The 61,451-nt window shown below is 43.7% G+C and overlaps 3 protein-coding genes and 1 long non-coding RNA gene across 8 annotated transcripts in view; 1 reads left to right on the top strand and 3 right to left on the bottom strand.

The window, feature by feature from the left end:
- Positions 1 to 772: 772 nt before the first annotated feature.
- Positions 773 to 14,351, bottom strand: LOC148058972 (uncharacterized). The gene is made up of 4 exons (XR_015709511.1): positions 13,830 to 14,351; positions 12,073 to 12,141; positions 9,274 to 9,350; positions 773 to 884 (listed from the first exon to the last, which is right to left on the bottom strand). It is a non-coding gene; the product is annotated as an uncharacterized LOC148058972 (long non-coding RNA).
- Positions 14,352 to 19,814: 5,463 nt separating this feature from the next.
- On the top strand, positions 19,815 to 28,193 carry LOC148058971 (hyaluronidase-1). The gene is made up of 6 exons (XM_087782492.1): positions 19,815 to 20,465; positions 21,156 to 21,404; positions 22,898 to 23,044; positions 23,284 to 23,370; positions 23,510 to 23,728; positions 27,807 to 28,193. The coding sequence occupies exons 1-6, from the start codon at positions 19,869 to 19,871 to the stop codon at positions 28,188 to 28,190; spliced, it is 1,683 nt and encodes a 560-aa protein (XP_087638618.1). The 5' UTR covers positions 19,815 to 19,868; the 3' UTR covers positions 28,191 to 28,193.
- Positions 28,194 to 28,664: 471 nt separating this feature from the next.
- On the bottom strand, positions 28,665 to 33,372 carry borcs6 (BLOC-1 related complex subunit 6). 4 transcript variants are annotated; one of them, XM_087782266.1, is made up of 7 exons: positions 33,308 to 33,372; positions 31,678 to 32,195; positions 31,421 to 31,604; positions 31,160 to 31,342; positions 30,172 to 30,335; positions 30,021 to 30,104; positions 28,665 to 29,966 (listed from the first exon to the last, which is right to left on the bottom strand). In XM_087782266.1, the coding sequence occupies exons 2-7, from the start codon at positions 32,182 to 32,184 to the stop codon at positions 29,841 to 29,843; spliced, it is 1,248 nt and encodes a 415-aa protein (XP_087638392.1). In that variant the 5' UTR covers positions 32,185 to 32,195; positions 33,308 to 33,372; the 3' UTR covers positions 28,665 to 29,840. The 4 variants fall into 4 exon arrangements, with proteins under 4 accessions (XP_087638392.1, XP_087638395.1, XP_087638393.1 ...); XM_087782269.1 differs by having other exon boundaries at positions 31,241 to 31,342; XM_087782267.1 differs by having other exon boundaries at positions 31,678 to 32,192; positions 33,308 to 33,352.
- Positions 33,373 to 42,643: 9,271 nt separating this feature from the next.
- sema3h (sema domain, immunoglobulin domain (Ig), short basic domain, secreted, (semaphorin) 3H) overlaps positions 42,644 to 61,451 on the bottom strand; it is a 71,518-nt gene continuing 52,710 nt past the window's right edge. The window contains exons 10-19 of one of the 2 annotated variants that reach the window (XM_087781356.1): positions 58,152 to 58,221; positions 54,577 to 54,721; positions 53,228 to 53,317; positions 51,312 to 51,441; positions 51,164 to 51,252; positions 51,004 to 51,045; positions 49,868 to 50,025; positions 48,906 to 48,967; positions 48,257 to 48,399; positions 42,644 to 43,218 (exon numbers count right to left, since the gene is read on the bottom strand). In XM_087781356.1, the coding sequence (XP_087637482.1) occupies positions 42,778 to 43,218; positions 48,257 to 48,399; positions 48,906 to 48,967; positions 49,868 to 50,025; positions 51,004 to 51,045; positions 51,164 to 51,252; positions 51,312 to 51,441; positions 53,228 to 53,317; positions 54,577 to 54,721; positions 58,152 to 58,221 (1,370 nt within the window). In that variant the 3' untranslated portion in view covers positions 42,644 to 42,777. The remainder of the gene's footprint in view (positions 43,219 to 48,256; positions 48,400 to 48,905; positions 48,968 to 49,867; positions 50,026 to 51,003; positions 51,046 to 51,163; positions 51,253 to 51,311; positions 51,442 to 53,227; positions 53,318 to 54,576; positions 54,722 to 58,151; positions 58,222 to 61,451) is intronic. The other variant, XM_087781355.1, reaches the window with a different exon arrangement.

The raw sequence follows: 61,451 nt of genomic DNA, 5'->3' as shown, positions 1-61,451 counted from the left end.
GTAATGCCATCTAGAGGCCGAAAGCTAATTTGCGACACCAAAATAAACAAACACTGTGAATATTTGCATGTTAATTGTAAATAAAGAAGTCTGTGACTGTGAAGCAGACGAAGCTGTAAGTCGACGCGTCTACTTCCTGTTTGAACATCACGACTCATGATCCAAATATCAACCTGTTCACCACGGACTAGTTTAGCAAAAATATTGAGGACAAAACTGTAAAACATCATGTCAAAAATATTTTTCTGGATGAATTGATGTTTTTAGAATACAGAGTAGGAAATACACGACAATATTAGGATACAATTCAAAACAATATATTTTAATACGTTTTCAAAACACTGAATATTAGTGTCATCTTGTGATTGTTTAACTCTCTGTTGGTGGAATAAATACAACTGAAGGACCAAAATATTATCATTAAAAAGCTGCCACTGTATCCTCTCGTCCTCAGTCTTCCTTTAGCTGCGGAGGACGTAATGCCATCTAGAGGCCGAAAGTTAATTTGCGACACCAAAATAAACAAACACCATGAATATCTGCATGTTAATTGTGAATAAAGAAGTCCGTGACTGTGAAGCAGACGAAGCTGTAAGTCGACGCGTCCACTTCCTGTTCGAACTTTGAACTTTGAACATGATCCAAATAACAACCTGTTCAGTCTCACTAAAATATTGAGGACCAAACTGTCAAACGTCCTCGTCCCACTCGTCCAAACACCTTTGTTTGTGTTCCATCTATTTGAAGGGCAAACAGCGGTGACAGTGGAACCAGCGTGAGTGAGAAATAGTCGAGGCTGGAGGTTGCGGCGCCAGCTGGCAGCGGCCGAAACGGAGCCAACCTGGTCATCCTCAAAACACGGCTCCCAGGCGGACCTTGGGGTCCTTTAAAACAAATAAAAAGCAATGTTCACATTAATGCAGCCGCCATCTGACAACAGAGGCGGCGAGCGCAGCCAGAGCTGCAAACAGCAAGAGGGAAACCTGCCAAACCGGCACTTTGGAGCTCGACGGCTTTATGTTGGTCGCGGATAGAAAGGTCGTTTATTCCTCTGCGGAGAATTGTGGCGACAATACGCTCGACGCGTCTTCATTGTTCCTCGAAGAAAAACCTCAATTCACAGCCTGTGTTCGTCCGACTGTAATTAATCCTCCGAGATGTAGTTACGACTGATAACCACCGGGTCGACGTTAATCCTTTATTTCGACGGCATCCAAGAGGTTTTTTATTAAAATGATCGAGTCAAAAACATGTCGCTTTTACAGCCATGTGATCGTCTGGATTACTTTCATCAAATACCAGGGAAAATATAAACGTGGGGAAGAAAAGATCATGGATTTGGTGTCGTTCTGGAGTACCATCTGGATCCAGGAGGGTTTTGAAGAATTTGTCATCCACTTCAGAATGAAAAAAACTGTCTTCCTCATAATAGATAAAAGAGGTTCAGAGAAAATAAATCAGTGGTTTGATCCACAAAATATCTCGATTAGTTTCTTTATTTTCATCCCAACAAACTCAGAGGAAGTTTCTTTTTGTCAAATTATTCAAATCCATGTGTTTCTCACACAATTCTCTGAGCGACTCAACATATTCTGAGGCTGAAAGAAGTAGAAAAACGAAACCAAAGCTTCCAAACTCAGAAGTGAAGAAAACACAATGTTCCCAAACAACAACTTCAACTTCAGAGCTCGTTCGGAGAAAAACAACCTGAACTTCCGGGTGAAACTTTCAAACAAAAAACAAATGCATCGTAAATTCTTTATACGTCGTGTGCGGAGAAAACACAACTATATCCTAATCTAGTTACTGTTGTTAACTAGTTATGTTAACATGTTAAAATACATGTTAAAACTGAGAACATGTGTTGAATTCTGGGCCAACGATCCAATATTCCAGCACAAAAAAGCTTCTCCTCTCGCCGTCGAGCTTCAAATGTCAGCCTCTTTTATTAGTTTCACCAAAACTTCCTCTCCTTCCTCCTCAGTCTCTCCATCTCAGTTTGACTTTTAACTTCACGAAAACACGTCCGACGGGCCGAAGTGATTTAGAAAATCTAACCGGCGCCTGCCAACCTTTCACGAGCTCACCCTTCCTCTCCCTCAAGTTTACCTCCCGCCACTCGTCCCACCCCCGTCCTCACCCCCGTCCTCACCCCCGTCCTCACCCCCGTCCCACCCCCGTCCTCACCCCCACGAGAAGCCACCCCCGTCCTCACCCCCGTCCTCACCCCCGTCCTCACCCCCACGAGAAGCCACCCCGTCCTCACCCCCGTCCTCACCCCCACGAGAAGCCACCCCGTCCTCACCCCCGTCCTCACCCCCACGAGAAGCCACCCCCGTCCTCACCCCCACGAGAAGCCACCCCCGTCCTCACCCCCATCCTCACCCCCACGAGAAGCCACCCCCGTCCTCACCCCCGTCCCACCCCCGTCCTCACCCCCACGAGAAGCCACCCCCGTCCTCACCCCCGTCCTCACCCCCACGAGAAGCCACCCCCGTCCTCACCCCCGTCCTCACCCCCGTCCCACCCCCGTCCTCACCCCCACGAGAAGCCACCCCCGTCCTCACCCCCGTCCTCACCCCCACGAGAAGCCACCCCCGTCCTCACCCCCGTCCTCACCCCCGTCCTCACCCCCGTCCCACCCCCGTCCTCACCCCCGCGAGAAGCCACCCCCGTCCTCACCCCCGTCCTCACCCCCGCAAGAAGACACCCCCGTCCTCACCCCCGTCCCACCCCCGTCCTCACCCCCACGAGAAGCCACCCCCGTCCTCACCCCCGCAAGAAGACACCCCCGTCCTCACCCCCGTCCCACCCCCGTCCTCACCCCCACGAGAAGCCACCCCCGTCCTCACCCCCGTCCTCACCCCCACGAGAAGCCACCCCCGTCCTCACCCCCGTCCTCACCCCCGCGAGAAGCCACCCCCGTCCTCACCCCCACGAGAAGCCACCCCCGTCCTCACCCCCGTCCTCACCCCCGCGAGAAGCCACCCCCGTCCTCACCCCCACGAGAAGCCACCCCCGTCCTCACCCCCGTCCTCACCCCCGCGAGAAGCCACCCCCGTCCTCACCCCCGTCCTCACCCCCGCGAGAAGCCACCCCCGTCCTCACCCCCGTCCTCACCCCCGCGAGAAGCCACCCCCGTCCTCACCCCCACGAGAAGCCACCCCCGTCCTCACCCCCGTCCTCACCCCCGTCCTCACCCCCGCGAGAAGCCACCCCCGTCCTCACCCCCGTCCTCACCCCCGTCCTCACCCCCGTCCTCACCCCCGCGAGAAGCCACCCCCGTCCTCACCCCCGTCCTCACCCCCGTCCTCACCCCCGCGAGAAGCCACCCCCGTCCTCACCCCCACGAGAAGCCACCCCCGTCCTCACCCCCGTCCTCACCCCCGTCCTCACCCCCGCGAGAAGCCACCCCCGTCCTCACCCCCGTCCTCACCCCCGTCCTCACCCCCGCGAGAAGCCACCCCCGTCCTCACCCCCATCCTCACCCCCACGAGAAGCCACCCCCGTCCTCACCCCCGTCCCACCCCCGTCCTCACCCCCACGAGAAGCCACCCCCGTCCTCACCCCCGTCCTCACCCCCACGAGAAGCCACCCCCGTCCTCACCCCCGTCCTCACCCCCGTCCTCACCCCCGTCCTCACCCCCGTCCTCACCCCCGTCCTCACCCCCGTCCTCACCCCCACGAGAAGCCACCCCCGTCCAGAAGACAGTGCAGCGTCGCGGCTCCGTGCGTCTGAAGAACAGAATCCTGTCGGCCAGGAGAGCGAGCGCTGAGATGGAAAAATTTAATCGCATTAAGAGGAAAAAAAAAAAACGTCCCTTTTCATTTGTAAATTCCACAGACACATTTTTTTTCCGACGTTTTCTTCCACCCTTCTTTTCTCCCCTTCTTCTCTGGGCTCACCCCGACACGGCTGCTGAACTCACAAAACATCCGCTGAGCACCCAACACACACACACACACACACACACACACACACACACACACACACACACACACACACACACACACACACACACACACACACACACACACACACACACACACACACACACACACACACACACACACACACACACAAGCCCTCAACTTACTTCAGCTGCAGATTGACAGACCAGGATGGAGGCCTGTTGAATAGACACACACACACACACACACACACACACACACACACACACACACACACACACACACACACACACACACACACACACACACACACACACACACACACACACACACACACACACACACACACACACACACACACACACACACCCACACACACACACTGTAATTCCTTTCTTTTCCTCTTAAACGAGAGATCAAAGTCAGTTTCACAGACTCCTCCTCGCTTCCCTCCCTCCATCCGCATATTGATTTCTCTTACTAAACCATCCCTCCTCTTCTTCCCACTATTTGTTCTAGACTCTTAAACTTTCTCTTCAGCACCTCCACTTCCTTCACCCATTTTTCCTGTCCTCACTTCTCCCTCTTTTTTCTTTTTTTTTCTCCTTTCCTTTGAAGGAGAGCTTTGTTCCGGTTTCCTGTTGTGTCCAAATCAATTGTTATTCTGGACTACCTCCACACACACACACACTCATTCCACGACTACACATCCCTTCGTTCCTCAGTTATTGACCCCTTTCTAGCGAGGACACACACACACACACACACACACACACACACACACACACACACACACACACACACACACACACACACACACACACACACACACACACACACACACACACACACACACACACACACACACACACACACTCGTTGCTTCCATGGGGACGAGCACTAAAGAGTGCTGAGGATTAACAGACTTGTTCAAATATTGTCAAGAGCTTTCTCCACTAAATAAACTCCTGGTCAATCACTCACTATTCTCAGTGTGTAGCACGATGTGTGTCGAGATAAATATGAGATTAAAGAAACTAGTGTGTTGTCAAGAATCTGCCGCCATGACACGCATCGCGATACAGAGGCGACCATACGATATCTTTTGATATATAGTGATAGTGTAGTAACAAGTATATATGTGTAGTATTGTCCAGTACTTGACTCTGGTGTTGTGATAGTGTAGTAACAAGTATATATGTGTAGTATTGTCCAGTACTTCACTGGTGTTTTGATAGTGTAGTAACACGTATATATGTGTAGTATTGTCCAGTACTTGACTCTGGTGTTGTGATAGTGTAGTAACAAGTATATATGTGTAGTATTGTCCAGTACTTGACTCTGGTGTTGTGATAGTGTAGTAACAAGTATATATGTGTAGTATTGTCCAGTACTTGACTCTGGTGTTATGATAGTGTAGTAACAAGTATATATGTGTAGTATTGTCCAGTACTTGACTCTGGTGTTGTGATAGTGTAGTAACAAGTATATATGTGTTGTATTGTCCAGTACTTGACTCTGGTGTTGTGATAGTGTAGTAACAAGTATATATGTGTAGTATTGTCCAGTACTTGACTCTGGTGTTATGATAGTGTAGTAACAAGTATATATGTGTAGTATTGTCCAGTACTTGACTCTGGTGTTGTGATAGTGTAGTAACAAGTATATATGTGTAGTATTGTCCAGTACTTGACTCTGGTGTTATGATAGTGTAGTAACAAGGATATATGTGTAGTATTGTCCAGTACTTGACTCTGGTGTTATGATAGTGTAGTAACAAGTATATATGTGTAGTATTGTCCAGTACTTGACTCTGGTGTTGTGATAGTGTAGGAACAAGTATATATGTGTAGTATTGTCCAGTACTTGACTCTGGTGTTGTGATAGTGTAGTAACAAGTATATATGTGTAGTATTGTCCAGTACTTGACTCTGGTGTTGTGATAGTGTAGTAACAAGTATATATGTGTAGTATTGTCGAGTACTTGACTCTGGTGTTGTGATAGTGTAGTAACAAGTATATATGTGTAGTATTGTCCAGTACTTGACTCTGGTGTTGTGATAGTGTAGTAACAAGTATATATGTGTAGTATTGTCCAGTACTTGACTCTGGTGTTGTAGTATTTATAGACCACATGACTCTTGACGAAGTCGTAACTTCCTTCATTTGTTTTCAAACCAAAATATGTCCAAACATCAGTTTTAAAAGCTGCTGTACTCACTGTATCCTCTCGTCCTCAGTCATCGCAAAGATCTCACAACAGAGGACGAAAGGATAGCTGCCATCTAGTGGCTGGAAGTTTCATTCCATAGTCGCAGTAAATATATGCATGTTTTTGTCAATAAAGACATCATTAAAGATCGATTAATGAGAAAACTCCAACCTTCCTGACTCACATGTTTTCACAAGTCTTCTCCTCCAAGATACAAGAGTCCAACAACACAACAACACACACACACACACACACTAGTTTAAAATAATGTTAGTGCTCTTGAATATCACATTATCTCAGCCTAAAAAGAAACAGTAGCAGATAATAACAACCATATTTGAAACTAAAACACAAACCTAACCTTCCTAAACCAACTGTAACTAAAGAACTGAACGGGTCCTCGTTCACAACAAGTCTAATGAAAGAATCACTTGATCGCGGCTCATTAGACCGTCTTGGTGAAACCATGCATGCTGCTAACAAGCCACCCACTCTGCCACGCCGCACACCTCCGTCTCGCCGAGGTGGTCACCCGGCTGAACCGGACCCTCTCCATTGTGTGTCAGTAAAACACTCGCTTTCACATTCCTGCTGGATACTGTCACCGCAGACGCACACAATGGCGCGGCTTTAGCTCGGCAAATCTTTTTTAGTTCGGGGCTGCAGCGTCAGCCCTAGTGTGTGTGTGTGTGTGTGTGTGTGTGTGTGTGTGTGTGTGTCACGACTATCTCCCTCCATCAGAGGGCACTCTCATGCAACCTGATTATGCCTCCTGGTCTCCTCTGTCCTCGGCATGTGACCTGGAACTCACCACGTGAGGCAGAGAAAAAGCCTGACAGGCATCTGCAGAGAAAGAAAAACTTTCTCCAAAACGACCTCGAGATACACGTCGAAAAACAAAAGTCTCACAAGAGTGCGTCGCCAACAGTCGAGGAGAATCCATCAGAAGGAGATTCTCCAACACTATTATTAACAAGATCCAAAAAAGCATCACTAAACATCTGCCGCTGACGGTTGTAACGCCGAGAGCAGGTTTTATTTTCTCCTGCCTCGCGTGAAAGCCTCAATAAAACAAGCGCCGGAGTCGGCGAGGCGAGGCGGCGTCCTAATGACAAACCTGCCCGGCAAAGGTCTTTTCATTTCCTGCTGCTCAATAACTCGTTAGCTTCATCAGACGATGAGTGAATGAGGAGAAATTAAAAAATAAACACGGCTTTTCCAATACCGAGCAGCCGGAGCCGCCGCCGAGCACTTGTCGACAGGGAGTGAGATTAAAAGTTACGGCGCTAATAACACATAATAGGATCTACTGTGATCGGCAAATTGGAGCATGATTTGTTGATAAGAGTGTAAGTAAATACTTGAATTAAAGGAGTGTGGATGGAGGTGCTAGAGATCTATAAGTAAGTAAGTAAGTAAGTAATATTTATTTATATAGCGCTTTTCGAGACCAGGGTCACAAAGCGCTTAAACAATCAAAACAATACTCAAAAAAGTACATACTTTAAAGATCAAGATAAAACTGAGAACAACACAGGAGTTCCAGAAATTCAAGGAAAAGCCTGAACAAATAAAAACGTCTTAAGATGTTTCTTAAAGGAGTCAGTAGATCATAAAGCGCAAAGAGAGAGGAAGATCGTCTATATATATATATATATATATATATATATGATGGAGGGCATTTACCATCATGAATATCATCTAGCTAAATTACATTTATTTCTTGTAATTATTCATCATATAATTGCCCTTTTATGGTAATGAAGCCTATTTATCATATTTTATTTTTCTATTATTACTTTATTGATTACTCTGTAGAATTCCTGTGCTGTGTTGACAACAAGATCTTTACAAGATCTTTGTGTTTTCTTCCTTTGATCTTTGCTTTTTATATTTGCTCTTTGTTATTTCTTTGCATTTTTTTTATTTTTATCTGCGCTTTGTTCTTTTTCTTACTCTTATGAAACTAGCGGAGATTTCCAGAGGGATTAATAAAGTCCATCTAATCTAACACTGACATTACAATCCGGCCCACCAAAGGGCAGCTTGATGGTTTTACTACAAATCATCATTCATTTCGATCCCAGTTTCTTCAGGCGAGAGGCGGGGGACACCCTGGACAGGATGCCAGACTGTCTCAGGAAACACAAAGACACACAACCATTCGTCGCAAACGCACTCATACCTACGTATGGTATGTTCTCAATCAACCTCTGTATGTTCTTGGTCTGTGGGAGGAAACCGGAGTGCCCGGAGTAAACCCACGCGACACGAGAACATACAAACTCTGCCTCCCAGTCTGGAAGTGAACCAACAACCTTCTTGCTGATCGTGCTACCAATCTGTGTCCCAGATTAGTGTTCATGTGGTCGACTTGTAAAAATCTTTTAAGAGCAGATAAGAAACACTTTCACGAAGTGTTGAAAATTGACTAAAGATATTTAGAAAAAAAACAACTTCTATTTTTATTTTGACAGACGTTACTTTTAAATGTTTTTCTTCCAACTTTTATTTCCTGCAGAGACAACAGTAGAAAATTCAGACGCAGAGAAAATGAGGACGGATTGATCCTCCAGGAATGAAAATCAGCCTCAAACTTCCCGATAGTATAAAATAATATCTTATAACTTTATTTAAATGATCATCATCAGTTCGACTCCCCTGACCTTAAAGATGGAATTGTGCTTAAAACATAGAAGTAGATATGATATAAAATGTTTCAACTCTTAGTCACGTGTACTTCTGTGTTTATTACAACAGTGTCATCAATAACAACGATACCAATAATACTAGTAAAGATTTGAAAATATCGAAGTCAAACTTTCTCCTTTTATATTCACACGAAGGTTTGAAAAGTAAATTCCGATGCAGTCGAGGAAGATAACATTGATTTGTTGGGGAAAAACAAATCCTCTCCCGCAGCGATTTTCCTGCTTCCTTATCTGAGTCCTGTTCTTATCTCCTGTCCTCTTACCACTGCTCCTAATTCTGCTTCGAAAATTTCAGCTTTCAAGATTCCCATCATCAACAGCCCCTCAGCTGATCTGTTTCCAGGGAAACGTGGCCGCGGAGTAAAGAGGACGACCCGAGGGTATTGGATACATATAATCTGACTGCAGTGTGTGTGTGTGTGTAGGTGTGTAGCTCACCTGAGGGTATTGTTGGTGACCTTTGGTAAATCCATCCAGTCCACGAGATCCGTCTGCTGCACTCGGAGGAGGAAGACCTGTCGGAGCAGGAGGAAGAAGATCAGCAACGACGTGGAAATACATCACTGTCTTAGTCCTTCATTGAAAAATGATCTGACTTTTAAAAAGTTCGTGGTCGTGATTGTTGAAGTTGGGCAGCGTGTAAATGAGCAACGCATTAAAAGGGTGAGGAACCTTCTCAGTGATCTCCTCCTATCAGATCTTTCCTTAAGGTTAAAAACAACGTAATTTAAGCAAGATTTTACTCTCAACAAGCTTCGATCTTACAAAGTAGAAACATCGAAGTCGTCAAAGTCGTGTGAAAGAACATCAGTGTCATCACAGTGTTGAACGGTTGAATCTTTCAAATGTTACAAATTAGACAAACATGTAAATTAATTGAAATGTAGCCATTTTTTTTAAAAGCAAATTAAGTATCTATCTATCTATCTATCTAATAAACATTTTCTACAATTGTTTTATTAATTAGTTAAATTCATTCTTTTCTACAGTGAAGGTTTGAATTTGTTTGTTGTTTGATTAAATAACTAAATCCAATCATTTCTATATAAAAAGTTTGAAAATTAATGTTTATTACAATATTCTTTTTCCTTACTTTTTACCCTTTTATTATTACAGTAAACTTGTTTTACAAAGTATTAAAATTATAAAGACAAACTATATGTAACGAAACCAAGTTTATTTAGAAAATAATCGCTTTTATTGATTAATTATTTAATAAAAACAATATAAAATTATTGGATTTGACTGTTAAAAAAATTCAAGGCTTAAATAAATGAAATTTAAATAAAAGATAATTCAAATTTCCAACATATTAAACATAAAATCTTTCTTTTTATTCTGTCGCCACTGAAACCCTTCCATGGAGTGGCTTCAGTCGATGATCATCATCAAAGATGACACGTTTATAATTAGTTTCCTCGACAGGAAGTCGGTTCATCGGAGAAGCTTCGGTTCGAGGAGCGACTTCTTTGTTTTGGCTTCGAGGCAACGGTCGAAGGTTCGAAGTATTTCAACGTTTTCCGTCTCGACACGAAGGAGACGCGAACACGCGTGTGTCTCGCTCTCGTGATCGATGGCGTCCGTCAACACAGACCCAGAAATCCTCCCAGAAAGTCACTTTCTTTTCCACGTTTGCAGCAGCTCGCGCTGAAATCTTTCATCTCCAGCTCCCTGCAGGTCTGTGATGCATGTAATTGAAGAGCGAGACTGGGTGGGAATCAAAATAGGAGGCGAGAGCCGCCGCCAGAGTCGCGCGACCACGTCCGTGTTCTTTTACCGATCCACGGAAAACGTACTTAAACCCTTCGCTGGTTAATTGAGGCGAGAACACGCGACGGCGACGAACGAGGTTTTGTTCTCGAAGCCACAGATACGCGTCGGAATGTGGAGCCGAGGAAGCGACGCGAGAGCTCAGGTGTGGATCTGTGACCAGTTGATTAGCCATCGTGAGCCCGGACGGCTCTAAGAAATGACAGTCGACCCAGAAGTTGATGGAACGTGAACGTGAACAGGGGCGGAAAGAAAACGAGGGACGGGATGAGAAGAAAGAAATGTGGGGAGTGAGATAATCTCGACGATGAGATAACCGACTGATATAACCGGAAGAATAACCTGGAAATGTTTCCGTTTCGAGGCCAGGGTTGTGAAAGCACACGAGAAAATCCTCGGTCTGTCGGCCCATGTGAGATTTGGACTCTCAACCGTCTTACTGGGTGACGAGAGGACAGAGCTAAAGCCAAACTATTTACGTTGCTCACCAGAAACATTGGACGACAGCGGCGGAGAGAAGGAACTCTGACTGTAAGTAAGTAGGTAAAGGTTATTCGTAAAGATGTTTCTAGACCAGGGTCACAAAGCACTTGAACAATCAAGAACAATATACAGTTAAAATATATAAAATACAAACACAGGAGCCTCAGAGAATCAAGGAAAAGCACAAATAAAAGTGTCTTGAGATGTTTCTTGAAGGAGTCAGTAGATCATCAAACACAGATGTTTCTTGAAGGAGTCAGTAGATCATCAAACACAGATGTTTCTTGAAGGAGTCAGTAGATCATCAAACACAGATGTTTCTTGATGGAGTCAGTAGATCATCAAACACAGATGTTTCTTGAAGGAGTCAGTAGATCATCAAACACAGATGTTTCTTGAAGGAGTCAGTAGATCATCAAACACAGATGTTTCTTGAAGGAGTCAGTAGATCATCAAACACAGATGTTTCTTGAAGGAGTCAGTAGATCATCAAACACAGAGATGTTTCTTGAAGGAGTCAGTAGATTCTGATCCACAGACCTCAGAGCCCGAGCTGGGGTGTAAGTCTGGATCAGATCACTGATGGAAGGTCTGACCATGAAAGTAAGAACCAGAATTTTAAAGTTGATCCTGAAAGAAACTGGCAGCCAGTGAAGAGTTTTAAGGATCAGAGAAATGTGAGTTCTTCTACTAGAGCTGCTCAGAATTCTGGCTGCAGAGTTTAGTATGAACTGTAGACGAGACACATCCTTCTTGATTAGACACTTAATAAACTGTTACAATAGTCTGAACGACACAAACTCATGAATTATAAGATCCAGATCGTGTTGTGACAACATTTTCCTAAGTTTAGAGATTTTTCTCAGTTGAAACATTTTGTTTTCTTCAGTGTTGAACTAGAGACAAGTCTTTGTCAAACACAACAACCAGATTTCTGTAACAGTGTGATGAGCAGATGTAGACGGTGAAATAAAAAGGACGTACTTTATAAAAACAAGGCGGACGACAAGTGTCGAGATGTCGAATTCCTCCTCAGCTGCCACGAGATGACGCCTGAACAACACAGTTTGTTTATTCATTGAAAAACTGAAGTCAAAACTAATGATGAGTCGGCAAATTGTTATGTAGAAGATTATGATCATGAAGACGGTGGAGTTGATGGTGAGAAAAGTAAAAAAAAATCTATGTAATTAATAAAGTATTAAAAAAAGTATTTGAATTATATAAGTGGTTCATTTTGTACTTTCTTTTGTATGGCAGTATATCAGGGTTATTTAACTTTTGTTTTTTTTTAGCATTTTAAATGTTGAAACATTGAATTTAGTCATTGAAACTATGTTTTTGTTTTAAGCATTTACTTAATTTTGAATTGTTGAATTCAATTAATTTTAATATTAAAAATTAATGTTTAATAATCCAAAATTGTAGTTTTTAATCAGTGATTAAACTTCATCCTTATCCTTATAAAATATTCAAGTTTTTTACACTCACAAAAAAACAAAAACAAATGCAACCTTTTGATAAACTAAATATTAATTTAATTTATTAATTAATAGCAAGTTCCCGAGTCACTGTATCCTTCTGCGACACAAAAATATGAATATTTGCAGGTACATTTTAAATTAAAAAATAAAAAACGAAATGTGAAAATAAATATTGAGATATAATCGATATTTTCTCAAACCCCTGATATAAACAGTAGCAAATATTTGAACAAAAGCATGTAAAAATGACACGAATATGACTTGAACGTGAGAAACTAAACTATTCTTTTACAACAACAGCTCTAATGAAAGACTGAGTCATCAAACAACCTGGTGGTTAAAATAAAACAAGAGTTAAAATAAGGTTGAACCGCAACTCAATTTAATTGTTTGATAAAAACAAATTCAACCTTTAAATAAACTAAATATTTAATAAAACAAGTTTAACTTTTTAAAATACTGATTATTCAATTCAATTATTCAATAAAAACGAGTTTAATCTTTAAATAAACTAATTATTGAATAAAAGAAGTTTATCTCTAAATAAACCAATTGTTTAATTTTATTATTTAATACAACAAGTTTAACTCTTTTTTTTAATATTGATTATTCTATTCAATTATTCAATAAAAAAAATCATCTTTCAATAAACTAATTATTTAATTCAATTATCAAATAAAAACAAGTTCAACCTTTTAAAATGACTGATAATTAATTTCAGTTATTCAATAAAAAACAGTTTAACCTTTTAAAATACTGATTATTAAATTTAATGATTCATTAAAAAACTATTCAAACTTTAAATAAAGTAATTATTTAATAAAAACAAGTTTAACTTTTTTTAAATACTCATTATTCAATTAAATTATTCAATAAAAAAACAATTCAAACTTTCAATAAACTGATTATGAAATTCAATTATTTAATAAAAACAAGTTTAACCTTTTAAAATATACCAATTATTCAATTAAATCATTTAATAAATAATTCAATGTTCATGAATTTTTCAAGGTTCTTTCTTTCCTCCTCCTGGATCGTGAGACAAACACAGATTGTTCTGGAGTGTCACAGGTAAGGAGAAGTTTGGAGGTTCACGTGGAGGTGAGCGTTCCCAGCGAGGAGGAGGAGATAGTGGAAGCAGGTGTGATCCTCACAGATCCCAGTGTTTGATTAGCGGAGGAAGTGCCGAGGATTATGAGATTATGATCAGTGTCGCTGGTCATGTGAGGCGCCGCGGCCAACACTGACCCTTCTTACCTTCTCGCAGCTTAGCAGGAAGATGAGGTCACACATCCACACACCTTCGCTCGTCCGCACATTGCACAGCAAACCTTAGAAAGATCCACCGGTTAGTCAACTTCATTTCCTTCAACCTTCCTGTTCCTTCTCTACGTCTATTTCCGTCGCTGCCTATCCTTCTCTCCGCCGCATGCTTCACATGCACGGCTTATCCATGTCCTCAGACAGCCGGCACTTCGTTTTTCCATCTGGAGGTTCAGAGAGCACAAACACAAACAATCATCTGAGCCGGAGTCCAAACTCATTCCAGAATCTAAGGCGTAAAAATCGAAGCCAACATCGGTGAGTCCTCGTTTTTTTTTGTGTTTTTGATTCGTCATCGTCGCTGCCGTAGAAGCTCCGGGTCTGTGGATGGAAGAGTTTTCTTTACTCAACGATGACTCAGAGAAAAACTTGTTATTTCAAGATTTTTTTGTTTCTAATTGTAATTTCCTGTCATTATAGTCTTTTTATACATGGGTTTGTTTTTTATCTTGAAGTAAAAAGTAGACACTGAGACATCGGGTCAATAAATACCTTTAGTTTTATGTGAAACATGTATTAAAAAAACATTGTGTTGAGAAGTATTTGCTTTTAAAAAGTGTAAACTGCATAATTCAACTACAAAACTGATATTATTTTCAAAGTAAAGTCGTTTTTTATAGCGTGTTTCAATACAATGTCTAAAGAAAAAGTAACTTTTACCACAAATTAAAAAAACAATCAAAGTTTACCTTGAATCCTGAAGTCAGGGTCACAGGCCCTCGCACAGAACCTATAAAACTATAAAAAATATAGTTATTATATACTTTATGGACGATATTACTGTCAAAGATTGAATGTTATTTGAATAATTTGAATCAGAAAATTAAAAATCAAGTATTAGAGTTTATTGGTTTGTGTTTAATGGAAGATTCATTGTGCAAACAATTTGAATGTGTTTCTTATTCAGTCTGATTGTTGTTTAATTCAAATTAATAATGTAAACATATTGATGTTCATGTAAACAAAACCATGTACTTTACTTAAAAGAAATGACTACAAAGTAACCGAGAGAAGTCATTATTAAAAGTGTTACTGAAGCATGTTTACGATTATTTAAAAAACGACTTTAAAAGTAACTACTAATGCTGGACATTTTGAGCATTTATTAACGATGGGTTTCCTTAAATTAAATACAAATAAAATGTGAAATGTATAAATAATGAAATTTTAAAAACCACATTTAAAAGTTTCTGTGCTCGTTAATACAACAAATTAAAGTACAACGTTTGAGTGGCTTCGTTGAGCATGTTTTAACCTGGACAAACATAGTGTGTTGCTAATTTACAATAGACATGTGACATACTAACAGCTTGTATAACACAAGTAAGAAGTTAATGATACTCTTTAAGAAACTTTAAGAAACATCTTAAGACGTTTCTATTTGTTCAGGCTTTTCCTTGAATTTCTGGAACTCCTGTGTTGTTCTCAGTATTATCTTGACCTTTAAAGTATGTACTTTTTTGAGTATTGTTTTGATTGTTTAAGCGCTTTGTGACCCTGGTCTTGAAAAGCGCTATATAAATAAATATTACTTACTTACTTACTTACTTACTTACTCGAACAGTGAAAACTAAGTACAAAAATAAACAAAAGTGCTAATTTTAATTTGAGGTTTTCTCGTTTTAAATCGTTGTTAGTGGAAAAACTTCAATGGAAAACTATAAAACACAAAAATAACTTGAAGTATTGTTTAAGGGGAAACTAGGTAATACATAATTATACTTTGTGTTTGTTATTTGTAACAATTACAAATACAGTTATGAAGTCAAACGACATTGAAAGTCATTACAAAGTCATTTCTCAAGACAAGAAGAAATATTGACTCATGTTCATAGATATTCATACGTGAGCTGTCCAGGGTCCTGAAGTTCCCTCTCGCCCTAAATATGGGAAATGAATAAACATCATATTCCATACAAAATAAAAGCTTCCAATGCTGCTTTTTTTCAACTAAATTCTACTCGAATTGATCAACATTATTCTTGTTGTTGAACACAAGTCGGTATATTTTATCCACAATTTCTCCGAAGTGCTAATGAGCAGCAGGAAGCGGCAGCTTGTGAACCTCCAGCAAAACTCATCCGCATTTATGGGAGCGGCTATTAAAGTCCTCGGCGTGCGAGCCACAGGCTGGACGCGCAACAAATCACCTGCACGCGGTGACGGCGCTCGATTTCTTGGCATCGCGACATGACGTCTGCTTATCTTTGATCTCGGCTTGTGATCAACTTCCAGATCCGCAGCAGCAGCAGCAGCAGCCGCCTGCGTGTCGGGCTCAAGAAAACAATGAAGGTCTTTCTCTCTTCGTGCTGAAGAAACTGTGTCGACACATGAAGCGCTCGAGCCTATGGCGGCACATCCGGGATTTTTTATTTGCAAATAGTTAAGGCGAGAAAAACAACACCGGTCGAATAAATATAGATCGAAGTTCAGAACAAATGGTTATTTTTACAGAATAGAAAAGTATTTGTGCTTTTGTGTTGAGCTTTATTATCGATTCACAGGTCATTGAGTGACCAGTGGAGAAGTGAGGAAAAATGGATAAACCTATATATCGATATCGATTCTTTATGTTTTTTGGAAATGTTTGTGGCTTTCAAATCGCATTTTGAAAACCTTAAACATCCATGATATTTTCACCATGGATCTTTTTTGTTTGTTTTTAATTTACAATTAACGTAACGGAGTTAATTTTTGTGTTGAAATTAAACTTCCGGCTGCTAGATGAAATTAACTCACAATGAAATCACACAAGATCACGGCGACGACTGGGGTCGAGGGGATACAGTCGACTCCAGCAGCTTCTATAGCTGATTTGGACATATTTTGGTTTTCAGTTCTATTAATTGAGCCAAAAGAAAGAACAGAAATCAAATAATGTCATTTCGGCGTCGCCTAAAATCTTAAAGTAAAAGATGCAAGTATGTGTCGTATAAAATGGTATCATCAGTGTTTCACTACAATCCTACAGTGCTATAGAAGAGCTCTATATCACTCATTTAGTCAAGTAATATTTCCAACTCCTTGAGCAAATGGATCATCGAGGAAGTGCAGAATGTATCGCTTGAGATCAAGGACACGGAGGAGACACTGTTAAGATGATATTTACTTCCTCAAAAAGGCTTTTCTTTCCTCCCGTGTTAAGCCGCGGAGGCGTGGGCTTAGGATCAGCTTGTGCCCAGACACAAGAGTAAACACAAACCAGCAGCTTAGTCTGAACACATTAGTGTACACACATCCAAACACACTGACCAGTGAACAATACCGTGAGAAACACCACAAACATTTTCTTATCATTCTCTATTAGCGGGGAGTAAATATGGAGGACGTTCCAGGTACTGGTCGTTCACAGACCCGCTACACTTGAACCAGAGACACACACTGGGCATTCGTCACCTTTAACCTCCATGGAATTAGTAGTCTGTAATCTCCATGTGGTCAGTGAGACTCTTGAGATGATCTCTTAAATCAAAGGGGGCAAAAAGCAGATGTCACAGTAAGTATAGTTTATTGTGATTCGCATTTTTTTCTTGACAAGAAAACTGGAGGTACGGCGCGGCTGTTTTTAATGGCTTGTTAGTGGCAAAAATAGCCCTCAGTGCACTTACACGAGCTGCCACCTCGCACAGCAAGGCTCCACTTTTGTTGCTGAGACGGAAATACCCGCAGATGCTAAATTAGCCGCCGCGAACTTGACAGTAATTGACCAAATATTTCCTAAAGTATCCATAAATATGAGCAGGCAATGAGATGCGACTAAACAGGGGCTGCGAGTGAATGAAGGGTGCGCGGATGAATGGGTTATTCATCACACGCGGTGGCCTTTGCGGTGACTCAATATCAATTTTTTTTCAACACCTGAGGACATTTAAGACTCAACGTTCGACAGCACCCTTCATCACCATCATTAAAAACGGCAAAAAAATATCCCCCTTGAAGGCTTTCAAAGAGCCAGGAATCCACGCGCTGGAGAATTGATGCCGTCCTGGAGGCTCCACGCTCATAATTCTCAAAGATGTCACTCATCTGTTGATGTCAGCAGATCTCAGAGAGTGTGTGTGAGTGAGTGTGTGAGAGTGTGTGTGCAGGGTTTCTGTTTCTGTAGATTGCCCACGAAGTTGAACATCTTGCATCATAATAAGGACTGTGAGTTTGCAGATAACATTAGATCAGAACTCTCAGCAGACTTTTTTTAGGGACCTGATGACACTTGTTTTAATATAAGATTCACTTACAATTTCCAAGTACTTATGTTATTGCAGGATACATACGGAGAGTTAATGTACTGGGTCTGCCCTGGGTCTTCCTCTCAGACGGCTCATTGCGGAAAGTAAATTAATTTAATTTTAAGATAAATATACAGCTAAAGTACATCATGTAAAGGGTTCTTACTTGTATAGATCTTTCTCTGAGTGTTCAGAAGTCAAGTCACCCATTTACGCGCAGTATACACACTGATGGGAGTAGGCTGCGATGCAGCGAGCCACTCTCCTGACTCACTCATACGTAGTAAATGTTGAATCTTCCTCTCCAAGATGCAGTAAGTTACTCATCATGACCATGTTTTACACTTATTACTTTATAAAGTTGCTCTGAAATCTGGACAAACGAGAGGTTACGAGAGTCCATTATGACCTAAAAATGGCTTCACTTCTCCTCCAGCCAGCTGTGATCACGCCCCGCTTTGTTTATACAACAAGTCCCTTGGAAGCGGAGACTTCCACGATTTTATGACGCGGTGACAAACCTCCATGTTCGACCAATCACAGCAGGGTGGGTGTGGTTATGGTCAACAAGATTTAATCTCCAGAAAAACAAAGTGTTTTCAGTGGGAGGAGCTTAATATAAATTTCTAATGTCAATATTTCAATGAAAAGAGAGTTTTGTACAAACACGATACAATAGAGTCACACATCACAACAACAACACACACACTGATGATACAATAGAGTCACACATCACAACAACACACACACTGATGATACAATAGAGTCACACATCACAACAACAACACACACACTGATGATACAATAGAGTCACACATCACAACAACACACACACACTGATGATACAATAGAGTCACACATCACAACAACACACACACTGATGATACAATAGAGTCACACATCACAACAACACACACACTGATGATACAATAGAGTCACACATCACAACAACACACACACACTGATGATACAATAGAGTCACACATCACAACAACACACACACTGATGATACAATAGAGTCACACATCACAACAACACACACACACTGATGATACAATAGAGTCACACATCACAACAACACACACACACTGATGATACAATAGAGTCACACATCACAACAACACACACTCTTGCTCAGCAACACAATCATATATGGAGCTGATATTGAACATACAACCATAAAGATTCAACCTAAAAATAAAGTTTAATGGACGTATTCGTCAGGCCAGACAGGAGCCTTGAACTATTGAATCTTTGTCTAAGGAGCCTCCTAACCAAGTGTTTACGTGCTGCAGTTTGCTCTGTAATTGATCAATCAATAGACAATCCATTAGCGCTCGGTCCAGGACTCCGTGTTCCTCATAGTTGGTGCTCAGCTTCGACGGCTGCCGTCAGGAATGGGAAACGTGTCCAAAAGCTCTTCCATGTTGTTGCAGCAACATTCAGGTCTGAATATCCGTAACGGCTTCATCGTGAGCCAACAGATGGTTGATGGCGCTCGTGATCACCTCAGGCTGCTTCAAACAATGATCTCACGCGTCCGTGATGACGACGAGTCTCTCGACCGAAGATAAAACGAAGCACACACTTTGAAAAGTAGACATTAGCAACAGACAAAAGCTCCTGCCTGATTGATGTTTAATGTCTGGAATCTCGTTCTAATGTTCTTTATTATTGTTTTTCTCTTCAGGAACATGATTGGCTGTTTGGGAGCGAAGGAGTGAGCCCGGTACATCTGGCTGCTCCAATGGCGTTACCCGACCCACGGTTTCATCCAGAGCCAAAACCAGCATGTTATAAAATCAGGAATCTCGCGCCAAGATCTTCATCCTTCAATTACAAATTCTACCCTCCAGTCTTTCTGCCCGTCTTTCTTCTCCTCGCCGCCTTCACTGAGCCGAGCAGAGCCGGACCACCGCAGCCGGCGATGCCCCCTCTTCTATCCGGACAGCCTTTCATCATCTTCTGGGGCATCCCGGACTCCATCTGCACCTCCAGGCCCGATCCGGGATCTTTCGGAATGGAGCGCGAGGGCAGAGTGGCCGTTTTTTACGAAGACACTTTGGGCAACTATCCCTACTACGTAGATAATGAGACGACGGTCCAAGGGGGGATCCCGCAACACACCAAGCTGGAGAGTCACATTCAGAAAACCCTGCTGGACATTGGCGAGGCCTTACCTGCTCCCAGGTACCTGGGTCTGGGTGTGTTGCGGTGGGAGGCCTGGGCGCCGCAGTGGGCCAGAAACAGGGACAAGCAAGAGGTTTATCTGCAGGCGTCGAGAAAACTGCTCAGGTCCTTCTTTCCCAACTGGACCACGGAGGAGGTGGAGAAGTGGTCGAAGGTAAAACAGATCCTAAAATAACTGCTACTAAAATGAACCGTTATCCTTCTGACTTCTCCACTTGAGTGAATCAAAATCCATTTTATTGTTGTTTAATTCATGTGGAAATATGGGGTGAATCTGGTCCAGAAAAAACAAATCCATCACCAAACAGGGAAATATGCAGAGACTGCAAATCTCTGGCCTCACAACAGAGAGAGTCGTTGGCTCATTTAGATCCGTCACTATGATGCAACACAACCATGAAACGAAAAGATATGAGCGGAATGTTGAGACGCGTGAGATGATGGAGGGAGAACCATCAAAGGTGGTAGCAGATGGTGGAGTGCACACGATGATGATGTGGAAAAACATTTTCAAGTTTCTTCTCTTGAGTCAAGAGAAGGTCTTTGATGAGAAATGCAAATATCTACTTTGTAGCGGAACATGAAAGCGGACAGAGAAAACACCATTCGGGCCCTATAGTATCGCCCCGGAACATCGCACATGCACTCACCAGCGCCTTTGAAGCCAAAACTCGAGAAGCAACCGAGCCAAAACAAAGCTGAACGTGCGAGCTGCAAGGATCGAGTCAAGAATTAAACAGAGCTTGATATTTGACACCCAAAGCGTTGCCTTGAAGGCAGATGCACGAGTTTTGACAAATTAAATTTGAGTAAAAAACGCTAACAATCATTTCTCATTTCACAGGTGGACTTTGAGGCAGCAGCTCAATCCGTGCTGACTGAGACTCTGCAGGAGATCAGACGGTTGAGACCTAAAGCATTATGGGGCATCTCTCCGTACCCCAGCTGCTACAACGGTGCCCCCAACCAAACCGTACTGGCCGACTACACCGGCCAGTGCCCCCCCGCAGAAATGACATTGAACGATGAGCTTGTGTGGTTATGGAAGCGAAGTTCTGCCATTTACCCGCTGCTCACGCTGGAGAAGCTGCAGGTGAGTCTCAACGTTAACAACATACAAGTGAAAATGAAGGAGGACCAGTTCAGTAATGATAGTCTATGCTTGGCTATATGGTGTATTACCACCTATTTTAAGTATTGTGGATGGATGGATGGATGTAGTATTTGTTAAGTCAGGAGTTTATTCCATGGCCATGGTTTTAAAGCCAAACAGCGGTGGCGGCCATCTTGAAAAGAGCACTTTTGGTTTACGGTTTTATTTAATTCAATTTAATTTAAAGTGTCAAATAATATCGATGTTATCTCAGGACACTTTACATCTTAAGTATGACTTTATTGGAGAAAAGATCTCAGTGAATCAAAAACGAGTGAATCATAGTGTGACAAGTTTGAGAAAAAAAGGCAGAAACCTTGAGCAGAACCAGACTCATTTTTTAACAGCCTCCTGCCGTGACCATCTGGGAGGGTGATTGACAGAGGGATGGAGAAAAGAGAGAGGGAGGAAAAACAGAGTAATTTAACCACAAATCCTTGTTATACTTCATTAATATATTATCAGAAGGAAGATTATTCACTTGTACAGTGTTTGCTGAGAGTTAGATCAGCGTTGAACACAGAAGTGGGTTTTGAACCAGGCTGTAAATATGTTTTAATTCTGTAAAAGTCTGTTATTTCATAAACCTTTATGCACTTTTTAAAACTGGATGTTGCCCCACAAACTGGAACATGCTTCCACAAACAACTGCCTTCTGTCCTGTGCTGAAACCCTACTTGGCTGCCTCCCAGCTCTCACTACTTTTCTAAGCGCAATGACGTGGAGGAAACATGGAGATGCCAAGTACACAAACCAATTGATTATCATGAACCATCACCTTTCCATGAAAATGGTTTAACTTAACTTTAAGTCAATTGGCGAAGGCTAAACAGACGCCTTTTTTACTACAACTTATCCTTATCGATTTAAAGAGGTCAATGCTATCTTTGTGAAATAAGTGCTGATACAGGACCATGTGTATTGGAGGCTCCAAAGGCAGGACGACCAGTCAACCAGGTTGAGCAACTATTTTCAGTGCAGTGTTAGAGGTGAAGAGGAGAGTGCAGGCTGGATGGAATGGGGGGAAGACAAGTGTCACACATGGATCAGAAACAGAAGAGTAGTGAGACCTGTCATGATGTATGGATCATGAAGACAAGAAGCAGAACTAGAAGCCTCATAAAGAAGATGACGAGGTTGTTATTGGGTCTTAAGGGTCAAAGAGAAGATAACAGTCGTAGATTTTCAAGACAGGAAATGCTGAACGTTAAAGGAAATGTGAAGAATTACAGCAAAGTTATAAAAGGACTAAAAGTCTGCAGAGAGTTTTCCCAGCTGTCAAGTGATTGCTAAGCATTAATCTGGATCGGCTGCGATGCTTAATAGGTTTCTCCACCGCCTGCGACCCAAAATCTCCAGCCCTGGTTCAGTGAATTTGTGCAATCTGTCTCCGGGACTACAATAAATCCATCACATCTGACTTGGTTTCTCAGAGCGGAACACCAGGAGCCAAGCTTTATTTGTCCAGTCAAATCAGGGAGGCGCTGAGGGTGTCGTCTCTGACCGGATCTGCATTCGACCTTCCCGTGTTCCCGCTGGTCAAGACGTTCTACGCCTCCACCAACACCTTCCTGTCTCAGGTGAGATCGCAACATCTGGTGAGCCTGATGGCTCGGAAGACAGGAAAGTCAGGAGAAGAATGTTTGAAAGTTGTGGTGCATCGCTAGGATTTATTATTTCATAAAAAATCAATTTACACTCGACATGTGACAAACACGGAGACGCTATAAGAGCCGTCGTTCCCACTTGACGGTGCCGAGGAAATAACACACATGAGAGCCTCTGGTGAAGTTCTTCCCCATATATTATCTCCCTGCAGGCAGACCTGGTCAACACCATAGGAGAGAGCGCTGCCATGGGAACAGCCGGTGTCGTTATCTGGGAGAAGAGCGAGACGAAGACGGAGGTGAGCAACCAGAAATTTAAGAAAAGTGGGATCACCCGTGAAACACCATTTTCCAGCCACTCCTCCGGTCGCCCCGTTAAAAAAGTCCGTCATCCGGAGCCGCGACTGCGGTCTTGAATAAACCTTGTCTGCTCCTCAGAGAGAGTGTCAGGATCTGTCCGAGTTCGTCCGTAACATCTTGGGACCGTACGCCGTCAACGTGACCGCGGCGGCGCGCCTGTGCTCGTCCTCCCTCTGTCAGGGCCGAGGCCGGTGTGTCCGTCAGAACCCGGGGGGCTCGGCCTTCCTTCACCTCCCGCCGCCGACTGAGGCGCCCGAGAAGGTGACGGAGAAGGTGACGGAGAAGGTGACGGAGAAGGTCACGGAGAAGGTGAGCGCAGTGAGATGAATGAGTCGACGAAGACAATATGTTCCTCTCTGTGTGTTTTTTTTAATGTAGCCATTAGCAGGTGAATACAATCTTTGGGAAAGTATATGATCCCCTTTTGTTCAAGGTTGCTGCTCATCTCAAAGATGTCTGCCCTCGAGCAACACAATCAACAACATAAACCAACGGTGTCATTTTATCTTTACCAAAACTGTCATTGTGGGTCAAATTCCCATCAACCAAAGTTGACTTCCCTGGAAGTCTCTGTAGACTAATTGTAGACGTCAATAATCTCCGTTCTTTATCTCATCTTAAGCACCTTGTAAGTCACCATATCCATATAAACATTCATCTTCTTCCACAAAACATTTCTCGATGGCCTGGATTTTGACAAACAACAAAAAACAAATGACGCCCCTTGTGGTTTAGAAAGAAGGTTTCTGTTCGAATACAAAGCTAGTTATGACTTTGTTTTAACTATATATACTTAACACAAAAACTTTTTTGCTCGACGTCCACGTATTATTTTACAGACAAACGCCTCCTTGAATAGATTCTGAAGGTGCAACTTGAAAAAAAAAGAATTTCTTAAGAAACTAAAGACTCATTAAATGAGCTGAAATTCACCCCAAAAGGGAAACGCTTTCCTTCAACTAAGAGGCACCGCGGGGAGAACGCTCTTCTGAATGAACGAGGTTGTTCAGATAATAAAGATTCATTCTCCGTCGACTTCTTCTCTGAAAGTGACTTTCAGTACCTCTCGGTTTCAATGGCGGTGAAAGTGGTTCTCGGCACGTACGTCTGACTGCATGAAAGACGCTCATAATCTTGTATTCTAAGCAAGAACAAAACAACTCCTCTCCAGTCAGAGATGATAAAGACAACCAGGCGTGACTTTATTAAAGCGGGAGAGAGAACTCCGGGGAGTCTAATTGCCCGGGGGAGCGGCGTTGCTCAGAAAGGCGAAAAGAAAACAAAAGCTGAAACAAAAACCAGGAGGGAGGAGCGCTATAAATGTTGCGTACACAGAAGACAACATCATTAGCAGCCGAGAAGGAAGAGTGTTCAGCAGCGCCGTGTGCACACGTTTGTTTTAAAATACACTTCACACGAGGGTGGATGTTAATGACGACAATCGTACATCAATGAACACACAAGAGTTCAGTCTAGCTTTAAAGACAACAGGACCACGGATGACTTTAACCGTCCAAATTATTCAACAAAATAATCAAGTGAGAAACTTCTGAAGGTTACACACTTGGAGGAAAACATTCATACAACAATAACAACTATTCTCTCTTTATTAACGACTGGTTTAATCATTAACGATAATGACTAGTTCAACTCTTCAGCGGTTGTTTTACGTTATGCTCTTCATGACGTGATTTAACCTCCTGTGAGTCATGTGACCACCAGACTGTTATACAACGGAGACAGTGTTTTTTTATATGAAGTACTGAGAGACATTTTTAAGTCACAAGAAGATAAAAGCAGAAACTGACAGAACTAGAAGATTTATCTTGTTTTGTAAACAAATACAGTTATGCTGTTGAGGCACTAGAGGGAGCTAAAACGCATTTAAACAACTACAGATTGGGGCTTTAAAATAAATGCTTGGGTAACACAGTTTTTTTAAACCATGTATATATGATATATTAGGAAAAGAGAGACTATTGGAAATATTTAAAACCTTCTTCATCGCTTCCTTTTGATTTTCCTAAAATACAACTGATAACACAGATCTTGATAGTTAAAGACAGTGGGAAGTACATGTGAATGGATGAGGAATGTAGTCGTAGTTATTCTAGTCTAATCTGCTCATTGGTTACCAATTCAGAATTAACTGTAGTAACCAGACCAAAAAAAAAAAAAACACAAAGATTTCACTGCTTAATTTTCAAGTCGTTTTAGTAAAGCCACGAGAGTGATCGACACACAATGTCAGATTTCGTCTAACAAACAAACTTAAGCTCAATGTCTCAAACAATGTAGCCTCAAAATAACTCAACTAAAATTACTGTAATTCTAGTAAAACATCATTTGAAAATTGATTTTCGCAATTTCCAAACACTACCCATTCCTACTGGTGCAGGTCTAGAAGTGAGAAGTTTCCTGAGACATGAATACTCTTGGGTACATTACTTATATCTGTATTAAAGATGAGAAAGATAAAAAACCATGTCAGCTCCTCTCTGCGCTTCATTCAGTGAGATTCTCTCCATGTGGTCCGGAGATCCGACCCTCCCCCTAAAACACAAATTGCATCAGATATCCGAGCGATTGGATCATCGTCTGGTGAACACTTTACTTCCCACTTTGGTAAAGTTGACGTTCACGAGTCTCGAGAACATTCAGACGACGAGGAACTTCTGGCTGCCATCTCTCCACACTTCCCTCTTCCTCTTGTATAATTGAGTCGCTCTCCTTCAAAAATGCATGAAGCGCCGGTTCTTCCGACTCGGCCGCGGCTCTCTGATGGATCATATACAGTCTGAAGTGTCAATTAAAGGTATCGCCGTCGACAGCGAGCGTGGATAATTTAGCAGCAGGACGGAGAAGGTGAATTTGTGTTTGGAATCAGGAGGAGCAGCGCAGGGTTCCAGGAGACAGGGTGAGGATTTTTGGAAAACCATTATAGTGGTTCAGATTGTTCAATTACACCTGAAAGATCTTCACGGGTTGAAGGTGCAGCGTTTGTGTCATGAGCACTTTCATCAGAATCATCCCTGTGATCTACACAACTGAGTTACACAACTCATCGATTTCTTTCAGGATTGATAGCAGGCGATCGACACATCTGAGGTTCGACTCCGACAACAACTTATTCTAAACAACATCTATTTGTCTCATGAACTGCTCGTTACAAGGTCATTACAAGGTCATTACAAGGTCATTAAAGGCTCTAAAACACGAGTGTGACAGTTAATCACACAAGGGGCCAAATATTTTCAACAAGGGACAAACTTTCTATCTATTCCAGATCACCCATAACACCCGCATCACTCTGTCTGCACTCAACTCTACACCTATCCGAGTAGAAGTGAAAGATACGCTTAAATATTGCAATATTTCTAACAAAATACTACATCAATATTCAACAGCACTGTCTTTTTTTTGGCTTTTAAATCCTATTTTGTCTTGGTCATAGTTTTTATGGTTTATATTTGGCAGAATTCATTACGTCCGCCACAGCGGCAATGACTGAGGACGAGAGGATACAGTGAGTCCAGTAGCTTTTAAAGCCGGTGTTTGGACATTTTTTTGGGTTTGAAAACAAATGAAAGCAGTCACAACTTCGTCAAGAGTCATGTGGTCTGTAAATACTACAACACCAGAGTCAAGTACTGGACAATACTACACATATATACTTGCTACTACAGTATCACAACACCAGAGTCAAGTACTGGACAATACTACACATATATACTTGTTACTACACTATCACAACACCAGAGTCAAGTACTGGACAATACTACACATATATACTTGTTACTACACTATCACAACACCAGAGTCAAGTACTGGACAATACTACACATATATACTTGTTACTACACTACCACAACACCAGAGTCAAGTACTGGACAATACTACACATATATACTTGTTACTACACTATCACAACACCAGAGTCAAGTACTGGACAATACTACACATATATACTTGTTACTACACTATCACAACACCAGAGTCAAGTACTGGACAATACTATAAATATATACTTGTTACTACACTATCACAACACCAGAGTCAAGTACTGGACAATACTACACATATATACTTGTTACTACACTATCACAACACCAGAGTCAAGTACTGGACAATACTACACATATATACTTGTTACTACACTATCACAACACCAGAGTCAAGTACTGGACAATACTACACATATATACTTGTTACTACACTATCACAACACCAGAGTCAAGTACTGGACAATACTACACATATATACTTGTTACTACACTATCACAACACCAGTGATTAATATGTTATCGCTGGATTCTTGAAAACATTATCTCTATATTTAAGTCTCTCAATCACATTTTTTGTTCTTCCTGCTCAGACGATCACGGAGAAAGCGACCGATCCGCCCAACATGGAGAGTAAACCGGTCGAACCCGACCCGGCAGAAGTGTGGAAGAAAGACTTCCAGTGTCAGTGGTACCAGAGCTCAGACGAGGACATCTCTGACCAGCAGTCCCCAAAGGACGGAGCTTCCATCGGAGGAACGTTCAACAGAAATGCTGGGAATGTTCCTCAGACTACGACCGCATCTTCCATCGTCTCCATATCAAAAGGTGCCTCAGAGTCCAAGTCCAGTCCCTCCACGCTCCCCGGGGGTCCCATGCCTTCAGTCGAAGGAGTAACAGACTGCTGTGCGACTTTTCACGGTTCCCCGAAACTAACTGTTCTACTGTTGCTGCTGGCTGCCTGCCTGGAACCTTAAACTACAGACAGAACTGGCCTTTAACAAAGAGTCTCCAGGAGGTGCCAAACATGACTTTATCAGTAGATCACCTGGAATAATATGATTATTGTTGGACTCTGAAGACATCATGGCAATACAAGGATTAGTTGAAACAAAAGGTTTTTGATAAATGTGGGTTCAAGTGCCTTAAAGAGTTGTTGATGAGAAAATGTCTTTCTTTGTAGAGTCGATACATTACTGTGAGTCAAAATAAACCTCATTAATCATGAGAGATTCTCAGATAAACACACTGGTTTCTATCAATATGAAGGACAGACAACCATTCACACACACACTCATACCTACAGAAATAACCCCAAGTTCTCCATCAACCTCGGTATGTTTTTGGACTGTGGGAGGAAAGCGGAGTTCCCGGAGTAAACCCATGCAACATAAAAACTCCACACAGAAGGGCGGCAAATGGAAAGAAGAGACGAGACGAATGTTAAGCAATAAAAGTGTTGTTTTTTCAGGTAAATTTATTCATAATTCTTCATTAAAATATACACTGAGGAGGGTGACACGTCACTAAAATTATTTAATTACAGAAATGTACACAAAAGCAACAGAAAACAAACAGATCCATGAATATTTACTCTGAACGATAAAAGAATCCGATCTTCTCGTCGCATGCGTGGACATTATTTCCTCAGATTCTCGAGGATGTAAGAAAAGGATTTTCAAGCTTTTTGTCAGGAAGGTTTTTGCCAATAATTCCACTTTCACTACGTGATGCTCAACAGTTTGTTTAGCATCTGTAAATAAAAATCAGTGACAAGGAATCAGAGTTCTTCAAATTGTTGTCAACATAAGCATTAAAACGAGTATGAAAAAGTGAGTTACGTTAAAATAAGCTTCTTAAAACTTTTCTTTCTCTTCAATCCTCAATATCACTTACCAGTTCTTGAGTCCTTCTTCCAATCTGCTGGCTCTGCTAATCAATAAGTCAATCGGTCGCCACACGTGTCGGTTCGAGGTGTGTGACGAAGCTTTTTTGAGGTTCACGATTTTGAGGAATTTAAAAAATGGGAGCTAAAATAACAGAAGAATTAAGTGAAAGTGGCTCATAAAGTGAGGAAATTGATTTTTTTTTTTCTTTGGAAAGAGTGAAGTTAAGGATTTCTTCCCAGTTTCCACTTTACATGCAACACATAAAACAAAAACCTCCCTTCAGAGTTACTCCGGATCCTTCTTAGTAAACATGTCGACATGAACCGGCCCGACAGTGAACTGGCACGAGGGAAAGCAGCGATAAATAATCAAAAGATGGTGAACCAATTATTTTTGCCCGACTCTGGCTCCAGGTATACATTTGATGTTTGATTTGTTGCTGAAAACACTGCCTCGCGGCGACAGGGGGGAGAAAACAAAGAAAGAGAGACAGCGCCCCCGAGTGGCCAGGCGCAGTTTGTGCAAATTGGACGGAAATAAGTAACGTTTCTGTGAATCATCTTTAAAGACACGGGACGTGTATAAATAAGGATTATAGGAGAGTTGATATCAAAGATGGACGTGTGTGTGTGTGTGTGTGTAAAAGGGATTTTTTTGCCTCATCCGTGGCGGAAACAAGCGCTTTTGAGTGACGCCAGCAGAGGCTTCTTGCTAGATCTAGAGTTTGTACCGGTGCAGCTACTTGCAAATGGCTTCCAGAGCGTCCAGCGTGCGTTTGACGTCACGGATCTGTGCGGCCAAGGTGTGGATGGGCTGCATGGACCGGTCCAGCTCCTCGCATCTGGCCATCAACGTGTACATGCCCTGTGAGAGACACACCGGATCAGAACCCTCTCGACGACACGTCAACGAACAGACCTTTATACTCATGTCCACGGATTCTCCGAGGCTGTCCACGGAGTCTCTGTAGGTCTGGATGTATCCGACGCTCAGAGCCGTCATCTGGGTCGACAGAGGAGTCAAGTCGGGGTTACGTTACGACCTCGTTATCGTTAAAAAAATCCATTACGTTCTGAATGGTTCCGTTGAGGCTGCGCATCATCATCTCCACGCTCCCGGCGATCTCCTGCGTGTGCTTCTGAAGATCCACCAGGACGTTCGGATCGATGGGTGGGATGTCCGCCGGTTTCCTTGACGACCCACGGCTGCGGTAGATGGGCCCCGAACAGTCGGCTGGTGGTGGAGAGAGAGTTTGAGTTTTGAGTTCAGATCAAATCAGACGCTCAGACATAAAAATGATCTGCTGTCATCATGACAAAAACACATGTTGCACCTCAGAGTGAGCACTTTAAACACCGTCACGCTCTTATTATTCTGTCATTAATTGACTGAACCATTTATCATCCTCTGATGCGAGTGTTTATTTGTCAAAAATATCTTATTATGGGATGTTTTGCGGTACAAACAAAGACAGATGATGGAAAACTAAGCATCAGTTTAACCTTCATTTGACAGTAGAGTCGACGCGCAGGAGATCAAATTCATTCAGTCTAATAAACCAGGGTGAGTCATGCTTTGTAATTGAACCAGCAGCTTAAACCCCCCCCCCCCCCCCCCCCCCCCCCGTGTCTTGAAGTTAGTACGAGCACTAAATCTGCTGCTTCAAGAACTTATATTTCAAGTTGGTTTTTTTAAGTTTCAAAGTACATACAAGAATATTTAATGCAACTCAATGAAAGATAAAAAATGTAAAAGAAAAACGGTTTCACACGATCATCGACCTCACAAGGTCATAGGGTCGATATACTTTAGGCTGTTATCAGGATTAGAACATGGTTATGAACTTGAAGAATCCTGGTCTAAAGAAGAAAAACTGTGTGAATTAAGAGATGCTTTGACGATGTTTCAGTGTCACTTCACTTCAACAGATGTTGTTTTCCACCATCAAAAGATTGATAAATTGAATTTAACTTTATTTCTTTCCCGATCATGTGATCTGCTCCGGAGTTTGTTGTGCCATGATTAATGCAAGATGGGGATTCTTGGTCATAACTCACAGTCACTACAGTCCAGGCTAGGCTTGGAGCTCATCTTTATCTTCTGCTCAAGATTCTTGGTAATAAAGTGAGTCAGGTCACCGTCGTGGCTGACCGTGCCCTCCAGCTCCAGGGCCGAGGAGATGGTGGCCCTCCTGCCCTCCGACTGACCTCCACGTCCTGCTCCTCTGGAACCCGACGCGCCTTGTACAAGAACGAGGAGGAGGAGGAGGAGAATATAAAACCTCTGACCACATGACCGTCACACCCGTGAACACTGACCTCCACACGCTTGGCTTATTTCATCCAAGCTCTTGCTGTCTTGCATTCCTCGAACATTCCGGACCCAAACCTGGGCCATGACATGAGGCGGACACTGGGCTTCCTCTGACGACATGAGCGGAGGTGGAGAAGAGGAGGATGCGGTGCTAGAACCAGGAGCGGAGGACGAGTAGTGCCTCAGTGCCTATGAAGTGAAAGACATGAAACTAATGAGTGCTAAACTCTTCATAGACGTAGAAATGTTTCTGTTATTTTACCCGTTTTTCCTTTCTGGTCTCCTTACGACTCTGTTTGATTTCATTCTTCTCTCGCTCCTCCTCGTCCTGCTTCTCTTTCTCGCCGTCATCCCTCTCTCCTCCGGCGGCGTGACGTCTCGCTCGGCTCTCGGCTCTCTTTGAGGAAGGTTTTGAAGGAACGTGATGCAAAGAGTCCCACAAAAGATCTCCTCCGAACGCATGGCCAACGTCAGCGGCCTCAGGACTGGCCGTGTCCGTGGACTCCGAGTCGGGTCCGTGTGAGGTTCCGGTCATGTGACCGCAATGTAACGACAAACCCGTTCTTTGGTGATCGTCGCCGTCGTAAACATCGCTTCCTCCCACTCGGTGGTGGTCGGAGTGTTTTAAGTCCTTAAGAGTCTCTCCAGGTCTTTCTCTTCCACGTTTCACCGACACGGAATCGAGGAGGCCATTTTCCGACGACATGGAATTCAACAGGCTGTTCGGGATCTCTGACCCCTCGGTGCCTCCAGCAGGTGCAAGACTCATCACTCCATCTGCTGCAGAAGAACGAAAGGAACTGGATTCACATGCATGTCTTATAAATGTTTATCTCACTTTCACGATATTCCACATATGAACAGCTTAACTTTCAGCCACAAATAATAAACAACAAGATAGTTAATTTTAAGTAACTGTAACAATAACTGTTGATCAGAATCTACTGATGGTTCCTGAACACGGTTCAGGACCAGAGGAGAGAAATCCTTCCAGACTGTTGCTCCTAAGCTTTGGAACGATCTTCTTCTCTCTCTTTACGCTTGATGATCTACTGACTCCTTTAAGAAACATCTTAAGACGTTTTTATTTGTTCAGGCTTTTCCTTGATTTTCTGGAACTCCTGTGTTGTTCTCTGTGTTATCTTGACCTTTCAAGTATATATTTTATTGAGTATTTTTTTGATTGTTTAAGCGCTTTGTGACCCTGGTCTAGAAAAGCGCTATACAAATATAACTTACTTACTTACAATACAAGAACTTAAGAATAAAATTATACTTTGACTGACAGTGTTTCCTGAGATTCCTTAATAGAAAAACAATAGAAAAATAAAACGTTACATCAGAAAAGATGACACTTGTATTTCAATATCTGAAGGAGCTCCGTGTGGAAAAGATGGTTTTGTTTTGTTTCAAGAACACGTGACTGCTGTAAATATATTTTTCCAAAAATGTTACACTGTTGAGATGGAATTATTTTCGACCAAACCTTTGACAGGATGAGATGAAACCAACGTTTTGTTTGGACACTTTTGAACCGAGAACATTGAAGTTCACGATTAATAAAACATGACGTAATTCTATTTTGAAGCCACTGCATCAGAAGAAAAAAAGATTCGGGCGTATTTAAAGAAAAGCTTGATAAATTCAGGGGATAAACGCTCGTGAGAACATTGAAAATATAACAAAAAAGAATCAAATATTCGAGACAGTTTAAGGAAGTGTTCTTGTCATTAGCCGCCTTGTTAGCTGTCGCGGCTAAGCTAACGTCAGCTGGTCCCAAAACACGCTCAAAATCATTTTATATTTGGGACACACTTGCGTCAGTGAAAACTTTAAAGGAGAATCTTCATATCTTAGCAAAATGTATATTAATAAACCGACGAATTACTCACCGACGATTTTTTTTTGGCTTGGAAATAGTAAATACAAATGCGTCCGTCGTTAATATCCTTCCCCACGACGTCGAACAATAGTTCCGCGTGCGGATCTACTGAGCGATAACGAAAATTAAATGTTGACTTATTTAGGTTAAAAACAAATACAATTACGATTAAAATAATTTTACTTTTTGTGTTTTGAATCCTTTAAGTTGAAAGTTTTTTTTGTTTTCTTTACATTCTTGTATTTCGTGTCACGTAATTTTCTTTAGTGAAATTAATAATTGATAAATTCCAAAAATAATATGTATTTTTAAAGGGTAGAGTTAAAGTTTAACCCTCAAAAAAAACAATTATTGTTCTTGGTAACGACATGTATTTTTAAACACGTCTCTTTTCAGTTGATTTTGTCTTACAATTCAATACTATATATATACATATTCCGTAAAAATTTTTATTCATAAAATTGTATCAGTATTTATCGATATTTAAACTTCGTAAATGTCGTGATTGACAGCTGTAGTTGTGATTGTGACGCAATATTAGTTGTGTCCTGCAGATGGCGACAAAATCCACACTTTGCTGTTTTAAATTGTATTTTCATTATATTTAGAGAAACATAAAAAAAACATTTAACTCAAGTAAACGTTCAATATTAATATATATTCTGACTTTTTGTTGGACTTATGTGTTTATAGGAACCGTGGATGAACAGAAACGAGTGAAGAGTGAAGCTATAGGCAGAGGTTTTGTTGGTTAAACAGTCGTTTCTGGGTTTTCCAGAACATCCCAAGAATGCAAAGCTGCTCAGTGACGCCTGGAAACAGATCATTTGACCCAATTACAGGTTCTGGACGGGAAGCTTCAGACTGTACATTAAGTCCAGTTTCTTTAGAGAATCCTTTAATGTTGACTTGTTTGAGTCCTGCTCTGGTGAAATCACCTCCAGGACGTGGAGGTGGACAATAAAAGCGTCTAATAATAAAGACTCGAGCTGTGGTTCCGTGGTTCTGGCGGTCCGGGGCAGGACAGCGTCTGAGGCCCGCGGATCCCTAGCATGTGGTCGGCCCGTGACACACAGCGCGGCGGAGGCGGGAGAGGATTCGAACCCGCAACCCGACCACATCTAGAGACCTTGTTAAATATTAGATTTAGCAGCGTCATTAAGAGCAGCTGCTGCTGCCGCTCGGTCCGACTTCTGGTTCTGGTTCTGAATCATGTTCTGCTTCTAGAACTTCAACACATTCTCAATAAAACCTGCTTCTTTTCCATCAGTTATTTGGAGAAACCTTTGAAAAAGAAACTAGTTAAAGCTTAAGTTACAAGACAGATGTGACTTTGGATAAAAAAGTAGCAGCATCTTGCAAACTTTATTGACAATGTTCAGCATTTAGTGCAGCAACAGTCGCTAGAATAAGAAGCTTTATAGACACAAGTTTGAAAAAGAAACTAGTTAAAGCTTAAGTTACAAGACAGATGTGACTGGGAATAAAAAAAAGTAGCAGCATCTCGCAAACTTTATTGACATTGTTCAGCATTTAGTGCAGCAACAGTCGCTAGAATAAGAAGCTTTATAGACACAAGTTTGAAAAATAAACTAGTTAAAGCTTAAGTTACAAGACAGATGTGACTTTGGATAATAAAAGTAGCAGCATCTCGCAAACATTATTGACAATGTTCAGCATTTAGTGCAGCAACAGTCGCTAGAATAAGAGCTGTGAGTAAGAAGCTTTAATGACACAAGTTTGAAAAAGAGAAACTAATTAAGGCTTAAGTTACAAGACAGATTTGACTGTGGATAAAAAAGTAGCAGCTTCTCGCAAACTTTATTGACAATGTTCAGCATTTAGTGCAGCAACAGTCGCTAGAATAAGAAGCTTTAATGACACAAGTTTGAAAGAGAAACTAATTAGAGCTTAAGTTACAAGACAGATGTGAGTGGGGATAAAAAAGTAGCAGCATTTCGCAAACTTTATTGACAATGTTCAGCATTTAGTGCAGCAACAGTCGCTAGAATAACAGCTGTGAAGAAGATGCTTTAATGACACAAGTTTGAAAATAAACTAATTAAAGCTTAAGTTACAAGACAGATGTGACTGTGGATAAAAAAGTAGCAGCTTCTCGCAAACTTTATTGACAATGTTCAGCATTTAGTGCAGCAACAGTCGCTAGAATAAGAGCTGTGAAGGAGAAGCTTTAATGACACAAGTCAAGCCTCTATAAACACAAATATGTTCAGTGTTTACTAGAGTCATGTGTTCATCTCTCCCACAAGAGCTTATTTTCTTCTTCTGGCGTTTGTCGTCCGAGCATCTTCCGAAGGCTATTTGTGGCTCCGCGGGGGAAACAGGTTCCGAAAACGAGTGTGGGCAGCCGAGGCCAATTATTTTCCTGGAGGTTTTTTCGGCGACTCGCTCGTGGGCAATTTACATTCCGGATGGTGATGGGACCAGTTTAGAAAAAAAAGTCTCGCTAAAAACTCGTTGTTTCGTCTTCTGCGTTAAAGAGAATAAAAAGTTGTTTTGGTTTGAAGTTTTCAGTTTTAACGAGCGTCGCCTCCGTACGTCTGTTCAGGACACGATGTCCAAATGTGAAAGTAAAATGTTCAGACTTTCAACAGGAGTTTCTAACGCTAGGTTTTTTCTTTAACTAATCAAAATCAGACTCAACATTTGGGTTTTTTTACACATTGATTTCAACACTTTATATTCACCACTGTTTTTATCCACCGTGTGTTTTATTTTCAAGTCATACCAGTTCATGTGCAGACGGTTCAGCAACAGTTTCCAGAAAAAAAGAGGGATCCACGGAGGCCTCGGAGAACCACACATGGGCCTCACATGGACGGTCGGTGTGAGTCTCTCACTCGACTCACTTTCCTCAGAGCGGCGGCGACGCATGTGGAAAAGAGAGGGAGATGGAAAGATGAGTCACTCTCTGTGGCGCCAAAGCAGCCTTTTCTCTTTTTTTACAGTTTTCTTTCAGGAGCGATTTTCTTATTTCCTCTCCGTGGATTCTCGCTCTGGTGCAGCTCGAAAAAGTTTATTAAATCTCTTTGATTTTTAACGAACCGGAGCGAGTGTGGCCGCGACAGGACAAAAGTGATCGTAAACGAGGAGAAATAAGCTTCTGTTGTATCGATTATTACTGTCTGGATGGTGTTTTATTTTGGAAAAAAAAAGAAAAGACAGATTTTTTTATCCAGATAAAGTCAAGCTGTGACTCTTGACATGTCAAGATGCTTGTTTCATTCGAGTTTATCCATAAATAAACCAGTAAATTAGAAAAAAGTCAAATAAAAACTCCATCTTGTTGAAGAGAAACCAGTCGGGAGCTCACGCTGACTCAGTGTATATACAGTAAGATGTCATTTAAGCTCCAAAAATTTTGTTTTTGCCATTTTATCTGTTGCGTTTTCATCCGAAGGTAAAGTCTGTGTCGTGTTGCTAAGAAAACGTTGGGACGTTCGAGTGTTTTCGTACCATCAGTCCTTTAATAACAGTCATTACCGAACTATGTCAGCTGGGTTTTCGCAGCACCTTGGACGCCCTTAAGAAAAGATGTAAGTGGGTCACATCGGTGAGTGAAAGGAAAGACTAGATCAATGCTCTCAGATCTAGGATCAGTTTACAGTCAAGACGTCGTCTCACGTTTCTCTGGATGAAACTGGACCGAGCTGAGCTACTCGGAACATTGGACTGGACCTGGAGCAGGTAATAACAGGCGGATAAACAAAAGAGCGTCGTCGTTATATTTCGCTCTGGTTTCACGGCGGTTGAATATTCGATGAGAAAGTAGTGTGTGGTCACCTTGGCAGACACTTGCTGAGGAAGTTTCCGTGTTTGATGAAGTGAAGACGGAGAAGGACGGCGTGTCTGTGGATGAATGAGAGAGAGAGAGAGAGAGAGAGAGAGAAGCTGGAACTCAAGAAGTTTATTTGCATCAATTCTTTCTCTGTGCGAGGAACTGCTCCACTTAGATCTGAAACATTCTCCAGCTTTTCTTTTTTTTCCACTTCTGCATTTCCTCGACTTTGAGTTTCAAACCGTCTCAAAGTTTTACATCTGAACTGCTTTATTTTGAGTGGAAGTTTTGGAAAGATGTTTTCATCACTGCTCGTACTTTTTGACCTGTTTATTACCACAACATTTACATATTTCAACATTTATTTATTCGTTAAGATTCTCTCAAATCTTTGGGGTCAATAAGTTATTATGTTTTTGTTTCTCAAGTGATTTTTATTTGTATGCTCTGTTGTTTTTCAAGGTCTTTTTTCATGTTCAGTTTTTACTCCGATTTCTTTGTGTGTTCAGAGCTCAAAGCTAAAGACAACATTGTTCCAGAGTTTAATAAACGAGAGAAAACCACGACTTGTTTAGTTAGATTTAGGGTCAAGACACTTGGAAAACAAAAGCCAAAAGTGAAAAAAAAGACTTAGAAATGCATGAATTAACAAAAAACATAAAAAAGACTTATAAATACAAGAATTGACAAAGAAAAGTTTTTTAAAAAAAGTATTGTAATATATTTAATTTGTAGGAATAATTAAGTGAATGACAAAAGGCTTCCTTACATCACAATATTGAAAACATCTCGATGACGTCACTCGTGGATATTTTAAGTTCGACTTCCTCGAGTGAATAAAGGTTGGATTGTTTTCCGAGGCGTGACGTCATCACTGCAGGATTATATCATTGGCCGAGTTTCATCCGTCGCGAACCAGCACGAGCGTAACATCAGCTCCTCATGTCGACACACACTTTGCGTCAACACACACACACTTAAAAAGCTCTTACTAAAACACACACACACACACACACACGCACACGCACACACACACACACACATGTTCGAGAGAAGTTTGAGCTCATGTTTGTTTTTCCGTCGGAGGTTTGGAGCCACTGGATCAGTTTGATTGACACTTTTGTGAGTCGAGGGTTTAAAACCCGACGTTCTGGGGAAACTACTTCAGGTACTTATGTCAAGAAGAAATTCAGTTTTTTTAACAACATAATGTGGTAACAAGTATATATGTGTAATATTGTCCAGTACTTGACTGCTTTCATTTGTTTTCAAACCAAAATATGTCCAAACATCAGCTTTAAAAGCTGCTGGACTCACTGTATCCTCTCGTCCTCAGTCGTCACTGTATCCTCTCGTCCTTAGTCATCACTACATCCTCTCATCATCAGTCATCACCGTATCCTCTCGTCCTCAGTCACCACTACATCCTCTCATCATCAGTCATCACCGTATCCTCTTGTCCTTAGTCACCACTACATCCTCTCATCATCAGTCATCACCGTATCCTCTTGTCCTCAGTCACCACTACATCCTCTCATCATCAGTCATCACCGTATCCTCTCATCATCAGTAATCACCGTATCCTCTTGTCCTCAGTCACCACTACATCCTCTCATCATCAGTCATCACCGTATCCTCTCGTCCTTAGTCACCACTACATCCTCTCATCATCAGTCATCACCGTATCCTCTCATCCTCAGTCATCACTGTATCCTCTCGTCCTCAGTCATCACTGTATCCTCTCGTCCTCTGTCGTCACTGTATCCTCTCATCCTTAGTCACCACTACATCCTCTCATCATCAGTCATCACTGTATCCTCTCGTCCTTAGTCACCACTACATCCTCTCGTCCTCAGTCATCACTGTATCCTCTCGTCCTTAGTCACCACTACATCCTCTCATCATCAGTCATCACTGTATCCTCTCGTCCTCAGTCATCACTGTATCCTCTCATCATCAGTCATCACCGTATCCTCTCATCCTTAGTCACCACTACATCCTCTCATCATCAGTCATCACTGTATCCTCTCGTCCTTAGTCACCACTACATCCTCTCAGCATCAGTCATTACTGTATCCTCTCGTCCTTAGTCACCACTACATCCTCTCATCATCAGTCATCACTGTATCCTCTCGTCCTTAGTCACCACTACATCCTCTCATCATCAGTCATCACTGTATCTCTCATCATCAGTCATTACTGTATCCTCTCGTCCTTAGTTATCACTGTATCACAGAGGTTTGTTGCCACCGGGTCAGTTTTATTGACACTATGGCGAGTCAAGGGTTTCTGGAGAAGCTACTTCAGGTACTGATGTCGAGAAGGTCTCGGTTCACACGTATATTTCCTCCATGAAACGTTTTTAAGACAAGATAAGATAAGATAAAACTTTACTTGTTCTTAGTGAAGTCTTTTAGTGGCCAAACAAAATACTCATCTATCCTGAGTGTAATTTCTGGCTGGCGAGCTTTCCAGGGTGTCCTCCTATTGCAGCCTTTCAGTCGCCTGTGATCCAGGATCAAGTGAGAAAATATGCTTGAAGTATATCATACACGAGTCTTGAGTATCATATTAAATACATTGTAAATAAAAAGAGTTTGACTAAATAAACACGTGTACGAGTGTCTGGAGAAGCAGATTCAACATCTTAAAATAAATGATTTAAAATAGAGTTTAGAGCTGAAAATACTCTCTCTTTACATCTACAATAATAATCATGTTTTCATGCTTCACAGACCAAGAGTTTTCATCCAGAAATAGTAAAAACTTCATGTATTTCACATTAAGAGTGAGTTGGATTTACGGCCTGACTCTGAGGAGTCGTTCTGGTTCTGTTGGTTCTGGTCGGGCTTAAGTGCCACCAGCGACATAAAGGCGTCTCTATTTAACATCGGACCTGTTTCCTAATTTACGGCCAGATCTGGGGAGCAGCTGGAGATGAAGTAACATGTTGGTCCTGGACCTCGTTACGGTCTCAGGTCCTCGTGAGGAAACACTCGCGCGACTGTTTCAGCCTCCAATCCAAGCGTCCGAGACAATGAAGTCGTTTCACTTCCTTGTTGGTCGAGTGTTGATTGATGGTCGTCGTGGCTGGTGTTGGATTTAAAGCCGACCGCGTTTAACAAGACTGCGGGGGTTCAATTAGTCTTTACGACTGTTGAGACGAGCACTCTGGGGGGCTGCGGGTCCACGGAGGGGTCGGCCTGTTGGGGAGTCCTGAGGGTCTTTTTAAGAAACATGACTTAAGGGTCAGACGTTCAGGTCCAGGATCAAGTGTGAGTGAAGGAGAGAGCGAGGAAAACTTGAGTTTGTTTGTCAGACCTGGAGCCACATCTGACCCTCATGAGGTCAAAGATCATTATTATTATTATTATTATTATTATCATTATTATTATTATTATTATTATTATTATTATTATTATTATGCATTTATTTCTATTCATTACAAGTTCAAGTCTAAAATAACATTCTGGGTTTTCGATATAAGACTCATCACTGTATCCTCTCGTGCTCAGTTATCACTGTATCTTCTCGTCATCTGTAATCACTGTAGCCTCTCGTCCTTAGTCATCACTGTATCTTCTCGTCATCTGTAATCACTGTAGCCTCTCGTCCTTAGTCATCACTGTATCTTCTCGTCCTCAGTCATCACTGTATCCTCTCGTCCTCAGTCATCACTGTATCCTCTCGTCCTCTGTCATCACTTTAGGCTCTCGTCCTTAGTCATCACTGTATCTTCTCGTCAGTCAACAATGTATCCTCTCGTTCTCAGTCATCACTGTATCTTCTCATCCTCAGTCATCACTGTATCCTCTCGTCCTCAGTTGTAACTGTATCCTCTCATCCTCAGTCATCACTGTATCCTCTCGTCCTCAGTTATCACTGTATCTTCTCGCCATCTGTAATCACTGTATCCTCTCGTCCTCAGTCATCACTGTATCCTCTCGTCCTCAGTTGTAACTGTATCCTCTCATCCTCAGTCATCACTGTATCCTCTCGTCCTCAGTTGTAACTGTATCCTCTCATCCTCAGTCATCACTGTATCCTCTCGTCCTCAGTTATCACTGTATCTTCTCGCCATCTGTAATCACTGTATCCTCTCGTCCTTAGTCATCACTGTATCTTCTCGTCAGTCAACAATGTATCCTCTCGTTCTCAGTTATCACTGTATCTTCTCATCCTCAGTCATCACTGTATCCTCTTGTCCTCAGTTATCACTGTATCTTCTCGCCATCTGTAATCACTGTATCCTCTCGTCCTCAGTCATCACTGTATCTTCTCGTCAGTCAACAATGTATCCTCTCGTTCTCAGTTATCACTGTATCTTCTCATCCTCAGTTATCACTGTATCTTCTCATCCTCAGTCATCACTGTATCCTCTCGTCCTCAGTCATCACTGTATCCTCTCGTCCTCAGTTATAACTGTATCCTCTCACCCTCAGTTATCACTGTATCCTCTCACCCTCAGTTATCACTGTATCCTCTTGCCTAAATGCCAAGGTTATTTACACAAAAATGAACAAATGCTGCGAATATTAATAGAAAGAAACGTGTACATAAACATCTCTTCCTGCTCGGACGTGCTCGTCGTAGGATGGAGGGAAGAGAAGAAGGAGAAGAAACGGCGGATGACAGAGATTTTATTGAAAACGACAGAGAGGCTGTGGAAGAAACAGGTTGATACACTTGAGCCGTTGCTTTCCAGCGTCTCCTCCCGTGACCTTCAATAAACACGTGTTTTTCCTCCTGAAACACTTGAACACTGAAGTAAACTGTCATCGACACACAAACCGTCCCTGAAAGATAGAAGAGGAGAATTCACACGTTTATTTAAGTTAATTTAAGTGTTTTTACAACATAGCAGCAACATGTTTGCCCCGGAGAAGTCAAGGACGCGTCAGGAGATGGAAACGAGTCGATAAGTTTCTCCTCAGAGTCGTACAAAAAAAATCAGTTTTTCAATCATTTTTCACTTTATTTCCCTCGACGGTCGAACCGAGAACTTCTGTCGACAACGAGAAAACAACGTGTTTCGGGGAAAAGTTAAGTCGAACTCGAGGTTTTCGTTTCGGTTTTTGTGCCAAAATAAACTGGAGAGAAAGAAACGAAAAGTATTTACACTCGTGTCGCTCTGAAGGTTCTTCGTTCCTGGAGGAAAACGTTTGTCCTTCCACAGGATCTGATGGTGACCTTTGACCTTCAGGAACGCTGCGGATTAACCCTTGTTTACCGAGGGATGATGGGAGCGCCGGGGCCCGCGGGGGGACGACCACGAACACGTGTCGGTGATTGTCGGGGGTCTCGGGGAGTTTTCGAAGCATGAACATGCGACACCTTCCTGGAGGCGACGTCTCTCCAAGATCTTCTGGTTCTTCTTGATCTTCTTGATCTTCTTGATCTTCTTGATATTCTTGATCTTCTTGATCTTCTTGATCTTCTTGATCTTCTGGATCTTCTGGATCTTCTTGATCTTCTGGATCTTCTGGATGAGGTGATGAGCACATGCTGTGGAACCTTCTGCCATCATGCTCTGCAGCCTCGACCTCCGACCCACGTCCAGGCTCAAGTCCAGTCCTGGACGCCCCGGGGTCGGAACCAAAGTCTCAGTCTGTATTTACAGGTGTGTCTGTGACATAAATATGTGTGTGTGTGTGTGTGTGTGTGTGTGTGTGTGGACGCCCTCAGGCGCTCCGCGGCGCCCTGAGCTGAGGCTTGCTCCGGCTCTTCCTCCCCGCCGCCCTCCCTCCCCCACCTTTGACCCCGCCGTGCCGCTCGCCCCTCTCTCGCTCCTGGAGGGCGGCGCCGACGTCGCCGTGGCGACGGTGGTTGCGGGGAGGGCGGTACCCGAGGGCGCGGCAGTGCTGCCCGAGGTTCCGCGGGTGGATCAGGGCCATGACGTCCTGGTACCAGGGCTGGTACCCGGACTTCCGGTGGCCCGAGCCGGACCAGGAGGCCAGGAGCCGGTCGGCCGAGGGGCTCCAGACCGCCAGGCGGACCGTGACGGCGGTCCAGTGGTAGCCGTGCTCCTCCACCTGGCAGTGGTACACGCCGCCGTGCGTCAGCTCGGCCCGGCGGATCAGGACGCCGCGCTCGATCACCACCACCTGGTCGCTGGAGAACACCTGCACGAGCAGAGAGTCCAGGTTACTGTCTTCACTGTCTGAGGTCAGAGTTCAACTCTACGTCCTCGCTACGATCTTCAGGGTCTGGAGGATGAAGCTCCACCGTTACTGTCTTCACTGTCTGAGGTCAGAGTTCAACTCTAGCGTCCTCACTACGACCTCCAGGGTCTGGAGGATGAAGCTCCACCGTTACTGTCTTCACTGTCTGAGGTCAGAGTTCAACTCTAGCGTCCTCGCTACGATCTTCAGGGTCTGGAGGATGAAGCTCCACCGTTACTGTCTTCACTGTCTGAGGTCAGAGTTCAACTCTAGCGTCCTCGCTACGATCTTCAGGGTCTGGAGGATGAAGCTCCACCGTTACTGTCTTCACTGTCTGAGGTCAGAGTTCAACTCTACATCCTCGCTACGATCTTCAGGGTCTGGAGGATGAAGCTCCACCGTTACTGTCTTCACTGTCTGAGGTCAGAGTTCGACTCTACATCCTCGCTACGACCTCCAGGGTCTGGAGGATGAAGCTCCACCGTTACTGTCTTCACTGTCTGAGGTCAGAGTTCAACTCTAGCGTCCTCGCTACGATCTTCAGGGTCTGGAGGATGAAGCTCCACCGTTACTGTCTTCACTGTCTGAGGTCAGAGTTCAACTCTAGCGTCCTCGCTACGATCTTCAGGGTCTGGAGGATGAAGCTCCATCGTTACTGTCTTCACTGTCTGAGGTCAGAGTTCAACTCTACATCCTCGCTACGATCTTCAGGCTCTGGAGGATGAAGCTCCACCGTTACTGTCTTCACTGTCTGAGGTCAGAGTTCAACTCTAGCGTCCTCGCTACGATCTTCAGGGTCTGGAGGATGAAGCTCCACCGTTACTGTCTTCACTGTCTGAGGTCAGAGTTCAACTCTACATCCTCGCTACGACCTCCAGGGTCTGGAGGATGAAGCTCCACCGTTACTGTCTTCACTGTCTGAGGTCAGAGTTCAACTCTACATCCTCGCTACGATCTTCAGGGTCTGGAGGATGAAGCTCCACCGTTACTGTCTTCACTGTCTGAGGTCAGAGTTCAACTCTACATCCTCGCTACGATCTTCAGGGTCTGGAGGATGAAGCTCCACCGTTACTGTCTTCACTGTCTGAGGTCAGAGTTCAACTCTACATCCTCGCTACGATCTTCAGGGTCTGGAGGATGAAGCTCCACCGTTACTGTCTTCACTGTCTGAGGTCAGAGTTCAACTCTACATCCTCGCTACGATCTCCAGGGTCTGGAGGATGAAGCTCCACCGTTACTGTCTTCACTGTCTGAGGTCAGAGTTCAACTCTACATCCTCGCTACGATCTTCAGGGTCTGGAGGATGAAGCTCCACCGTTACTGTCTTCACTGTCTGAGGTCAGAGTTCAACTCTAGCGTCCTCGCTACGATCTTCAGGGTCTGGAGGATGAAGCTCCACCGTTACTGTCTTCACTGTCTGAGGTCAGAGTTCAACTCTACATCCTCGCTACGATCTTCAGGGTCTGGAGGATGAAGCTCCACCGTTACTGTCTTCACTGTCTGAGGTCAGAGTTCAACTCTACATCCTCGCTACGACCTCCAGGGTCTGGAGGATGAAGCTCCACCGTTACTGTCTTCACTGTCTGAGGTCAGAGTTCAACTCTACATCCTCGCTACGATCTTCAGGGTCTGGAGGATGAAGCTCCACCGTTACTGTCTTCACTGTCTGAGGTCAGAGTTCAACTCTACATCCTCGCTACGATCTTCAGGGTCTGGAGGATGAAGCTCCATCGTTACTGTCTTCACTGTCTGAGGTCAGAGTTCAACTCTACATCCTCGCTACGATCTTCAGGGTCTGGAGGATGAAGCTCCACCGTTACTGTCTTCACTGTCTGAGGTCAGAGTTCAACTCTACATCCTCGCTACGATCTTCAGGGTCTGGAGGATGAAGCTCCATCGTTACTGTCTTCACTGTCTGAGGTCAGAGTTCAACTCTACATCCTCGCTACGATCTTCAGGGTCTGGAGGATGAAGCTCCACCGTTACTGTCTTCACTGTCTGAGGTCAGAGTTCAACTCTAGCGTCCTCGCTACGATCTTCAGGGTCTGGAGGATGAAGCTCCATCGTTACTGTCTTCACTGTCTGAGGTCAGAGTTCAACTCTACATCCTCGCTACGATCTTCAGGCTCTGGAGGATGAAGCTCCACCGTTACCGTCTTCACTGTCTGAGGTCAGAGTTCAACTCTACATCCTCGCTACGACCTCCAGGGTCTGGAGGATGAAGCTCCACCGTTACTGTCTTCACTGTCTGAGGTCAGAGTTCAACTCTACATCCTCGCTACGATCTTCAGGGTCTGGAGGATGAAGCTCCATCGTTACTGTCTTCACTGTCTGAGGTCAGAGTTCAACTCTACATCCTCGCTACGATCTTCAGGGTCTGGAGGATGAAGCTCCATCGTTACTGTCTTCACTGTCTGAGGTCAGAGTTCAACTCTACATCCTCGCTACGATCTTCAGGGTCTGGAGGATGAAGCTCCACCGTTACTGTCTTCACTGTCTGAGGTCAGAGTTCAACTCTAGCGTCCTCGCTACGATCTTCAGGGTCTGGAGGATGAAGCTCCATCGTTACTGTCTTCACTGTCTGAGGTCAGAGTTCAACTCTACATCCTCGCTACGATCTTCAGGGTCTGGAGGATGAAGCTCCACCGTTACTGTCTTCACTGTCTGAGGTCAGAGTTCAACTCTACATCCTCGCTACGATCTTCAGGGTCTGGAGGATGAAGCTCCATCGTTACTGTCTTCACTGTCTGAGGTCAGAGTTCAACTCTACATCCTCGCTACGATCTTCAGGGTCTGGAGGATGAAGCTCCATCGTTACTGTCTTCACTGTCTGAGGTCAGAGTTCAACTCTACATCCTCGCTACGATCTTCAGGGTCTGGAGGATGAAGCTCCACCGTTACTGTCTTCACTGTCTGAGGTCAGAGTTCAACTCTACATCCTCGCTACGATCTCCAGGGTCTGGAGGATGAAGCTCCACCGTTACTGTCTTCACTGTCTGAGGTCAGAGTTCAACTCTAGCGTCCTCGCTACGATCTTCAGGGTCTGGAGGATGAAGCTCCACCGTTACTGTCTTCACTGTCTGAGGTCAGAGTTCAACTCTAGCGTCCTCGCTACGATCTTCAGGGTCTGGAGGATGAAGCTCCATCGTTACTGTCTTCACTGTCTGAGGTCAGAGTTCAACTCTAGCGTCCTCGCTACGATCTTCAGGGTCTGGAGGATGAAGCTCCACCGTTACTGTCTTCACTGTCTGAGGTCAGAGTTCAACTCTACATCCTCGCTACGATCTTCAGGGTCTGGAGGATGAAGCTCCATCGTTACTGTCTTCACTGTCTGAGGTCAGAGTTCAACTCTAGCGTCCTCGCTACGATCTTCAGGGTCTGGAGGATGAAGCTCCACTGTTACTGTCTTCACTGTCTTCACTGTCTGAGGTCAGAGTTCAACTCTACATCCTCGCTAGGACCTCCAGGGTCTGGAGGATGAAGCTCCACCGTTACTGTCTTCACTGTCTGAGGTCAGAGTTCAACTCTAGCGTCCTCGCTACGACCTCCAGGGTCTGGAGGATGAAGCTCCACCATTACTGTCTTCACTGACTGAGGTCAGAGTTCAACTCTACATCCTCGCTACGATCTCCAGGGTCTGGAGGATGAAGCTCCACCGTTACTGTCTTCACTGTCTGAGGTCAGAGTTCAACTCTACATCCTCGCTACGATCTTCAGGGTCTGGAGGATGAAGCTCCACCGTTACTGTCTTCACTGTCTGAGGTCAGAGTTCAACTCTACATCCTCGCTACGATCTTCAGGGTCTGGAGGATGAAGCTCCACCGTTACTGTCTTCACTGTCTGAGGTCAGAGTTCAACTCTACATCCTCGCTACGATCTTCAGGGTCTGGAGGATGAAGCTCCACCGTTACTGTCTTCACTGTCTGAGGTCAGAGTTCAACTCTACATCCTCGCTACGATCTCCAGGGTCTGGAGGATGAAGCTCCACCGTTACTGTCTTCACTGTCTGAGGTCAGAGTTCAACTCTACATCCTCGCTACGACCTCCAGGGTCTGGAGGATGAAGCTCCATCGTTACTGTCTTCACTGTCTGAGGTCAGAGTTCAACTCTAGCGTCCTCGCTACGATCTTCAGGGTCTGGAGGATGAAGCTCCATCGTTACTGTCTTCACTGTCTGAGGTCAGAGTTCAACTCTACATCCTCACTACGATCTTCAGGGTCTGGAGGATGAACCTCCTCCTGGTCTTTCTACCAACACTTCTACATGTATTCCTGCCCTTGAGCAAGGCATCGGAAACGCGCTGATCATTTTCAAGTTCAATAACAGGAAGAGAAGAAATTTTATAATATTACAAAAATGTAATCATGCCTTATTTGTGTATTTTTATTATAGTTTTATGTATAAAATACTTTAATATATATATTATATATAAAATATTTATGAGCAAAGCATGAACTTTTTCCCCAAAATATCCTTTTGAGAGACAAAGTAAAATAAAGAATAATAAATCACAATAATATGGGAAAAACATTAACTTTCATAAACATTTTTTAAATTTACATTTCGAAGTAAATGTACTTAAGAAGTCATTTTGTTCTTATTTTAATCAAAGTAGGTGGACGTTCATGATGATATATATATAAATATATATATAAATATATATATAAAGTGTTTACGATAAGATAAGAAACAGATTATCAACAAATGAACTTTAAATTCTAATATGAGTAAAACTGATGACGTAGGAAAACTCAGAGATTATTGAGAAAGATGGAGTCGAACGGACAGTTTTGTAAATAAAACATCTTGACTGAGAAAAGCTTTTGTTCTCTCGTGTGATCGAGTCCAATTGTTACGTTTTATATTCTCAGTCGAACCTACAAACTCTCACTGTGATCATGTTGAAGTACAAATCTAACAACACTATCTAGAGTATTTAAACGTTTCTAATCCTACTATAAAACGTGATGTAACGCGACAACAACAGTTGAGTAAATACCTGGTTGAGTTCCGGGCTGTTCTCTCCGGCCTGCTTGTACCAGGTGACGGCGGCGTGTCTGGACTGAGGCAGACACTCCAGGTAAGTGCTGTTGCCCTCGGCGACCATCATCACCCTCTGCTCCGCCTCCACCTGCAGCCCGGCTGAAGAGAAGCTTCAGTCAACTTTTGAACCACTTGTTACCGGCGACTTTAATGATATAAACCATGAATAAATATGTTTGTTACAATTTCTTTATTCTTCAAAATAAGATTTAAACGATTATTATATTTTTTTAAACTGGCTGATGCTCATTTTCCATGAAGAACATCAAGCAGATCCTTGATTGAACGACTTCGACCCTCATTAATTTGACGTGTTTCTCCTGCTGATGTGTGAGCAACTGCCTGGTCTCACATTTATGGACATATTTATTTTTTGTGTAAAATATCAATGAAAAGATTTCCAAATATATAAAGGTCATATATTGAATAAAAAAGATGGAAAACATGGACCAGCAAAGACCATCTACAGATTCAAAAGAAGGGTTTTTATCTTGACCTTTAACACCAAACACAGGTTGAACTAAACAACAAATACTCACAAAATAAGAAACACTTGATAGTTTGTTCGACTGCAGACGACAGGAGAGTAAAAACATGATTCTCACCTCCTTGTCTCACACACTGAGTCAGTGGATCCTCGTCTTTCCCTAAATGACGAGCGTTCCTCCTGCGGAGAACAAAACATTTACATTAGATTAGATTAGATTAGATTAGTTTAGATTAGATTGGATTAGATTGGATTAGATCAACTTTATTAATCCTCTGGAACGTATTTTCAGTTCACAGTAGACAATAGATTTATAAAAACAAGAAAAAAGTTCATAGTGCATATAAAAGAACAAAGTGCAATGGATAACAAAGTGCAAATAAAAGAACAACGTGCAAAGTATGACAAAGTGCAAATAAAAGAACAACGTGCAAAGGATGACAAAGTGCAAATAAAAGAACAACGTGCAAAGGATGACAAAGTGCAAATAAAAGAACAACGTGCAAAGGATGACAAAGTGCAAATAAAAGAACAACGTGCAAAGGATGACAAAGTGCAAATAAAAGAACAACGTGCAAAGGATGACAAAGTGCAAATAAAAGAACAACGTGCAAAGGATGACAAAGTGCAAATAAAAGAACAACGTGCAAAGGATGACAAAGTGCAAATAAAAGAACAACGTGCAAAGGATGACAAAGTGCAAATAAAAGAACAACGTCCAAAGGATGACAAAGTGCAAATAAAAGAACAACGTCCAAAGGATGACAAAGTGCAAATAAAAGAACAACGTGCAAAGGATGACAAAGTGCAAATATAAAGAACAGAGTGCAAAGGATGACAAAATGCAAATAAAAGAACAGAGTGCAAAGGATGACAAAGTGCAAATAAAAGAACAACGGCAAAGGATTACAAAGTGCAAATAAAAGAACAAAGTGCAAAGGATGACAAAGTGCTAATATAAAGAACATGGATCAAAGGAAATAACAAATAATAAACCTATAATATTGATTCAAAATCTACTTATTCATGTTTTGCTGACAGTATTTAAAAAGTGAATCCGACAAAAGAGAGAGAGTTTACCTGCGGACCGTGGGCATGTAGGGGCTGCAGGCGTGGCCGTCCCAGGTGCAGTAGGGGTCTCTGGCCAGACAGCACTCGGCGCAGGCCTGACCGTAGAGCTCGCACTGGTACAGGTAGAGCTGGGAGACCCCCTCCCTGGACCCCACAAACAACCACTGCTGGAGGAGGAGCAGACGGAGGAGGAGAGATGAGGATGGAGGGAGTGATGGCGGAGCAGAGGGGAGGAGGTGAAGAGGAGGGAGAGAGTGATGGTGGAGCAGAGAGGAGGAGGTGAAGAGGAGGATGGAGGGAGTGATGGCGGAGCAGAGAGGAGGAGGTGAAGAGGAGGATGGAGAGAGTGATGGCGGAGCAGAGAGGAGGAGGTGAAGAGGAGGGAGAGAGTGATGGCGGAGCAGAGAGGAGGAGGTGAAGAGGAGGGAGAGAGTGATGGCGGAGCAGAGAGGAGGAGGTGAAGAGGAGGATGGAGAGAGTGATGGCGGAGCAGAGAGGAGGAGGTGAAAAGGAGGGAGAGAGTGATGGCGGAGCAGAGAGGAGGAGGTGAAGAGGAGGGAGAGAGTGATGGCGGAGCAGAGAGGAGGAGGTTAAGAGGAGGATGGAGAGAGTGATGGCGGAGCAGAGAGGAGGAGGTGAAAAGGAGGGAGAGAGTGATGGCGGAGCAGACGGAGGAGGAGAGATGAGGATGGAGAGAGTGATGGTGGAGCAGAGAGGAGGAGGTGAAGAGGAGGGAGGAGAGAGTGATGGTGGAACAGAGAGGAGGAGGTGAAGAGGAGGGAGAGAGTGATGGTGGAGCAAAGAGGAGGAGGTGAAGAGGAGGATGGAGAGAGTGATGGCGGAGCAGAGAGGAGGAGGTGAAGAGGAGGATGGAGAGAGTGATGGTGGAGCAGAGAGGAGGAGGTGAAGAGGAGGATGGAGAGAGTGATTGCGGAGCAGAGAGGAGGAGGTGAAGAGGAGGATGGAGAGAGTGATTGCGGAGCAGAGAGGAGGAGGTGAAGAGGATGGAAGATGAAGACGGTCAGGAGGAGGACGAGGCCAAAGATTCGGTTTCCGAGTCACGGTGTTTGAGTTTTTTCTTTCAGTAAAATGAGGACTTGAAGAAGCTCGTGTTAAAGGAGTCACGAGAGCACGTGAAGACTTACCTTCTTCTTGGAGATGGTCATGGCCGTCACGGGGGATTTGTGCTGCGAGTCAGAAGAACAGAGTCAGATCCAGAAGGAGGTAAAGTATCCGTTAGAAGAAAAAAAACTCCAACAATCAAACAAAGGCTTCAAGAAATTGCGTAAAGACTCTGATCTTAACCTGGAAAACCTGCATCTGCTCCAGAGTGATCTCCTGGACCTGCCCGTGTTCCTTCGGCACGTGGATGGCCTTCAGCACGAGGCCGGAGTCTGCAGAGAAACAGCAGCTCAGCCCAGCGTTTCTACGAACCTCATCACGCTAGCGTTACCTGTGCCGATGAACAGGACGTCGTAGGTGGTGTCCACCGCCTCCACCCGGTCCACCACCAGCTTGCTGAACTTGTAGTGGACGCCCACCCTGACCAGGAGGGGGCGCTCTCCCAGCGGCAGCACGTTCTCCTGAAACCAGGCGTGGACGTGAACACGGACGTGAACACGGACGTGAACACGGACGTGAACACGGACGTGAACACGGACGTGAACACGGAAGTGAAGACGGACGTGAAGACAAACGTGAACACGGACGTGAACACGGACGTGAACACGGACGTGAACACGGACGTGAACACGGACGTGAACACGGAAGTGAAGACGGACGTGAAGACGGACGTGAAGACGGACGTGAAGACGGACGTGAACACGGACGTGAACACGGACGTGAACACGGACGTGAACACGGACGTGAACACGGACGTGAAGACGGACGTGAAGACGGACGTGAAGACGGACGTGAAGACGGACGTGAAGACGGACGTGAAGACGGACGTGAACACGGACGTGAAGACGGACGTGAACACGGACGTGAAGACGGACGTGAAGACGGACGTGAACACGGACGTGAAGACGGACGTGAACACGGACGTGAAGACGGACGTGAACACGGACGTGAAGACGGACGTGAACACGGACGTGAAGACGGACGTGAACACGGACGTGAAGACGGACGTGAACACGGACGTGAACACGGACGTGAAGACGGACGTGAACACGGACGTGAACACGGACGTGAACACGGACGTGAACACGGACGTGAACACGGACGTGAAGACGGACGTGAAAACGGACGTGAACACGGACTTGAAGACGGACGTGAAGACGGACGTGAAGACGGACGTGAAGACGGACGTGAAGACGGACGTGAACACGGACGTGAAGACGGACGTGAAGACGGACGTGAAGACGGACGTGAACACGGACGTGAAGACGGACGTGAAAACGGACGTGAACACGGACGTGAAGACGGACGTGAAGACGGACGTGAAGACGGACGTGAAGACGGACGTGAACACGGACGTGAAGACGGACGTGAAGACGGACGTGAACACGGACGTGAACACGGACGTGAAGACGGACGTGAAGACGGACGTGAACACGGACGTGAAGACGGACGTGAACACGGACGTGAACACGGACGTGAACACGGACGTGAACACGGACGTGAACACGGACGTGAACACGGACGTGAACACGGACGTGAAGACGGACGTGAAGACGGACGTGAACACGGACGTGAAGACGGACGTGAACACGGACGTGAAGACGGACGTGAAGACGGACGTGAACACGGACGTGAACACGGACGTGAAGACGGACGTGAACACGGACGTGAACACGGACGTGAACACGGACGTGAACACGGACGTGAAGACGGACGTGAACACGGACGTGAAGACGGACGTGAAGACGGACGTGAACACGGACGTGAACACGGACGTGAAGACGGACGTGAAGACGGACGTGAACACGGACGTGAACACGGACGTGAACACGGACGTGAAGACGGACGTGAAGACGGACGTGAACACGGACGTGAACACGGACGTGAACACGGACGTGAACACGGACGTGAACACGGACGTGAACACGGACGTGAACACGGACGTGAACACGGACGTGAAGACGGACGTGAAGACGGACGTGAACACGGACGTGAAGACGGACGTGAAGACGGACGTGAACACGGACGTGAAGACGGACGTGAAGACGGACGTGAACACGGACGTGAACACGGACGTGAAGACGGACGTGAACACGGACGTGAACACGGACGTGAACACGGACGTGAACACGGACGTGAACACGGACGTGAACACGGACGTGAACACGGACGTGAACACGGACGTGAACACGGACGTGAACACGGACGTGAACACGGACGTGAAGACGGCGAACGTTTCTATCGTACCTGCAGCAGCGGGTGAGTCCGGCTGAAGAAGATCACGTCGTCAGGATATTCTCTGGTGGAGCTGTAGCTGCCGTAGGTGCTGCTGGGACACTAGACACACAACCACTTCGTCAGGAAAATATTGATTATTACGATTTAAATATCAAAAATATTTATGATTTTTTTTTATCCTAGTTCTATTGTTTATTTCAATAAAGTGTGTATCAACTGTTTGGACATTTTATGAACAAATTACATAAAAATATTCACAGCATTTGTTGCAATTCAACCTCCGGCCACTCGATGGCAGCAGTCATTACATCCAGCTAAAGGATGAATAAAATCATGCAAGATCCCGGTGATGACTGAGGACGAGAGGATACAGTGAGTCCAGCAGCTTTTAAAGCTGATGTTTGGACATATTTTGGTTTGAAAACAAATGAAAGCAGTTACGACTTCGTCAAGAGTCATGTGGTCTGTAAATACTACAACACCAGAGTCAAGTACTGGACAATACTACACATATATACTTGTTACTACACTATCATAATACCAGAGTCAAGTACTGGACAATACTACACATATATACTTGTTACTACACAATCACAACACCAGAGTCAAGTACTGGACAATATTACACATATATACTTGTTACTACACTATCATAATACCAGAGTCAAGTACTGGACAATACTACACATATATACTTGTTACTACACAATCACAACACCAGAGTCAAGTACTGGACAATACTACACATATATACTTGTTACTACACTATCACAACACCAGAGTCAAGTACTGGACAATACTACACATATATACTTGTTACTACACTATCACAACACCAGAGTCAAGTACTGGACAATACTACACATATATACTTGTTACTACACTATCACAACACCAGAGTCAAGTACTGGACAATACTACACATATATACTTGTTACTACACTATCACAACACCAGAGTCAAGTACTGGACAACACTACACATATATACTTGTTACTACACTATCACAACACCAGAGTCAAGTACTCCACAATACTACACATATATACTTGTTACTACACTATCACAACACCAGAGTCAAGTACTCCACAATACTACACATATATACTTGTTACTACACTATCACAACACCAGAGTCAAGTACTCCACAATACTACACATATATACTTGTTACTACACTATCACAACACCAGAGTCAAGTACTCCACAATACTACACATATATACTTGTTACTACACTATCACAACACCAGAGTCAAGTACTCCACAATACTACACATATATACTTGTTACTACACTATCACAACACCAGAGTCAAGTACTCCACAATACTACACATATATACTTATATTGACTCACAGTTCCTGGTCGAGGATAAGGTACTTTGCCGGTAAACTCCGCCCACTTGTACTGCGGCCCCTCCTTGTGCAGGAAGTTTCCTTTAAAGGCTCGAACAATATCCTCCATACGGTAAACACAAACCGCCGAGCCGTTCAGGATGTCGCTGGAAAACAGAGGAAAAAAAAAACAAACTTAATTTTGGTCAAACGTATTCATTTGATCACATTCATCGTCTTCGCTTCGACGACAAACTCGTCCTGGAGGTATTTTTGAAGTGAATTCAATCAGAGGCTGATTGTGTTTGTGTTGCGTCACGAGCAGCTTGAACGCATCAACTCCCTGAACCCGAGTCCTTGAACTGTCGCCTGGAACTAGATTCCACTTCCTCAGCACAACAAAAAAATCCAACTGGAATGAAAACATTGAACGTCTGCCACGAACTGAACCGAGTTTTTACTCAAAAACAAACAACAGACACGAGGAAACACGACTCGTGCGTCACATGATCAACATGTTTTTCATCGAAACACCTGGACAGGCTCTAGTCCGAGTCTCTCTGGACGACGACGCTCTCGTCAGGTGTTTGTTCTTCACGTCAACTATCTAGTCAAAGAGTCTTTGAATGTTCGGACCACAACCCGGGTCAGAACCTGAGAGTCCTCGGCTCACATGCTAGACCCTGTTTCCAGACCCTGTTTCCAGACCCTGTTTCCAGACCCTGTTTCCAGACCCTGTTTCCAGACCCTGTTTCCAGACCCTGTTTCCAGACCCTGTTGCCAGACCCTGTTGCCAGACCCTGTTTCCAGACCCTGTTGCCAGACCCTGTTGCCAGACCCTGTTGCCAGACCCTGTTTCCAGACCCTGTTTCCAGACCCTGTTGCCAGACCCTGTTTCCAGACCCTGTTTCCAGACCCTGTTTCCAGACCCTGTTGCCAGACCCTGTTTCCAGACCCTGTTTCCAGACCCTGTTTCCAGACCCTGTTTCCAGACCCTGTTTCCAGACCCTGTTGCCAGACCCTGTTTCCAGACCCTGTTTCCAGACCCTGTTGCCAGACCCTGTTTCCAGACCCTGTTTCCAGACCCTGTTTCCAGACCCTGTTTCCAGACCCTGTTTCCAGACCCTGTTTCCAGACCCTGTTTCCAGACCCTGTTTCCAGACCCTGTTTCCAGACCCTGTTTCCAGACCCTGTTGCCAGACCCTGTTGCCAGACCCTGTTGCCAGCAGAGACGTCTCTCTGAGCGCCTGTGCGACGTTGGCTCGCCGGTCGACACGAGAACAAGCGAAGCCTTCATGACCAACGACCAGAAACTGCAGACGTTTCTCCTCCTTCTCTCGCCTCCTCATTATTTCTGGCTTCGCTTCGATTTTCCGCCTCATGACTCCGTCTCCGAGTTTTGATTCTCGCTTTAATGCGAAGCTGCTCAGAGTTTTGTTTACAGCGCGAGAGCGACTTGTCGTCAGAACTTTGAAAGGTTTGTCTCGACTCGACACAACATTGACGCTAATGAACGACAGCCTCAGTTACTGTCAAGACTTAAAGGATTCAAACCTGCAACTGTGACACGAGTTTCTGTGCGTGACGTGTACTTATACTACGGAGTAATGGTACACAGCATCGCGGAGTAATACTATGAAGCCTCGCAGAGTAAAACTACGGTGCCTTGCAGAGTAATACTACAGAGCCTCACAGAGTAATACTACGGAGCCTCGCTGAGTAAAACTACGGTGCCTTGCAGAGTAATACTACAGAGCCTCACAGAGTAATACTACGGAGCCTCGCTGAGTAATACTACAGCGCCTCACAGAGTAATACTACAGCGCCTCACAGAGTAATACTACGGAGCCTCGCGGAGTAATACTACAGAGCCTCACAGAGTAATACTACAGCGCCTCACACATTAATACTACGGAGCCTCGCTGAGTAATACTACAGAGCCTCGCAGAGTAATACTACAGCGCCTCACAGAGTAATACTACAGCGCCTCACAGAGTAATACTACAGTGCCTCACAGAGTAATACTACGGAGCCTCACAGAGTAATACTACGGAGCCTCGCTGAGTAATAAAACGGAGGCTCGCGGAGTAATACTACAGAGCCTCGCTGAGTAATACTACAGAGCCTCGCTGAGTAATACTACAGAGCCTCACAGAGTAATACTACAGCGCCTCACAGAGTAATACTACGGAGCCTCACAGAGTAATACTACGGAGCCTCGCTGAGTAATAAAACGGAGGCTCGCGGAGTAATACTACAGAGCCTCGCGGAGTAATACTACAGAGCCTCGCAGAGTAGTACTACAAGGCCTCGCAGAGTAGTACTACATGGCCTCGCGGAGTAGTACTACAAGGCCTCGCTGAGTAATACTACGGCGCCTTGTGGAGTAATACTACGGAGCCTCGGGCAGTAAAACAACGGAGCCTCGCATAGAAATACTACGGAGCCTCGCGGAGTAATACTACAGAGCCTCACAGAGTAGTACTACGGAGCCTCGCTGAGTAATACAACGGAGCCTCGGGGAGTAATACTACGGAGCTTCACGAGTTATACTACGGAGCTCTGGGGGAGTAATACTGCGGAGCCTCACGGAGTAATACTTCAAAGCCTCGCGGAGTAATACTACAAAGCCTCGCGGAGTAATACTACAGAGCCTCGTGGAGTAGTACTACAAGGCCTCGCTGATCAATACTACGGAGACTAAATTGTCGAAACTTACAGTGTAACGACACAAAACTCCACAAAAGAGATAAATACAGAATATAAATCAAACTCGTATTAAAGAAAAACAGAAACTGTTGCACAGTCTCGACAAGAACCTGGTTGTGCTTCACAACATGAGGACCATGACATGATGTGTGACTCCACAGTGTTCTCTGCAGATGATGAACTCATTAGGATCCACAGAACCACAGATCCACAGAACCACAGATCCACAGAACCACAGATCCACAGAACCACAGATCCACAGATCCACAGATCCACAGAACCACAGATCCACAGATCCACAGAACCACAGATCCACAGAACCACAGATCCACAGATCCACAGATCCACAGAACCACAGATCCACAGAACCACAGATCCACAGATCCACAGAACCACAGAACCACAGAACCACAGATCCACAGATCCACAGATCCACAGAACCACAGATCCACAGAACCACAGATCCACAGATCCACAGATCCACAGAACCACAGATCCACAGATCCACAGAACCACAGATCCACAGATCCACAGAACCACAGATCCACAGATCCACAGAACCACAGATCCACAGATCCACAGAACCACAGATCCACAGAAACACAGATCCACAGATCCACAGAACCACAGATCCACAGATCCACAGAACCACAGATCCACAGATCCACAGAACCACAGATCCACAGATCCACAGATCCACAGAACCACAGATCCACAGATCCACAGAACCACAGATCCACAGATCCACAGATCCACAGATCCACAGAACCACAGATCCACAGATCCACAGAACCACAGATCCACAGATCCACAGATCCACAGATCCACAGAACCACAGATCCACAGATCCACAGATCCACAGATCCACAGAACCACAGATCCACCCACCTTGAAGTGGTGAACAGGCCGTAGACCAGAGGATTCTTCTTGTCTTTCTCGTGCAGGATGAAGATGTCCTCTGACGGGAGAGAGCGGAGAAAACATGAATATTTCACTCTGAAATAAACAGTGTGGAGGAATTACTGGAGGATCTGTGTGTTTGGTATTCATGTGCAGGCATGTGTGTGTGTGTGTGTGTGTGTGTGTGTGTGTGTGTGTGTGTGTGTGTGTGTGTGTGTGTGTGTGTGTGTGTGTGCATCCATCAGGCTGACTATGTGACTAATGACGTCGGGCGTACTGACAGCATGGCTGACTGGCTGTTTATGATGAAGACGTGGCCATTAATAACCGGCCGCAGTGGGGGAGCGAAGCATCGAGGCCGCCACAGGAGAACAACACCTGCTGTCACACACACACACACACACACACACACACACACACACACACACACACACCAACTCAATCTTCTCCACGCTTCAAAACAAGGCGGATTACAAGCCATAGGTGTGGATCCGGCTGGTGTTGCTCTCGCGGTGCCAACAGGTGGACGAACATTTCCAATCCCACCATCTGTCTTCCTTCATGAGCCGCGGAGGAGGAGGATCTGAGATCAGTCGAATCACATTCTTGCTTTATGCATCCACCACATCTGCGGCTCGGCAGGGATGTTTTTAATTTGAAAATAACACCACGTCCAGAGTCTTCTACGCAGAACTGTTTTAATGGAGCTCGTGTTCGTCCAGAGACATATTTGCAGTTTAACTCCTGAATCTTCTGAAGAATAAATACAAACTACATGTAGTTTTACGTAGAAAACGACAGTCACTCTGTTGTTGGTATACTGAGAAAAATACTTATACACGTTAATATCAATACTGTATCTCTGTTCAAAAGCATTGTCATCGTCACCTTTCCAGTTCAAAATAGTGTGTATAAAATAAAATAATTGTACTTTTTTTATTTGCAAGTATTAACTGGATTTGTACATTTTTGTGTTGCAATTAAACTTCCGGCCTCTAGATGGCAGCAGTCATTGCATCCTCTGCTTGAGGAACAATGAAATCACTGGTGATGACTGAGGACGAGAGGATACAGTGAGTCCAGCATCTTTTAAAGCTGATGTTTGGACATATTTTGGTTTGAAAACAAATGAAAGCAGTTACGACTTTGTTATGAGTCATGTGGTCTGTAAATACTACAACACCAGAGTCAAGTACTGGACAATACTACACATATATACTTGTAACTACACTATCACAACACCAGAGTCAAGTACTGGACAATACTACACATATATACTTGTTACTACACTATCACAACACCAGAGTCAAGTACTGGACAATACTACACATATATACTTGTTACTACACTATCACAACACCAGAGTCAAGTACTCGACTATACTACACATATATACTTGTTACTACACTATCACAACACCAGAGTCAGGTACTCAACAATACTACACATATAAACTTGTTACTACACTATCACAACACCAGAGTCAAGTACTCAACAATACTACACATATATCCTTGTTACTACACTATCACAACACCAGAGTCAAGTACTCAACAATACTACACATATATACTTGTTACTACACTATCACAACACCAGAGTCAAGTACTCAACAATACTACACATATAAACTTGTTACTACACTATCACAACACCAGAGTCAAGTACTCAACAACACTACACATATAAACTTGTTACTACACTATCACAACACCAGAGTCAGGTACTCAACAATACTACACATATATCCTTGTTACTACACCATCACAACACCAGAGTCAAGTACTCAACAATACTACACATATATACTTGTTACTTCACTATCACAACACCAGAGTCAAGTACTGGACAATACTACACATATATACGTGTTACTACACTATCACAACACCAGAGTCAAGTACTCAACAATACTACACATATATACTTGTTACTACACTATCACAACACCAGAGTCAAGTACTCAACAATACTACACATACATACTTGATACTACACTATCACTGTATATCACTATATATCATTCATACTAGAAGAGAGATTGAAATGAGCAAGTATTCATGTTTTAAGATACTCGTGGATCCAGGAAGGAACTCAAAAGTCAGTGAAGAAACTGCTCTCAACAAGTTCACACTCGACCATAACGTGGTCATTGCAACATTACAGAGACTGTGGGTGGAAGTGAATCAGTTCATCTTGATGATGGAAGAAAGTTAAGGTTTCCAGAGACTTTATCTCTGATTAAAATGATACTTCATGGATCTGTTGATCTGTTTTAGCTCCTTCTCTAAAGTCAGACTTTACAAAAACCTTCTAAAAACTTCTGCTCCGGGAGTAAAGTAACTTCCAGCCACTGCCTCCATAGTACGAGCCAGAAAGTACTTGATATTCCAAATTTAACTCGATTTAACTCGAACCCACAGCATTGGCAACAACTCTAGACATGGATCTGTCCAGCTTCGTTCGATGTAAGGAAAATAATCAACTTTCCTGGTTTATTTTTAATCATTTCGAGGTCGAACGACGGTGAAATAAAATCTGTAAACAGTCACGACAACATCTTGTGTCGGTTTAAAAAAACTAATGTTTGCGACGGATTCTCAGACTCTCTCTGCTGCTCGTCATCCGTTCAGTCGTCAGCTGTCACAGCAGAGACGCTTCAAACGCTCCTGACTCTTCCCAGGGACGTTCTTCGTCGTCGGATCCTCCAGCCCACGTCGCGCTGTGATCGTCTATAAATACACAACTTAACTCGCGAACGACTTAAGATACTGTCAGGATATTTTCCTGCAGTTGACGACGAGATGCACAGAGTTTTAAAGGTTGAAAAGATCCTGAAAATATACTATTGAATATTAGTATTACAAACATACTCCGCGAGGCTCTGTAGTATTACTCCGCGAGGCTTTGTAGTATTACTCCGCGAGGCTCTGTAGTATTACTCCGCGAGGCTTTGTAGTATTACTCCGCGAGGCTCTGTAGTATTACTCCGCGAGGCTTTATAGTATTACTCCGCGAGGCTCTGTAGTATTACTCCGCGAGGCACTGTAGTATTACTCCGCGAGGCTCTGTAGTATTACTCCGCGAGGCTCTGTAGTACTACTCCGCGAGGCTTTTTAGTACTACTCCGCGAGGCTTTGTAGTATTACTCCGCGAGGCTCTGTAGTATTACTCCGCGAGGCACTGTAGTATTACTCCCCGAGGCTCTGTAGTATTACTCCCCGAGGCACTGTGGTATTACTCCCAGAGGCTTTGTAGTATTACTCCGTCAGGCTCCGTAGTACTAAT

Source organism: Callionymus lyra, chromosome 19 (genome assembly GCF_982586985.1).
Source record: "Callionymus lyra chromosome 19, fCalLyr1.hap1.1, whole genome shotgun sequence".
In the NCBI taxonomy this organism is placed as follows: domain Eukaryota; kingdom Metazoa; phylum Chordata; class Actinopteri; order Syngnathiformes; family Callionymidae; genus Callionymus; species Callionymus lyra.
The sequence above is the reverse complement of the archived record's forward strand: the minus strand, read 5'-3'. Positions and strand labels throughout refer to the sequence as shown.

What these genes read in the sequence shown, in the direction of transcription:
- LOC148058971 (XM_087782492.1), top strand. Translation starts at nt 19,869, where the DNA reads ATGGCGTTACCCGACCCACGGTTTCATCCAGAGCCAAAACCAGCATGT. An exon ending in AGGTGGAGAAGTGGTCGAAG is followed by an intron (nt 20,466 to 21,155) that starts GTAAAACAGATC and finishes CTCATTTCACAG; the next exon opens with GTGGACTTTGAGGCAGCAGC. An exon ending in AGAGCGAGACGAAGACGGAG is followed by an intron (nt 23,371 to 23,509) that starts GTGAGCAACCAG and finishes TCTGCTCCTCAG; the next exon opens with AGAGAGTGTCAGGATCTGTC.
- borcs6 (XM_087782266.1), bottom strand. Translation starts at nt 32,184, where the DNA reads ATGAGTCTTGCACCTGCTGGAGGCACCGAGGGGTCAGAGATCCCGAAC. An exon ending in AATAAGCCAAGCGTGTGGAG is followed by an intron (nt 31,343 to 31,420) that starts GTCAGTGTTCAC and finishes TTCTTGTACAAG; the next exon opens with GCGCGTCGGGTTCCAGAGGA. An exon ending in CCGTGGACATGAGTATAAAG is followed by an intron (nt 29,967 to 30,020) that starts GTCTGTTCGTTG and finishes TGTCTCTCACAG; the next exon opens with GGCATGTACACGTTGATGGC.